We start from the raw sequence: 72089 nt of genomic DNA, 5'->3' as shown, positions 1-72089 counted from the left end.
TCTGCGCTGCCATGACTACCTTGGGCGAGAGTGCCTACTTGCTTTGCCCCACCTAATGGCTGCAGAGTGAATTGCGTTTTGAGAATGGAAGGGAAAAACAGAAAGAGAAGGGAAGAAAAGGGGGAAGTGAGAGGAGAAGAGGAGGAGGACAAGCTATTTTTTTGTTTTCTAATCAATCCTGTTTCCTTCACAAAAACTATATTTTGTCTTGAACCATGATCAATTCTATTCGTGTGGTTCCCTCTCTGCATGCAATCCCTCTGGAATTGCCCCTACTCTTGCCTTCTGAAAATCTATTCGTTCTTTAACACAGAAGACAAACGTCTCTCTGGGGTCTCCTCTGATCACACACACACACGCACACACCTGCACATATGCACAGGCACACAAAGAGAACTGTTCACTAGATCACCTGAGTTCCTAAAGCCCTGTGCACAGCTTCTGTAATAACATTTAAGAGATTATATGATGATTGATTGTTCACAGTCAGCCCCCACTAGACTGGGAATTCTTTCAAGTCTGAAGTCCTCTTTTGCTAGCACCCCCCCCCCCCAGGCTGGCATTGAGTGAGTACTGAATGAACTGCCAGTTGCTTTGGCACACACGGGCAACCTTAGTGTCGGAGAGCTGGTGGAGTTTGAGGCACTCCTTGAGTGGTAGTGTGCCTTTTTTTCAGCTTATTTAAACTTTCTCGGGCAGCTTTAGATAGCAACCATTTTATTCTAAACTCAGATATGTTCTGTAGGACAGTAGGGGGCTGATTCAACCCGATCTTATGGCGACGACTAACAACTACCAGAAATTCACCCACAGCATTCTCATGAGAACCCCGGTGCTCAGCAGCAAATTAATTACTATGGCTCATCAGTAAAAATCTATGCATTTTCAGCCTCTATTCGACTATAAATAAATTAACATGACAAAATTTTCAATTCAGAAAACAATGCCAAAGTATGAAGAATTGCACAAAGCAACCCGAGTGCAATTAGAGACGAAGAATCCAGTACACCCTACAGGAATCTCTCTAACCCTGAATTCCTGCAGAGGAAAGGTACCCAAGTGTGCAGCACTGGCGCTAATTTAAATGTCTTTCCTGTAATTTTAAATTCAGGAACTCAGGTTGCCCTGGTATTCCTTGCTTCGCAGGCTCGGAGAACTTGTCATCCTCTATCATTTGTGTTTAGTTTCACAGTTAAATATACACACCAGAAGCAACCCTCCATCCTCTTTTATTTACTTCTTTCCCTTTCTCTCTCCCTCCTCAGACAGCACTGGGTAGGGTGGGCCTGGCTCTGTTCCAAGGTTCACTGAACATCTGGAACAATTTTTCTATTGTTCTTTATCTGAGTTTGAAAAACCACAAATAACTTTGCTAAGCACCATTTTCCCTTAATTTTTAAGCCTGCCCAGATTTCAGATGTATTTCTGTCCCCTGCTTCTGATTCACGTACACCTTACTCATCAAAGCTCATTTTGCATTTTCCATCTTCTTTATGACCCATTTGCTACCCAAGATGTTTGGGCAATCTTTGCAGTCTTTTTCAGCATAGTTTAACCTTTTTTCTTCCAGGAAAGTAGACCACTGACAGAATAAAGGAATAGGCATCAGGAACCCCCAGCTCTCACACTCCCTGCCTGTAACACCACCCAAGAAAAGCTGATGGTAAGTCCAGATCCTGAAACCATGTAGTGAAATGTACCTGCTTGGCAAAGAGGCCCCGCTGGGCACAAAACAGAGGGTTATTAGTGCTGTGTTGTAATTCATGTAGAGAAACTAGAAGGATTAAATGAAGGGATTTTTGTACACATAATGAAAGTATACATCACAAACATGCTCAAAGCATGGCTTAAATTTTTTTTAAGTTTATTCATTTTGAGAAAGAGAGAGAGAGCATGAGCAGGGGAGGGGCAGAGAGAGAGGGGGAGAGTGAATCCCAAGCAGGCTCCACACTGTCAGTGCAGAGCTCAATGTGGGGCTCAATCTCACTAACCATGAGATCATGACCCGAGCTGAAATCAAGAGTCAGACGCTAACCAACCTAGCCACCGGGGCGCCCCATGAATGGGTTTTGTAAAAAACATTTTTGTTGTGATAAAACACGCATAACCTAAAACTTACTGCTTTAACCATTTTCAAGTGTATAAGTCAGTAGCATTAAGCAAACACCACCACCATCCATCTCCAGAAGTCTGCAACATCCCCAGCCGAAGCTCTGTGCCCATCAAATACTAACTCTCCATGCACCCCTGCTGCCACCCCCGGGGAGCCACCACTCTGCTTTCTGTCTCTATGAATTTGTCTATTCCAGGGACTTCCTACAAATGGAATCATATAATATTTGTTCTTTGGGTCTGGCTTATTTTACTTAGCATAATACATTCAGGTTTCAACCATGTTTGAGAACATCGTTCCTTTTTAAGGCTGAATAGTACTCCACTATGTGTATGTATATACTACATTTTGCTTATCAATTCATTCATCAACGGACACTTGGGCTCTTTCCACCTTTTCACTACTGTGAATAATGCTGCAATGAACTTTGCTGCACAAATACTTGTTCAAGTCTCTTTCAATTCTTTGGGGGTATATAACTAGGAGTAGAATTGCTGGATCATATGGTAATTCTATTTTTAATGCTTTGAGGAACCACCATAATGTTTTCCATAGCAGCTGCACCATTTTACATTCTGACTAGCAATGCTGAATGATGTGGGTTTTTCTTAACTGTCTACATTATCAATGCCGGTGTAACCCCACCAACAAGAACATGAGGGACAATCTGTTTTCTCAGGAGAAGGGCCAAGGGCCAAGGTGTCGATTGCATCGCCCTTGTATTCAGGATGTCTGTTGTTAAAGAAATAACCGTAAAGGTACCCAGAACCCCCTTTCTAGTATACTGTTGTTACACGTTCATAGCCAAATGCAGAGGTGTTCTGGCTAGATTGCATTGCATTTTTATTGTATGTGTATATCCAACAATCACATCCCAGCTACATTTCCCTCTCTGTGCACTCTCCTCCCTGCCAACTAAGCCACCTGGTGAACTTTTGTGTCCAGTTAGGAAGCATTCCCTTCCTCAAATAGCAAGTAGCCCCTGGCCTCACACCCAGGATCTCCTCCCGATTTCTGCTTGCTTCTCACTTGGGGGAAGGACGGTGCTAATGTCCTATCCTCTGGGAGTCCCCAGGCTGGTCCCCGTCCTCAGTGGGACCAGCTGACAGATGGGAGGGGCAAAACGAACTTCTCAGTGAAAGCTTTGAATGGGCTTGAAGAGCAAGCTCATCTCTGTATGTGGTTGTGTAGTTCTCCCCATCATCACCATTGATACCTTATTATACCTCACCCCCAGCCAGGTTCTCTGGCCCAGGAACAGACTTCTATACAGTTAGGAGCTGGGAGGGTGTAGGAAGTGTCCTATGACAGACTGAGCCCCCGGGAGGGACCCCACTTGGCCAGTGAATCAGGAACAGGCCCCCGTCACCATGTAGACATCCGAGTGCCCCTGATCCATACGGTGTTGGCTGTACCGGTGACCCCTTACAGGGCCTGCTGAAACTATGATCGACTCCCTTGGTCAGGAATGGTGGTTCTAGCTCTGATTAGTTTTTCTTGTGAGGGGTGGGGGGGGGGGTCACGTAACTGCAGACAGATGAGCCTCACAGACTGTAAACTGGGCCAGGGTGGCCCGTTTCAAAGGCATTAAGGAGGGAGCCAAGAAAGCAAAGAGGCAATTTCCTCTGGCCACATCACAGAAATGTTGGGCAGGTTGCATCTAAATGATTGCAAAGAGCCTGGAAAACTCCAGGCCACAGGCAAACCACAGCCATGAATAATTACACCCCCACAGTATCAGGGTGAGGAGGGTTTCCCACGGTCTCAGGATGAGAGCTCCCAGCTCAGCGTGTGGTCCCCAGACAAGGCCAGAAAGTCAGGGTGGGAGTGACTGGAAACTAGATAGGACCCTGGGAGAAAGGGACCGTCAGTCAGGAACTGAATAGCATCCTGACTATCAGGAGATGCCGGGACCCAGGCAACAGGCAGAAATGCTGGGGAGATCCGATGAGGACCACACGTGGAGTGTCGGAGATAACATCACTTTGGGGTCAGCCAGACATGGGTTCACATTCCAGCTCTGCCACTGTCTTCTTCTGTGATCTCTCCCCCCACCCACACACAGACTCCGACAGGAGGAGCTGGAAGCAGGTAGTTGATTTGGGAGATAAGGCCAAGAGACCTCATCTTGGGGAAATGGGGGAGAGTAAAAGATATGGCGGGAGTTATCCAGCAGTTAGCGCCGTGGGAAAGGAGGCACAGGGCTGTTCCCTGGGAGAGATGTCCACCAACACCCTTCCATCATCAGTCGAGGCTGCTAACTCTGTGGCCTTGGGAAATGGGGCACTCAGGTGGAAAGTTCATGGGGTTGCCATGGGCAGATTTTAGTATGGAAAGGTGTTGAAGGGATATGGGTGGGCTCCAGCAGATACTTACTTCCCTCAGGGACCTTGGACAACCCACATCACATGCTCTGTGTCAACATGCATAGTACAGACAAAAGCCACCTTCTTCTGAGGAAAGTGGGTCCTGCTTGACTGGAGGTTCTTTGTTCTGCCAACAACCTCATAGGCTTGGTTCAGCTCCTTGGGTGTGGAGGCCACAGTGTCCAGCCTACACGACCTTGCAGAGCAGAGGGAGGAGAGCCGAGAGCTCCTGGGTGAGCAGGAAGGAGGGGTTGTGGGAGGAGAGGTGATAGGATGGAAGAGGGGAGGCCAGAGAGAGGGCAAAGTCATGTGAAGAGTCTGTAGTGAAGTCTACAGAACTCGAGAAGAACCCAGTGCGGGTGGATGTGCCAGGCACCCTTGAGGGGCTGGCTCCATGATCAAACTGGTGTGGGGACAAGTAGGGACAGCAGGTCTGAATGGGTGAGCCAGGAACAGAGGCCTGAGAGCTCCTAGGGACCGGTGGAGATTCTGAAGAAGGCTTTGGATCTCTCTAGGCTGTGCTAGTGTCCATGTTCACCCAAAGCGGCTTCTGAAATAAGGATTTGGGTGCATGTGGTTTGCTCGGGGAGGTGATCCAGAGATGGGAGTGTGTTAATGAGTGAGTCTCCACCGTGGTCAACCGGTGATCCCCCCTGCCAGGAATAGTTCTCTGAGGAACTATGTAGAACAACCTCAGGGTTGTCCCAGGAGGAATAGAAAGCTAAGTTTAACTAGAGGCCCCCTGTTTGGGTGAGAGCTGTCCCTCGGGTGTGAAACCCCCACACTTGTAGGCTGCCATGCCCAGGCTGAGCAAGCTCCTGTGCTGCCTGGGAGGGCCTCAGTTAGGGAGCGGGAGGACGCAGACACTGGGAGTGGCAGCTGTCACATGTGGGGACTCCTCTCAGCATCTTGTGAACCCTGAGGTGAGCAGTGGGAACATGTAGCTTCGGGTACACCTACCTAGAGCTCTGAGGGCAAGATGGTCCCAACAGCATGTGGGGCGCAAAGATAATGATCTTTCTTAACAGCGAAGGTGTCTGGAGGCCAGTGGCTATTGGTAACAGGTGAAGCCAGAGTCCCCAGATGTTCAGGTATTCCAGCAGGCAGACAATTAAGGGCTTCATGGAAGTCTGGCCACACACAGGAAGAGGACGGCAACCTCCAAACAGGGCAGGGGAGACCAGCATGATTCCTGATCCTTTTCCCTAAACTTTTTTTGTCTTTAATCCATTTAGAGTTTACTTTCTTGAGTGGTGTAAGATAGGGGTCCAGTTATGTTCTCTAGCATGTGGATATCCAGTTTTCCCAACACGACTTATTAAAGAGATTATTCTTGGGAGCACCTGGGAGGCTCAGTCGGTTAAGTACCTGACTTCGGCTCAGGTCGTGATCTCACTGTTCTTGAGTTCGAGCCCTGCGTTGGGCTCTGTGCTGATAGCTCAGAGCCTGGAGCCTGCTTTGGATTCTGTGTCTCCCTCTCTCTGTCTCTCCACTGCTCATACTTTGTCTCTCTCTGTCTCTGAAAAATAAATAAATGTTAAAAAAGAGATTATTCTTTGCCTATTGTATATTCTTGGCACCCCTGTTGAAGATAAGCTGATTGTAATGTATAGGTTTATTTCTGGCCTCTCTACTCAGTTCCTAAGTACCTTGTTCTATGTATGTTTTTTTATGCCAGTGCCACATAGTTTTGATCATGATAGTTTTGTAACATCATGAAAGTCAGAAAGTATGAGGCCTCCAGCTTTGTTCTTCTTGCTCGAGAATACTAATCAGGGCTTTTGAGGTTCCATAAGAATTTTAGGATTCAAAAAATTCTGTGAAAAGTGACATCGGAATTTTGATAGAGATTGCATTGAATCTGTAGATCACTTTGAGTAGTAGGGACATTTAGCCGATATTAATTCTTCCAATCCCAAAACGTGAAATATCTTTTAAATTGTCTCCTTCACTTTCTCTCCCCAATGTCTTATCAATGTACAGGTCTTTCACTTCCTTGGTTAAGTCTATTCCTAAGGATTTTGTCATTTGTAATATTGTTATAAATGGGATCGCTTTCAGATAGTTTGTTGTTAGTGCATAGAAACCCAACTGATTTTTGAATGTTAATTTTTTTATCCTGAACATTTACTAAGCTCACTTATTAGTTCTCACAGCTGTTCAGTGGAGTCTTTAGGGTTATATATACATAAGATAAGGTCATCTGCAGACAGAGACAATTTTATGTCTTTGTTTCCGGTTTGGATGCTTTTATTCCTTTTTCCTGCCTAATTGCTGTGGCGGTACTTCGGGTACCATGTCGGATAAAAGCGGAAAGAGTAAGTACTTACCTTGTGGTCCTAATGTTCCTGATTCCCCTTTCATTGTCGAATATGATGTTAATTACAGACTTGTCATATTTGGCCGTTCTGTTGAAGTTTATTCCTTCTACACCTACTTTGTCGACAGTTTTAATCATGAAAAGATGTTAAATTTTGTCAAGTGCTTTTTCTGCACATATTGACATGATCGTATGATTTTTATCCTTCATTCCGTTAATGCAGTGTATCACACTGATTGATTTGTGGGTGTTGAACCGTTCTTACATCCCAGGAATAAATCTTACTGAATAATGATGCATGATCATTTTACTGTGCTCTTAAACTTAATTGCTATTATTTGGTTGAGGATTCTTGCCTCTGTGTTCATCAAGGCTATTGGCTTAGAATTTTCTTTCCTTAGAGTGTCCTTATCTGACTTTGGTATCAGGATAATACTGGCCTCATAAAATATGTTTGGAAATATTCCTCCCTCTTTATTTTTTTTAAGAAAAGCTTGAGGATTGGTATTATCATAGGACCAGTGAAACCATCTAGTTCTGCGTTTTTATTTGTCAGGAGATTTTTGCTTACTCATTCAATCTCCTTGCTTGCTATTGGTCTGTCCATGCTTAGTTATTTTTAAAGAAAATAAACATTGAGTTCAGGGGGGACAATTAGAACCACGAGCAGCTATATCCATTAAGATGAAGTTAGTCTGTAGCAAGAGACACAAAGCATCATGGCTTAGACAAGATAAAAGGTTATCGCTCTATTAGGTAAAAGGTTGGAGCTGTTCAGCTGGGGGCTTGTGTGATGAGCTCTCTGATGAAGTCTGTAGGGACCCAGGCTCCCTCCAGCTCCCTGTAGTTCCACTCCTGTGTGGCCCAAGCAAGTAAGCCTGACCTTCCATTCCATGCACAAGATGGAGGAAATGACCAGAAGAGGGAGAAGGACAAAGGGCACGCACAGGCTGTTTTGAAGGAAGGTTCCCAGAAATAGCTGTACCATCATTTCAGTCACATCACCTTAGTCCATTCCGAATCTCATGACCATGCCCATCTTCAGGACAGGCTGGATACATGGTCTGTTTTCTGTGTGACCACATCCCCAACTAGAAATCCTCTCACTGAGGAAGAAGGAGAAAAGGAATGTTGGATTTCACCAGCCACCTGGGCTGCAGCAAACTTGCTGGTCACCTTCCAACTGGGGATGCTTAGCCAAAGGTGGTTAACTGGACACGGAGAACATCAAATATGTATTTCATAGATGTACTGAGCAATGAGCTCAGACACTCCTGCGCCCTCCCGTCTCACATGATAGTTTCGCCCTTGTGGCGAGTGTGATTGGTGCCCCACCTCCTCCCTTGCACCCTCCTGAGCTCACCTGCAGCTGTGGGAAACAGTTCCTGCATGAGGTGGCCACCTCTGAGAGACACGTGGTCCTTCCTCTTTACCCGAGACTTTCTCCTGCACGTGAGAACTCGCTCCACCACAAGCACAAGTGACATTTGGAGGCATTAATGTACCTGGAGCGACCTCAAGAGGGACCTAGGAATCAACTGGCTCATGCCACAGGCCCCCAGAATTCTGGGAGAATTCTGAGAGTGTTCATCACGGTTTTTCAGGTGTGCCCAGGCAGGACTGATGCCCGCTGATCGACGGTTACCAGACCCGCTCCTGTTAGTCTCTCCACCCTGCTTCTTCCTCCCCACCGTGTTACCCAGATAAACTCCCTGCACCCACGTCTTTATCTCAGGGTCAGCTTTTGGAAGAACCCACATGAAGACAGCTTCACACACCTTCCCTGTGGTCACCTAGATAGTGGCTAAGTCAGAATTCAAACTCCGATCTCTAGGCTTTCGGGCCAAGTGTTTTTTTCCACAGTGCCAGAACAAGAACGTAGGAACATTTTTAAAACCACTCTGTCAACAAATTGCAGCGCTGAAACTGTTGACCTGATTTCTGAACCAAATCCTAGGCCCACAAAGAGTGAACGGAGTAAATGAACATGCAGAGAAGACTCCGTCTATGTATTAAAGATAATGACCAGGACTGGTTTTGCTGACGAATGGAGCCTGGGCCTCCTCCTGCCCAGTAATTCTGGGGACAGCTGTTTGATTTAATCATCGTGTTTGTCTTTGTTAGGATGCTATGCACCGTGGCAGGAGCTGCTGTGCTGACAGGAAGGAGCTCTGCCCTGGTGAACCCCAGAGACTGTGCACCCCAAGGCCAGGACACAGAGAGACCCTGTGGGGGAAGCGCCAAGGGTCATCCAGGACCCAGTCAAACCCTGCGGCACAGGAGGTGGGCACAACCAGCCTCCCACAGACAAATGCTACCATCCATTCCCTGTCAAACACATGTGCGGGTAAACTGAGGCAGATGACTGCGAACCGGCCAGGGGTTGGAGTCCTGCACAGCAAAGGAGGAGAAGGGAGTGACAATCGGATGGAGCCAGCGGAGAGCCTGGGGGACGTGGCCCTGAGATCCTGCCCCCTGCCCTGTCCCAAGTCCCCGTCTCCTCGGCTCCTGCATTCCTGGCTCTGATTGTTGTTCATAGACTGCAGCATGTACACGTGCCTCAACCAGATTTGGTACCCCCAGCATTAATAATGATTCTTCTTCTTCTTCTTCTTCTTCTTCTTCTTTCTATTTTACTATTGTTACCACTATTTTGCTCTAATAATATTGAGAGCATCAACTCCTTCTGTTTTCTTTGGCTGAATGTTTATATGGCAATGGCTTTACTTTTAATATTACCTTTAAGCTTGACAACAGTCAATAATCCCATTGCACAGATGAATAAACTGAGCCACAGCAGGGTTAAGTAATTTGGCCAGGACCACACAGCCAATAGTTCCAGCCTGTCTGCCCCCAAGGCCACGTTTCTGACACCATGCCACATCGCCTCTTGGTGGGCTTTCCCGGGCCAGCGGGGTTACAGTGCTCAGACCCCAACAGGAATGTCGGTTTTGACTCTCACCAGTGACGACCAGATGACCTGATTCCCTGACTGCCCTTCCAAGTTAGGAGGCTGACATGAGGCCGAGGTGGGTGAGGGGGAGCCAGGGTCCCCTTACCCTTCGGCCTTCCAGTGAAGCCTGCTTGCCCTTCCCCAGGTACCTGGAACAAAGCCTCAGAAAGCCCTGTCCAGGACCACAGAGGGCCTCTAAAGGGCTTCAGACCCTCCAGTAGGCAAGGTGGGCTTCATGCCTGGGTAGCTGCCACTGTCCAGCCCTGGAGCAGTCCCAGCAATGGCTATGCCTGCCTCAGGCTTTCTCCAGAATACGTTCCAAAAACGAACCTCCTTGGAGAAATAAGGGTTATGAGAGGGAAGAAAGAAAGAACAAAAGTAGGGGCAGAAGTATCAACAAATGATCTGGGATTCATTCCTTTGAGACAGCAGACTCCTTAAATTTTTCTACATTGCAGCCTGGTGGTTAAGTGCTGCTGGCACTAAAGGCTTCTGGGAATGAGCAGGGTGTTGGGGGTGGAGGGAAGGACCATCCCACTGAGGCTGCAAGCCCACTTCTGCAGGGTCTGAGCTCCAAGGACGTCTCTGCGCTCCTTTGGGCTCCCCCTGCCTTCTAAATCATCAGCTGTAAACCTTCAGGCCCTGCCTACTTTCTATTTAAGGTGTGTATGGTGGGGGCAAGGTGGCTAGCACACGGTGCTCTGGCTGTTTCTAAACGAAATGGACAGGTTCGTAAGTGTTCACGAATCCCAAGGACCAGAGCAGTGACTGGAGCCAGGGTTTTCCCATTGCTATTAAAAGGCCAGTGAGCAGTAGGCTGTCTGCTGGAAGCCTCCAGAAAGTGAACACAGCAGCTAAGGAGCTGTGATGGGTGGGGGCCGGTGTGCTAACAGCTGTGCAGAAGAAGGGACCCTGGGGCAAGAACAACAGGTCTGTGCTTCGCAGACCACAACTGGGAATGTGCAAAAGGAAGTTTTCTTTGTTTCCTTGTGAAAGAACTGAGCAAGGCTCTCAACGGGGATGATATGCTTTTGAGCTTTTATGCACCAATTATAAGAGGCCAAGCCCCAATGCCCGTGGCACATTTGCCAACACCCATTGGTCAAAGTGTCACGCGGCCGAGCCCATATTCCAAGGGTGGAGGAATGACGAGAAGTTGCAAAGTCACCCTGCAAAGGGGCACTGTGCAGGGATGGGTATAATTAATCGTTTTAGCTATCTTTACAAACAATCTACCACAGACTGGCTCTTACCTCCAAGATTACTTGAGATTATTTTTGTCTCACTCCAGTTCATCGTCCAAGATGGCTCTAAGTGAACTGAATGGGGCACTGTTATAAGTGATGGGAGTGGGGAATTGGGAATACTGGTACAAGGCATGTGTTACCTGTGAGGCGGTATACTGTTGTTTGAAAGTGGACTTGAATTAGTTGTAAATGCATATTGTAAACTCTAGGGCCATGACTAAAAATACTTTTTTAAAGAAATGTAATTGATATATTAAGAGAGAAGATAATTTGGAATCATAGAAAATGCTCAGTTAAAACCAAAGAAGGCAGGAAAGGGGAGGAGGATGTTTTTAAAGCACCAAAGATCAAGAACGACAAGTAGAAGACAGATACAAATATGGTAGTCATTAGTTCAACCAAATCAATATTCACTTTAAATGTGAATCATCTAAATATACCAATTAAAAGAAGAGTTTTATCCACTGACAGAGTAGATTAAAAAACAATATCCTACTACATAAGTATTGTTTACACACACACAAAAACATTTTAAGTGGTTTAAAAGATCACTCTAGGGCCATTACAGTGGTGCCACCATAAGCCCAAAGAACAAGGTCCCAGTTCTCTAAAATGGCATTTAGTGGTTTTTACAATCTGGCCCCCACCTGCCTACTCGACACCACTCACCCTGCACTCCAGAAGCCTAACTAATTGCACATTTATGCCTCCGTGCCTTTTCACCTTCTCCTCCCTCCACCTGGAAATCCTTGCTCTTTCTTTGTTCGCTTAATAAATATCAGTGGACTTACATTATGTGAGAATTTAATTGACAAAAAGTATCTTGCTGAGGGGCACCGAGGCGGCTCGGTACGTTGAGCGTCTGACTCCGGCTCAGGTCGTGATCTCATGGATCGTGGGTTCGAGGCCCGTGTCGGTCTCTGTGCTGACAGCTCAGAGCCTGGAGCCTGCTTTGGATTCTCCCTGCCCCTCCCCCGCTCATACTCCATCTCTCTCTCTCTCTCTCTCTCTCTCTCTCTCTCTCAAAAATAAACATTAAGAATTTTTTTAAAAATTAAAAAAATTATCTTGCTGAAAGAGAGAAAATTTTAGACACTGCCAGTGATGCTGAGAAGGATTCTAGTATCAAAAGTGTACTTTCAACTGTATGTCAGTCTTTACCTTTTATGCCAACCCCGGATCCTCCCTCTTCCTGCAAGGCATCATTCCAGCGTACTACTTAAGTGTCCTTCAAGACGGGCAGACAAGGTGCCTGCTCATAAAGCTTCCTTGGGTGTCTCAGGCTGTTGTTTTCCCCTCCAAGTTCTTACAGCAGTTTGTGTCTCTATCTGTTCTGGCACTGCCCCACTGTGTGCTGATTATTTATTTCAGGTAGACTGGGAGATCCCCGGAAGGAGAGAGAACATCTTGCTCAGCTTTGTACTTTCTTGAGTCCCTCTCTCCTGCCCATGCCCAAGTACGGTAGCTGGAACCCAAGGGGGGATCATAGTAGGACGGGTGGGTGGGTAAGGGGATGGGTGAATGAACGGACGGATGTGATCTCATTTGAGTTCCCCCAGCAGACCCAGTATGAGGACTTGGATGCAGGTAGTTTCTCTAGAGGTGACCCCACGGAACCGAAATGGGGGGGAGGTGAAGGGACGGGAGGGGGAGCTTAATCCCACCGACTTGGGATTCCTCCGTAAGGAGGAACCTATTGGCTCAGAGGGGTCTCACAGCTGAATAAGGAGCCAAGATATTGTGAAACTCTTCCCATCCCCCTTAGTTTGATGGTAACTGTCCTACTCTCCTGTACTCCCCAGTCTCTTCCACCGCAACTAAGCAATTTCCTGTGGTGTAGAGAAAGCCCTCAGGCAGCCCATCAACAGCATCTGCTACAAATGTACATGTACCAGAAGATGGAGCCCTCAGTAATATTGAGCGTTAGAGTGAGAATGTTTTCCCAAGCCCATTCGAACCTGCACACACTGTGTTCATTGCAGATGGTCGACAATTACCTACTTACTTGCTATCTGAAGCGCTGCACTCTGCCCACGGTGTGGCTCAAGTGGAAAGGTGTTTAGTCCTATGCCCCCCACACCCTGGGGGATAGTGTGTCTGTCACTCTGACCAATGGTCTAAGCCACTGATGTTATGTAGTACAGCTCCACACTCTGCTCAGCAAATGGTCACTATGTCCTCAAGGTCCTTCCCACCCACATAAAAATTCCAAGAACAGGATGGATCCCCAACAGGGAATCACCTCCCAAGCACCATCATACAAATGACAAAGAGCCTAAACATGGATGTCCAGGAAGGAAGTGCCATCTTGTTACAACAAAGCTGTACGGTTTTGCTGATTTTCCTTCTAGATCTGATGGTCTTTCCGGCTGTGTGGAAACTATATAAGGAGGAGATAAAGAGCAGTTTGGGGTGGCGGAGGGAAAGAGAAAGAGCTGTGTAAGCACGGTTAATAGAATTGCTGGGTTGAGATGTTTTCTATTGTTTTGTTTTTCTTTTGCATTTTAGGATACAACAGAGGAGGGTTGGAAGTATTACTCGAAGAGTGCCTGGGTGGCTCAGACGGTTAAGCCTTTGACTCTTGATTTTGGCTCAGGTCATGATTCTGCCCTGGGATCCCAGCTTGGGATTCTCCTTTCTCCCTCTCTCTCTGCCCCTCCCCCCTCATCCCCTGCCCCTCCTTGTGCAAGTGCTCTCAAATAAATAAACTTAAAAAAAAAGGAAGTATTACTCGAAAAGGAATTCTTTTAAGCTGAGAAAGAAATCCAGTGTTGTTTTGACTTTGTATTTTTCTTGTTAGTTAACTGGAAACATTTACTCACCTGGAGCTTGGACAAGGATGTTGGACAGAAGTTCAGCAGAGCACTCTGGACTGGAGAGAACTTCCTTCAGAAGACAGTAGGCATCTGAGCTAAAAAGTTCTCGGAAGAAAGCAGAACCTGCCCCAGGGTTCTTGTTTGGGAGTGCTCCCGGGGAGCTGAGGCGAGCAGGGGGAGGGGCTGAACGAGAATGTGGTTAGCTCAGCCTGTCCCCCTGGGAGCTCCAGAGCATGAATTGCACCGGAGTTGTCCCCCTTGAGGGAAAGGGGCTGACCTTTAATGTTTATTTATTTATTTTTTATTTATTGAAAGAGTGCGGGGGGGGGGGGGGGTTGGGGGTGGGAAAGGGGTAGAGAGAGAGACACACACACACAGAATACAAAGCAGACTCCAGGCCCCGAGCTGTCAGCAGAGAGCCCACTGGGGGGACATCTTGACCTGAGCCCAAGTCGAAGTCGTTCACTTAACTGACTGAGCCACCCAGGCGTCCCAGGGCTGACCTTTAAAATCTCACATCATTCAGTCATTGGTCGGGTTTGTGGGTGTCAAGGTGGCTTGTAATCTTGAGGAATGTGGAGGTTGGGGTGGCTCCTGTTCCTGTGGGAGGGGGCAGCTGTGTCCCACTGGCAGCCAACACTCACAGCAGGCGAGGACAGGTACACTTGCTCTGTGAAGGGATCTGAGTGGACCACCAGCAGCATCCACCGCTGGAAGAAACACCACACCTGCTCCACATGAATAGCCAACATCAAGAAACACATCCAAGTCACCGTAAAGCAAGGTTCATTATGTGATCTTGGCATTGACACTGCTGTTTCCCAGCTTATCATAAAAGATGGGTTCCCCAACTGCTTTCTCTCGGTTTCCTGTGGGTGAAATAAGATCCCTTACATCCTTCCCATCCGTTAGATTCTGATATTTTAATGATTCTAATCAATAGAAGACTATCTGGCTCTATTGAGCTTTCCAGGTTGAAATGTGTGTTTCTGAGCTACTGCTTATATGTGCCTGGGTCTTTTATTTATTTATTTTTTTTAATTTTTTTTTTTCAACGTTTATTTATTTTGGGGGCAGAGAGAGACAGAGCATGAACGGGGGAGGGGCAGAGAGAGAGGGAGACACAGAATCAGAAACAGGCTCCAGGTTCTGAGCTGTCAGCACAGAGCCCGACGCGGGGCTCGAACTCACGGACCACGAGGTCATGACCTGAGCCGAAGTCGGACGCTTAACTGACTGCGCCACCCAGGCGCCCCTGTGCCTGGGTCTTTTAAACTGAGAACAAAACCTGGGGCGGGAGGAAAGGTAGCTTGCTACATCCAAAAGGAATCAAATCCAAGCTCTCTTAAGTGGAGCATGAATCAGAAACATAAATGAGAAGCAGATTTATATACTTCCCCAAACTACCGAAACAAAGAAAAGCCTGCACGTTGAAAGAATCTTGAAATTTTGGTGCAGTTTCACTTGGTTTGAGTCACTCGTGGACATTTGTCTCCAATAAGCAGCTGATTCAGTTCCGTCATGATGTTCTCACATCTCTGTTCTATTTCTTCACTCTTCACTCAGAATCTCCTTGGTTACCTTTTCAATTTGCCCCTTCAAGGTGGAGGAGGGAGGGCGGGCAGGGGGCTAGTTTTCGAATCTGCTGAGTGCATAGACAGGGAAAGGGTTGGTGGGAAGAAATGATTGTTGTTCAGCCGCAAGCTTCTCTGGTTGTTTTTCTTTCATATTAAAGAATGAAATTCACTCCTTCCCGCCTCTCTTGTCCTCGTCACTGCTCCCGGAAGCAAACCACACTGAAGTCGCTTTGGCATTGCCATATACCCTCCACATTCCAGGCATGGTCCTGGGAAACTGCAGGGGAGTAGATCACAGTCGTCTCTGCGGCTCGGGCCACGTGCAGTCCCGGGCGGGTGCCAAGGGAACGGAGACGGGCTTCATTTTCCCGAGGACTTCCAGGCGGCACTGACACTGCAGCTGGCAGTCAGTGATGTCTCCCTGGGCTACAAAGGGACACGGGGCCTGCTGTTCATTCTGGCAGGATCTCGTCAATTATTTTACAAGGCTGTCTCAGGATGACTTCCCCCTCTTTCCCTTGAAATATTTGCTTACATACATTTTCTCACTTTTCTTTCCGCCTTCCCACCCTTCCCACATACACACTCAGAAATAGCTCACTTCTCTAGAGTGGCAGGCTGGGGCTCCCAGCTCTCTAGGCAGGGCTGTCGAAGCCTGTGGTCTCTCCCTGGAGCTGGCAAGCTGCCGAGGAGGGAGAGAGGGCTCTGGCCTCGAACCAAAAACGTAATTACCGACATGCTTAGCATCCATCGACTCTTCTCCTACGAGGGCGTTGCTAATGAGATAATCCACCACACAGGACTTTTCCTGTATTCACGTTGCAGAGAGAAAGAGAGCGAGAGACAGAATGGGGACCCAAAGATTCAAAGCCCCAGGAATGGGCTCGGGTAGCCCTTGGGAAGATCCATGAAAAGTGCGAGCAAAGCCTAAGCCCTTTGACCTAGCAGAAGTCTAGACTTAAGTACCCATACTCATAGCATGCACGCTCATCACAAAAATCCGAAACAACAGCAAAAAAAGTAGAAGAAGAAGAAGAAAGGAAGGAACGAAGGACCGAAGGCAGAAAGCAAGAAAGCAAGACTGAGTGTTTGACTCTAAAATTAAGCGAACTCACATAGTTCTAAGCCCTGGCCAGAAACCCATGCTCACATGAGAGATACGCCCAATGACATCTGAGGTCCGAAACTCCGTGGGAGATGTGTGGGGATGCCAGGTGCATTCCTGGCACATCGCTAGTGGAAGTGCAAGTGCAAATGATGATGACAAAGTGAGTGCTGCGGGTAGGGTGGGGACCATAGTGCGGGAAGGACTGATGTCAGGTACAGGAGGCACCTGCTGCTGCATTTGCCCCAGGTAAGTTTAGCCACATGTAGGAAAATGGCCAGGGTCGCCAAAAGCTTCTCTCAAGAGGAGCCTAAAATTCAAAATTTTATATGGAATCTCTGATTTTTCTTTTTTTTTTTTATTTTTTATTTTTTTATTTTTTTAAATTTTTTTTCAACGTTTTTTATTTATTTTTGGGACAGAGAGAGACAGAGCATGAACGGGGGAGGGGCAGAGAGAGAGGGAGACACAGAATCGGAAACAGGCCCCAGGCTCCGAGCCATCAGCCCAGAGCCCGACACGGGGCTCGAACTCACGGACGGCGAGATCGTGACCTGGCTGAAGTCAGACGCTTAACTGACTGCGCCACCCAGGCGCCCCTGGAATCTCTGATTTTTCAATACCTACATAGTTTTCAACATCGTACAGGCCAAATCACATACCAGTTATGAGTTGGATCTGGCCTGAAGCCTTTGAGATGATTCTCACGTGTGAATAAAAGCCGCAAAGCGAAAGGCCTGATGCCCATGAACTTTGCAGACCTTCACAGGGATTATACGCACCACTCCAAGGAGATGCCGGAGACACTGCTTACATTACCTGCCGTTAGGATTCTCCAGTGATACTGCTGGAGTCACAGACACCGAAGGGAGCCAGACCTGCAGCGTGAGGCTGTGTTTCTCCGTCAGGCCAGGATGACTCAGGAAGCCGGCCTTGGGCTGAGCCAAAGACACTGCAGCCTTGCTCGCTAAGAAACGGCCCGACGCCTGTGCAAGTGGTGCAGGGGACAGTCCTCCACCCGCAGCCACCCACTGCTCAGTGGTTGGTCAGAGAGCAGCGTGACCCTCTAGTCTGCAGATTCCATGTGGAATCCCAATATCCGACTGATGCATGACAGGACTGAGGAGCAGAGGTGCCCCCAGTGAGCCCCTCCTACTGTCCTGTAGACACAGTCTGGAGCCCCAGAGCCTCACCCAACATGCAGCCAGGAAACTTGCTCCAGCCCCCCAGTCCCTGTGGAAGTCCGCAGCCCTCCCTATGATTTCTATGAATTCTCAAGCCTTGTGTTCTCAATGCCTCTCAGGGTTGCCTCTGCTTTTGCTCAGTCTCTACAGTTGCCGAACGTTTTAATAGATTCTCCTGAGGACACGAATGAACGTGGTCAACACTTTCCTTTACCTCTCAGGCATCCTCCTTCTTCCTCTGCCGCCAGGAGGAGAGCAAAATCCCTCCCCATGTGGCACGCATAGCAACATGGCAAGCATCATGTTTTCGAGTGCTTGCACCTGCCCTTGAGGCCTCACCTGCTCCCCCCAGCTACTGATCCAAGGGCTATACTCAGGACCGGCTTTGTGGGCCTGTGACCCATGCAGTTGCTTGGGACCCCACACTAAAAGAGCCCCGAACTGGTTTAAGCCTCTGTTGTCACCATATAGAAGTTGTTAATAATTTTTGAATGAAAGCGTCCACATTTTCTTTGCATTGGGCCTGGCCAATTATGTAGTGAGTCTTGGCTGTACTTGTCTAAACCACACAGTGCCCTAGGAGGAATGGTAGCACACGATAATGGTCTCCAGTCCCATACCCCTCACTGGGCCCCAGTCTCTTCACCTGTGAAAGGGTCAGGGAGCAAGAATTCCTGTCCCCTTCAAGGTCCTTCTAGCTGGACTAAGATGCAAATTGACAGGAGACTGGAGGTTAACGGGGGAAATCAAATTTCATAGCATATGTATGGGGAATCCACACAGACATCGAAATTCCAAAGACAGGTGCAATGAGGTGGTTATGTCATCCCAAACTAAGAGAAGGGGACAAGGGTCTGGAACTTCAGAGAGAAGGAATACAATTCACAGGAAGATAAAAAAAAAAAAAAAAGAGTAAATGTTTGGTAAACACATGTTTGCTGGGCCACTTGGAAACAATGGGACATAGAGGACAGATCAAATAGGCCTTAAGAAAACCAAAAACCAAAAACCAAAAAGCAGGCCTTGCCAGGTTCCTCCCCTGTCCACCGTACCTAGTTCATACAATGAACTTGTCTATGGTGATGGCACTCTTCCTGGAGCAGGTCTTCTATCTAAACTTTTAGGCAGTTGTAGGGGAGATAAAGAGTTTTTCGAGAATCCGCTTTTTTTAAAAAAATGTTTATTGATTTTAACGGGGGGCGGGGAGAGAGAGAATCAGAAGCACGCTCCATGCTGTCAGCACAGAGCCCGATAAGGGGCTTGATCTCACGACCCTGAGACCATGACTATGGGATCATGACCTGAACCAAAATCTGCAGTCGGATGCTTAACCAACTGAGCCACCCAGGCACCCCTGATTGCTTTTTAACCGAAAGTAATCTTCTTGCAAAAGTGGCCCGTCCTGGGGTGACCTGCCTTCGGTCCCCAACAATGGTAATACCAATCTCAAAGGACACTTGCAGGGATTAGCCGTGACCATGAGTGGGAGGGGTGGCACAGGGCCGGGCACAGTGTAGAAGCTGCCATTACCGGTTCCCCTGGGCCCTGCGGGCAAAGCAGAAAGGAGCTATGATGGGGAAGATGTGGGTGCAGGGGCCACATGCCGGTGGCCCACGCCACAGGGGGCGGGGCTTGAACTGCAGGACCCATGAGGAGGCTCCCTGTTAATAAAAAAACACCCTTAATTGGGAACATATTGCACACCAGGCACTTTCCATTCATTATAACTCCTCCGTACAGCTTTCTGAAAGATACACAATATGTGATGTTCCCATTCTATAGATGGGAAACTGAGTCACGGAGGGCAATTTACTCAGGTCCGGAGTGCTGAGTTGCAGGACTGGAATCTATTCGGACCTCATTGTGTCTGACTGGAACCCCCTTGCTCTTTCTGCCCTGCCATGTATGGGGAACAAAAGTACAGGGTCATGGCCTCCTCTTTGAGCCTGGGAAACCATGCTGCCATTCCTGTCATGAAGAAGCTCACAGCCTTGGCTCAGCAGGTCTACAGCAGATATCTGGCCAACGAATGACAAGAATGACCAGAAGGGAGAGAAGTGCGGTGACCACATCACTGAGCATCCAAACCAGAACCCTTCTGAGTTTGGACACAAGGACCAACAAGGACTGTAGCACGTACAATGGGGCATCTGGTTACCCTGGAGAGAACAGAGCTGACTGACATTCTCATTATTCCCAGGAGATTTACTTTTTCATTGTTTAAAGATTCTCAGAAGATATCCAACATATCTTTTTTTTTGTTTTTTTGTTTTTGGTTCTTTTCTGGGCTGACCTCTCCTCCAGTCGGTTCCTGAATTCTGCACAAGCCACTCACCGTGGAGGGTTTTCTGCCCACTGGCCAGGCTCTGTGTCTAGTTGGCCCTCACTCAGCCCATGTGCACAGCTCCCCACCCCAAACAGGGGGGCCGTGCTGGGCACAGTGGCTTGCCATTGGACTGTTTCAGGGTGGGATGGCGCCCCTGTGCCTCCTAAGCTGAACTTCCAGGCTGATCTGTTGCTCTAGGGTGAAACAGTCATTCAGTCTTCCACAGAAGGCAGAGAATTCACTTGTACTCACTACTGCCCAGGAGACAATGCAGCCTGCTTCCAGGCCCACTGCAGGAGGCCAGAGATAGTGATGTTCAAAGAAGTTTCCAGTTTCTGGATTGTTTTTCTTCCCACAAATTTAACTTTTTAAAATTTCACATGTAGAGAAAAGTTGCGAGACTAGGACAAGGAACACGCATGTACTCTTTACTTAGAGTCACTGATGCTAAACTTTGTCCCTCCACCACCTCCACTTGGGAGCATACATGCAACACTTATTAAGAAGTAACACCTGTGAGCAATAAAAGCGAAGAAGCAGGATTGAGCAGCAAGTTTTGGTTGGCCCTAAACTTGGTTGGCAAGTTTTGGGCAACCTAAAGAGTGGCCATTAGAAGAGTTCTGTGCTGGGCCAGATGGTCAGGCCCTAGAGCACTCTCCATGCTCAGTCATCAGCTGGGCATGAATAGATGGGGGGCCCGGGCTCACTGCATCCTCCTAGCTGAGGGCAAGTCCTTTCTTGAGGGAAGATCCAAGTGCAGCCCCATTGCTGCCAGAGGGCCCCACCTCAGGCTCAGTGGGCCCACAACCACACACAACTGTACCAGAGTCTTGGGGACACCTACAATATTTCCTGTTTGCACACAGCCCCAAATGTCCCTGACACAGGGAGCAGAAGTGATGGGTGCTGGCCTGGAGGGCACAGCGCTCACCTCTGCACCCGAGCTACCCAGTGAGCACTTGCAACTCTGCCTGAGGGCATTTTGGGGCACGGGAGCATGTTGTGTGTATAGACAGTGGAGGCCAGAAATGCTGCAGAGTTGCTGACCCTGGAAGCAGCCCTTGAAGAGCAATAGGACGAGGTATGTCCTGAAGAGTGTCTCAGAGACCCCGGTGGGACCAGGCCTCGGTTGCCTTCCATGGAGACCTGTGGAGAAAAGCACCCTGTAGGAACCCGCTTCTGTACCCTGACTCACTTCCCCAATCCCCTCGAGGGCCTTCCTTGGATCTCCTCCCAAATTAACCACTCGCACTTGAATTTCTTATCTCGGGGTCTGCCTCTCGGGGGACCCGACTGAAAGCAATGCCCACGTATTTGCCATTTTGGGGTCGTGCCGAAGCGAATCGTTGCAAAGGAGGCCAGGCAGAGGCTAATCAGTAAGCCAGCGTGTGGGGCTAGCAGACCATGTGGCTGCTCGCCTCACCCAGGCCTGGTCACTTCCGTGAGGTCTGAAGGAGGCACTTGCGCTTGTCCGTCTTACTCTGTGACATCTGATGGACGTCAGAGCATTGACACCCAGCAAGTGACTCTTAACGGGAGAAGAAGAGGAGTTTGTCGAACACAGCTCAGAATCAGCTTCCTGATGGGCTGATTAGAGTCATAAATGTGGGGCATTTAGCCCTCACCGTCTCGGAGATCCCCAGTGGGATTTGCCCGCTGCCACTCGGGATCTAGTTTGATCTCTTTCCCTCTTTCCCCTCCTTACTCCTTCCCGGGATCGTATCCCAAATGAACAACTTTGGCCCACGTCTTTGTCTCTGGGTCTACTTTCAGGGAAACACAAACTAAGATGTCCCCACTTTTCAGATGAGGAAACTGAGGCAGCGAGGCATCGAGGAATCTATTCAAGGTTGAACAGCTGTGATTGTAGCCCCGGGCAGTCTGGCTCCGGAACCTGAGTTCTTGATCTCTAGTGCAGGGGCTCTGGAGCCGAGCCATGCACTAGAATCATCCAGAGGGTACGCTAAAGCCAGATTGCTGGGCCCCACCCTCGCTGCCCAGAGTTTCTAGGGTCTAGGTGAGGCCCTAGAATTTTCATTCCTAACCAGTTTCCGGTAATATTATTGATGCTCCCACACCACACTACGAGAACCACTGCTGTCACATTTAAGCCTCAGTAATTAGCAGCCTATCATCCTGCTGACGGAAATGCTTGTTCAAATGGATCCATCTTGTCAAGATGGTGGGGCCTGTCCCTATGCAGGTTGCAGCCCCAGTGTGGCTGCTACCCTCCACGGCGTGCTCACACACGTCCTTACCACACTCTGGTGGCACAGACACTCCTGCCACGCCTTGTGGTGGGCTTACACTCTTGCCACATTCCGTGACGTGCTCCCACATACTACATCTGCACTCCAGCCCGTATTGTTGGAGCGCCCTACGGCAGGCATTGTGCAAGCCACTGCGGGATACAGAAACCTGTAAGAACAATGTCTCTTCTCAGAGAATGTGGGTCCAGCCTAGGGCGGAGCATTCGAAACCCAGTCCAGACTGTGATACTAGGCAACTTCCAAGACGGTGGAGAATCTGAAGCCCGCGTTAGTACCTCAGAACAGAGAGGCCAAGGACCGGAAATTCACCAAATCCGTCATCAGAGGGAGTGGGAAGTCGAGCCTTGGCGTGGTGGCCACAGGACTGTGGCGAACTGTGGGCACTGCTCTTGGTTGCTGACTCCTGTGTTATCTGCAGGTAATTAGCAAAGCTCGTGGGGCGGCATCCGAATGAGACTCCATCAGAAAGCCCAAGTCTCTTGCAGTTTTGATACTGACATTGGAACTCGTTACTCTACAGTCTTCATTGTGCTGGCAAAAGGAGATTAATTCATGGGATGAAAAGAAACCATATTAATGGACGGGACAATATAAATTTGTATTCAGTGAGGCAAATCAGCAGTGCTCCACAACTACCAGAGTGGGAGGCAAAGAATAGCATGTTAAATTACTCCTGTCTTGGGCTGTCAATTTAAAACACCTTTTGTGCATTCTTTTCTTTGACCAAATACATGTGCATTTCATGCACAGTGTGAAGGCAATACCCGCTAACCTGCAGCGCTAGCCCCTCCCCCAAATATAAAGGGTTCAATAGCAGAGGCTTGTAAGTTTAAACAGAGTTGCTTTTATTGGAAGCATTTTCGGGTATAAATATAAGGTAGCTACTAATGTGTGTTGTGTGCATGTGTGCGTGACTTAGTTGCAATTAAAAAAAAAGAAAGACTGCAGTGGTTTGAATGATAATGATTTGCAACTAAAAACCCATTAGCCCTGTCTATGCCTGATGCTAAATATACCAAACGTCAGGATGTGGTGGACGGGAAGGACAGCCTTAAAATAGTTCCTTTGAAAATAGCCCCTCCGGACAGTTTTTCTCCACAGATCTATCTCCTTGACATATATTCCTGGGAAATAAAGCCATGATCAGGGTACAGGGTCAATTCTACAGAGGGAGGAACAGATCTGATTCTTTCACAGTGTGAGACCCCGGGGATTCCAGGCCAGGGGCCCCCACACCTGGGGCTGCCCTCCAAGCCCTGGTCCCAGGACACCTGGATCTCTGCCCCCTCTCACGCTGGCGAGACAGCTGACCTCACGGTCAGGTGCAGGTCTGCTGCAGTCCTTCTCTGAAGCTGTTAATATGCAGCATCTAATGTGCAGATAGGGCCAGGAGAGGATAAACAGGCTTCAGGACTTCAGGGTAAACAGGGGGCTGAAGGACTCCCCTCTGAAGGGAGTTACTTGAAGCGGTTGGGGGCTTGGCCAGGCTTCCAGCTTCCGGCCTCCACCTTGCTTTTTCCGGGGGCTCTTTCTGCTGCCTTGTGCCCACGCTGCTGGCTTCATAGCAGGCTCTGAGTGCCAGGGAATTCACTTCCCATAGGGGCAACCCTCACCCGAGGAAGGGTTGCACAAATACTCCAGCAACTTTGCCGTCGGGTGAGACAGATCTGAGGCATATGTTTTACATTTATTCTTGGAGTTGCTCAAAGGAATAAAATTCCAGAGCCATCCAGTGGTAACCTGGCCGCTCCACATCCTTTATTGACTGCCTTCACTCCCGCATCTTGCTTCACCAGTGCCCTCCTGGAATTTCCTGGTCTCACTGCCCAAATAAGCTATTTGTACGTGAGTCTCATCGCAAGGTCTGCTTCTGGGGGAACCCAAAGCAGTGCAAATGTACGACTTCTATTAGAGCTATTCCAAGTCCTTACTTACTTATTTTTCCAGAATACAGATGAAAACCATAAGGGAAAGTGCCAGATATTTGATTTTTATATGCTATAATTATATAATGTCTTATGCCTATTATAATTATGCATATAATTAGGTACCGTGACCTAATGGTAGAAGCTGGGAATTTGATTGATGGAGAGGAAAGACGTTTAGCAGAAACAGAACAGCATCTGCCTCTAGATGGCTTCTCTACGTTTTCCTTACGTTACAAGGGTTGCTTTGGTTCTTATTCGGCACCCAGGGAACTCTAGTAGGTCCAACAAGCCCACTAGGAAGGTTTCTGTATAAAGATTCTTTTGCCAGGGGTTGAGGAGCATAAAGACTTTGGGACTATTGGTCCAGACGAAGAACCAGGCTCGGAAAGGACCGAGGCTGCCCCTTCACCCTCCCTGGCATGCCGGCCATGTCCCAGAGGCGGGACTTGGCTCATGGGCTGGCGGCAGCAGTGGCACCTGGGAACTTGCTGGAAATGTGGGTTCTCAGCCTCATCTGTAGACCTACTCATCAGGAGTTGCATTTCAGTACACTCGATCTTAGCAAAAAGACCAAGAAGCGATTGGAGTTGCATTTCAGTAGACCCCAGGTGCTCTGTGAGCCATCTGCCTCTGGAAAGGGGATGAGGTAGAACTGGAAGGTGGGAAAGACTGGGCTATTGCTTTTAACTGGGTGGACATATGACTTTAACAAAAATGTAAAAACCACTATTTAGAAAGGGAAATAGATGTTTGAGAATGCAATGTAAAGGTATAAAGTATAAAAACAAAAGACCTAAAAGTTTTAAAAGACGCAATATGTGTGAAGGCAGAGTGAGGGCAGAGGACTAGAATACATTGGCCAAATGCTGGATCTCTCCTATAGAGAAGAAATGCTATTTAGAAGAAATGTGGATAACTACTGGGAAAAAAAAATGAGAGCAGAATCATGTTAAAGTACTTGGTTCCAGGAGCAGTATTAGTGGAGAGGTGATGGCCAGGAAAGGCTTTTATTTTTTATTTTGGGCTTTTCTGTACTGTTTGAACTTTTATTGGCATATGCATACATTATTTCCTTTGTTACTTATAACACGAAGTCTTAAAAGAAGAAGAGAGCTAAATAAAACATTGGTACAAGGGCAAGAGGGTTCTTTAGAATATAAAAGACTTGGACATATTTATAGGTAGACGATAAAAAAATTAAAAGACACTAAGGATAGAAGAAAAAAAGTGGCAGATAGAGCTTGGTTTTTTAATCGTGTCTGTGCCTGAACCTCCGAAGAACCTTGGTTGGAACTTTTTTTTTCCCCCTGAATCCCAGAACATCACTACACAACTTTCCTTTCTTAAAATTGATTCTTTCCTTTCTCAATTGCAGAAGCCACCTCCACCTCCCTTCCTCAAAAATCATCGATGTTGTTAGTTGGGCACGTTTTGTTCCTGTGTTGGTTAGCCAACATAGAAAACAACATTCTGGTGGCAGACAGCAACAGACATTTCTCGCTTCATGTCTAGTGTGGTCAGTTTGGCAGCCCTACTCATTTTGACCAGGTTTGCCCACAAGTCAGGGGGTCACCTATCAGCCGATCTAGGATGGCCTCGTCTGGGAGAACTGTGGAGACTGGACTCTCCTCCCCCAGCAGGCTAGCCTGGGTATGTTCTCTGAGTAATGGAAGAGGCCTGGGAGCAAGCCAGCCCCCTGGCACCGGTCTCTCTCAAGCTTCCAGTCGCATCAAAATTATCAACAGCCCATGGATTCAAAGCAAATCACATGACTGAAGTCAGAGACAGAAAGGGATGGGGAAACGAAGACACATAGCAAAGGGTACAGACACAGAAAGTAACGAAGGATCAGGGCCTTCACTGCAATGAATCACACCACTAGATTAGGAGCCGACAAGTTATGGACCACAGGCTGAATCTGGCCTACCACCTGATTTTGTAAATAAAGTTTTATTGAAAGACAGCCATGGTTATTCATTTATATACTGTCCGTGGCTACTTTTATACTATGATGGGAAAGTATTTACAACAGAAGTAATATTTTTAAACAAGATGTTTGTTTATTTTGAGAGACAGAGAGAGCGCGTGCATCATGAATGGGGGAGGGGTAGACAGCAGCGGAGGGATAGAGAGAGAGGGAGACAGAGAATCCCAAGCAGGCTCTGCACTATCAGCACAGAGCCTGACACGGGGCTCTAACCCAGGAACCATGAGATCCTGACCTGAGCAGAAACCAGGAGTCCGATGCTTAACCACCTGAGGCACCCAGGTGCCCCACAGCAGAAGTAATATTAACACAAGTATTTACCACTAGGCCCTTTATAAAAGAAAAATATGCTAACTCATGTTCTAGACCTTTTTCTAATCATTTATACACACACACACACATATATATTTATACATATGTCGTGTTAACTGGATGTTAAATGTTTTCCATAAAGGGGAAGCCATACATATTCTGTAATGTCTTTTTCTGCTTCCTCGGAGATCTTTTCATGTAGCACGTATAAATCTACCTCGTTCTTTTTTAAACTTCTGCATAGTTTTCTGCCGTGTGACTATACCATGGCATATTTAACCATGGACACGCTCACCCCCACCTGCCTTTTATTTTTTTCCACTATCACAAAAATAGTACAGTGGCTACCCTTACACAGACCTCTTGGCACACACGTGGAATGTATCTCTCCGGGATAAAAACTAGACATAAACGGAGTGGATCAAGGGTGTATCTATTATTTTCTGATACTTACGTATGAAACTTGCAAACAACCAGCAAAGATAAAGTAAGTTTAAGTGAGTACCAATATATCACTATCTACCATTCCACCGTTAGCATTTTTTGTATACTTGTTTTATGATACATCCAACCCATTTCTCTATCAATCCACTACTCCTACTAGTTTTCTGATGCGTTTCCAATTTGAGAAAACAGTTCACTTCCCTCTAAATGCTTCCACTTGCATGGAGTTGACTAGTGTCAAATATTTTTCAGAGTCTTAATTTCTTTTTACCTAAAATTCATGTACAATAAAATACTTGGATATTAAGTGAACGTTCACGGAGTTTTGACAGATGTTATGCCCCTGTCATGCTGAGATCCATCAAAATATAGAAAATAAACATCCTTTAAGGTTTCCTCATTCCACTTCCTGGTCCCTTCCCATCCCCCCACAAAGAAGCAACTGAGTTTCCTGAATTGTTTTTCACCCTTTTGCCTGTTGAACATCATTTAAATGGAATCCTACATCCTCACCAACGTTTCGTATTATCATTCTTTTTAATTTGAGCCGATTTGAGAGATCTATAGCGGTATCTTACTGTGATTTTAAATTGTATTTCTCTAATGGCAATTGACAGCAAACGTTTTCAAGTGCTTGTTGGATAGTCCTGTATTTTCTTTTGTAAGGCATCTTCAAGTCTTCTGCTCATTTTCCTCCAGTATTTGTTTTTCAATTGTTTTCAACATTAACTGTGTGTGTGTGTGTGTGTGTGTGTGTGTGTGTGTGTGTGTGTTTACTATATTGTATCTGTGTCTTAGGGGAATTTATTTATTTGTTTGTCTTATTTGAGTATAGTTGACACACAATGTTACATTAGTTCAGGTGTACAACATAGTGATTCAACAAGTTTATACATTATGCTGTGCTCACCACACATGTAGCTGCCATCTGTCTTGATAAATTGCTATTACAGTATCACTGACTATATTCCTTCCGCTGTGACTTTTACTCCCATGACTCACTCATTCCATAACAAAGCCCGTACTTCTCACACCCCTTGACTCATTTTGTCCCTCGCCACCCCTTTCTCCTCTAGTAACTATCAATTTCTTCTCTGTATTCATATGTCTGATTCTGCTTTTTATTTATTCATTTGTTTTGTTTTGTTTCAAACTTCTTTATATAGGCGGAATCTCAGACCTTTGTCAGTTACATGTTTTGCAAATATTTTCTTCAGTTTGTGGCTTGCCTATTTACTTCCTTCACAGTGTCTTTTCATGATATGTTTTAAATTTTGATAAAATATAATTTGTCAATTTTTTAAAAGGTTATTGCTTTCTGTAACCTGTAACCTAGGAAACATATCCCTACCCCAATTCATAAAGATATGCTTTCATTTTTTTTCAGAAACAATTTATGGTTTTAGCTTCAATGTTTAGGTCTAGGAGCTGTCTTGAGATAGTTTTGAAGTATAAAGTGAATTAGAATAGAATTTTATTTTTTTCCCATATGGATAACCTGCTCCATTTGTTGAAAAAAAATCCTCTCTACATTGGATTATTTTAGCATCTTTGTTAAAAATCAAGCGGCTTCATAAGCTTGAATGTATTTCTGGGCTCATTGTTCTGTGTCATTGACCTAATTGCTGACCTCTATACCAGTATGACTCTGTCTTGATTGTAAGTTTTGTGGCTTTGCTATCTCTTCTCAGGTTTGCTTTGGATATTCAAGGTTATTTGCATTTGCATATAAATTTTAAAATCTAGTTGTTAATTTCTTTTTAAAAACATCTGCTTTTAAAATGGAGAGAAATCTGAAGACTAATTTAGGGCTAATTCGCATTTTACCAATATTGGATTTTCCAATTAATTAACATGATATATTTTACCAGTTATTTAGGTCTTTTAAAATTTATCTCAGCAGGGGCGCCTGGGTGGTGCAGTCGGTTAAGCGTCCGACTTCAGCCAGGTCACGATCTCGCGCTCCGTGAGTTCGAGCCCCGCGTCAGGCCCTGGGCTGATGGCTCAGAGCCTGGAGCCTGTTTCCGATTCTGTGTCTCCCTCTCTGTCTGCCCCTCCCCCGTTCATGCTCTGTCTCTCTCTGTCCCAAAAATAAATAAACGTTGAAAAAAAAAATTTTTTTTTTTTTTAAAAAATTTATCTCAGCATATTTTCCAGTTTTCAGTGTAAAGTTCTTGTGTAGCTTTTGTTAACATTTATCCTAAATATTTTACTTTTATATTTTTTAAAACAATGGAATTCATTTTCTAAAATTTCATTTCCAATTATTGGCTGCTGGCACATAAAAATGTATTTCATTTTGGTATATTTAACCTTACTAATTAACTTCTGAGTTCAATAGTTATTTTATAGACTCCTGTTGAATTTATGTCATCTGAAAATGACAGTTGTATGCCCCTCTTTCCAAATATTATGTCCTTTACTTATTTTTTCTTGCCTTACTTCAATGGCTAGCATCTCTAGTACAATGTTGAATAGAAGTGGTCAAGGTGGGCATTCTTGCCCCATTACCAGTTTTAGTGGGAAATGGTCAAAATTTTACCACTAAGCATGATGTTAGCTATAGGTTTTCAATAGATTGTTTTATCAGGTTGAGGAATATCCTTCTATTTCTGGTTTTCTGTGAGTTGTTATTACAGACAGATGATGACTATTGGCAAATTCTTTATCTGCATCTATTCAGATGATCATATGGGTCATGTCTTTATTTTGTTAATATGATGAATTGCAGTGATTGATTTTCTTTAATGTTACACCAAACTGGTAATCCTCAGATAAACATTACTTGGTCATGATACATTATTCTTTTAATGTAATGTTTGACCCCATTTGCTAATACTTAATTAAGGAAATATGTGTCTATATTCATGAGGGATATTGGCCTGTAAATTTTTGGGGGGAATACCTTTGTGATATTTTGGTATTAGGGTTAAATTAGCCTCACAAAATAATCTGGGAAGTATTACCTGTTCCTCTATTTTTTGACAGAGTTTGTATAAGATTGATGTTATTTCTTATATGTTTGGTAAAATTCATGAATGAAACTATCTGGGCCTAAAACTTTGTGTGCCACAGGTTTGTTTTTTTTTTTTAATGATTATTTCAATTTCTTTATACTTTATAGGGCTAATCAAATTTTCTCTTACATCTTACGTCCACCTTGGTCATTAGTATTTGTCAAGAAATTTGAAAGAATTTTTCCATTTTATCTGATTTGTCGGATACATTGGCATAAAAGTGCTAATATTCTTTTATTATCCTTTTTGTGCTTGTAGGACTGGTAGCAATATCCTTCCTTTCATTCCAGATATTGGTAACTTGTGTTCTCTCCTTTTTTTTTTTTTTTTGTCTTCATCTGTCTAGCTGTTGGGTTGATCTTTTCAAGAAACCAACTTTTAGTTTTGTTAATTTATTCTATTCTTTGTCAATTTTTATTTCATTGATTTCTGCTCTTTTAAATTTTAAAGTATACTACCTAATAGATTTCTAAAAAAGCTATTATTATTCACACCCAACAACAATCTACAAGAGGATGCAATTCTCCTTTACCTGCTTTAATTTAGGATATTTATCAACATATAACATTTAAATAATTGGATTGGATAAGACTAATTCTTCATTACTTTAATTTTTATTTTCCCAATTACTCTTGAGATTGAGTGTTGTCACATGTTTATTGGTGATTTTTCTTTCCTTTCCTATGAACTGTTTATTCATAGTTCCCTATTTCTAATTGGGCTGTATTGATTTTTTTTCTTGGGTTGGTAATTTTTATATACCTCTATATCAATTCATTGTTTTGCAATGTAACTGCATTTTTTAGGTCAATAGCATGCAATTTAATTTTCTTTATAACATCTTTTATCACACTATAGTTCTTTAATGTGGACAATTTTTCTTTTTCTGTGAGCTTGGGTTTTCTTTTTTTTTTTTTTAAGACTCCAAATACAAGTGAGACTATGAAGTATTTGTCTTTCTTTAACTCACTTCACTTAGCATAATGCCTTCAAGATCCATCCATGTTGTTACAAAGGGTAGGATTTCCTCACTTTTTATGGCTGAATAATATTCCACACAGTGGAATATGTATAAGTACACAGTGGAATATGTATAGGTACACAAATATACATATACACATACGTATACACAATGGAATATATATCGATATCTATATATCTCTCTATATATATAACAACTTCTTTATCCATTCATCCATTAATGAACATTTAGGATGTTTCCATGTCTTAGCTATTGTAAATAATGCTGCTATAAACATGAAGGTGAAGATATCTTTTTGACAGTGTTTTCATTTCCTTTGGAAATGTTCCCAGAAGTGGAACTGCTGGACCATATAGTAGTTCTATTTTTAATTTTTTGAGAAAATTCCATACTGTTTTTCATAGTGGAAATCCCACTCTGCAACGCACAAGGTTCCCTTTATCCATATCCACTCCAGCATTTGTTGTCTTTTATCTTTTTATGATGGCTATTCTAACAGGTATGAGGTGACATCTTATTGTACCATATTATTGCATTTCCCTAATGACTAGTGGATGTTGAACATTTTTTCATGTACCTATTAGCCTTTAATATATTTAAATATCTATTCAGGTCCTTAAAAACCCATTTTTTAAATTGGGTTACTTGGGGGGTCTTTTGCTATTGGATTATATGTCAATCTTATCCTTCTTAACTACCAACTTTCACATGTCATATTAAGTGTATCCCTTATAAACAGTATCTATCTGGCTTTATTAAGCTATTAATCTTTAAACAGGTGAATTTAAACCATTCACAATTGTTTTGATTACTGATATGTTAGGGTTCATTTTATCTTATTTTATGTTTTCACTTTCTCATACATTTTTTGTTGTTTCTGTTTCCCTATTCCTTTATTGACCTGATTGCATTTTTTGTTTTATCTTTTCTGATAGTCTATTAGATGTACTCTATTTTCTTAGTTATTATTCTGAAATTGTAACACACACACTTAAGCTTGTATTTACCTAATAATTTTTAGGTTCACTATCTATATCCTTGCCCTAAGAAGATAAAGTATTTGGCATAGTTTTTCCTTTCTTAATATCATTCTCATCTTCTGATTTACTTCCTCTATCAAATTTGTTTATCATCAATCATTATTTAGTCTAACGATAAATCTTACTAAGGATTTTTCTCACCAATGCTTTTTTGTATCCGATTTCTTTCTCTTTGATTCATTTTTTTTCCTTATGTAAGAATACATCTTTCAGTACATCTTTCAGATAAAGCGAATGCTTACGTCCCTGAAGTGTCATTCCAATCCCACACTTACTTGAGAGTTTGGCATCCTGTGCCTTTACAATTTCAAAGATGTTACTCCATCACCTTCTTGTGACCCTGGTGGCCTGTAAGAAATCTGATATGAATATAATCATTATTCTCTTGTAGGTAATATCTCTAGAAGATTTAGGGTTTGATTTCTTCTTTTGTGTTCTGAAAATTCACTACAATTTGTCTAAATTTATATGTGAGTGTGTGTGTATTTCAGTAACCCTGCTATATACTTGGTGGGCCCTTTTTATCATATTAAAATCTCATCATTTTATAGTTTATGTAAGGGAATGTTTTCCTTTTACAGCTTAATTTTCTCTTTCTAGAAACCCTATTCATTAGATGAACATTTAAAATTTTGAATACATCTTTCACATTTTATCTCTTTTTTCATACTTTCAATTCTTACTCCTTTTATGTTGGGAGTAGGGAGAATTTCTTGATTCCATCTTTCAACTCAATTCATTGACTCTATTCATTCTGCTATTCAGGCTAGCTACTGACTGCTTTTTTTTTTTTTAATGTCAACAATTGATATATTTTATTTCCAAGATTCTACTTGTTTCTGTTTAATGGGTGTAACACCCTTTAAAAATTTACTCTGCTTTCTCTATTTTTTAAAAATATAGGAAATTTATTGTCAAATTGGTTTCCATATCTGTTTTCTCTATTAACTCCATTTCCTTGGATATACATTTTTTACTTGGTTGAACTTTTAGGGTATCATTCCTTCTTCGATCCTGTCTCATTTGCCTTTTACATGTTGAGGATTTCTCACAGTTTCTGATTCACCAAGAGTGTTCCTTGTTTTTATCCAGCATAGTTATGGATTTATTGGTTTTTCTTTCCATTTTCTTTCCTATTTTATTATTTAGGGGCAGGAGGAAGAGGGCAGAACAGAAGCTCAGTCCACAGCCATGCTGAGTTGCTTGGATTTTATGCTACTAAAAATCCAGTACCAGTGGACCTTCCCATCTCCTTCCCCACCTCACCACTCAGTGTCTGCGCTGGAGCCATGCAAAAGCGTTGGAGTTTCTTCATTTTTCCATGTATCCGCAGGCCCTCATGTCTTTACAACTCTATACCTTTGTTATTAAAATCTCTTCCCTCCCATGTGCTAATTTTCTACTCATCTTTTAAGACCTAGCACAGACATTATCTCCTCAATGACGCATTCATGGACTTCCCATCAGGGTAGTGAGCGCTGGCTCCCCCTAGTTTATACCTTTCTCATGACACTTAGTTCACTGTGCTACAGGGTCCAATTTTAAAATTTATTGATGTGCTTTTTTTTTTCCTTTGCTAATCTTTGTCTTACAGCAGGGATTGGCAATTTTTCTGTAAAAAGCCAGATGGTAAATATTTTAGGCTTTACCAACCATATAGTGTATGCTATTAACTACTCAACTCTGACATTAGAGCATAAAGCAGCCAAAGATAATGCATAAATAAACAAGTGTTTCTATTTATTCCAATAAATGTTTATTTCTAATAAACATGAGTGTTCCAATAAGACTATTTACAAAAACGGGCAGTGGGTTGAATTTGACATAAGCCATAAGCTGCTGACCCCTGTCCTAAGGGCATCACATCATCCACATTGTGGGGGAAGAGATTAGGAACAATCAGCAGATGCTGCCAGTGTCTCGCCCGTATCCCCTTACTCTCACAGTACTTGCTCCTGACTTCAAACGCCAACATGGGCATTTCTATGCCTAGAGCTTGCTCACACCTAGAGCCCGTTTTGCTACCCATGTACCAGACCAGCAGTGCCAGGGAATTAACGCTGCCTAGAAGAGGCTTTCAGCCAGTGTGTATCACTCGCCTCTTGAATGGAGCAACTCTGAGTTGCATGTTTACAAGAGTTAGAACCAGCTGCAATTTTAGAGGGAGCACATTCACACAAGACCACCCTCACTTCTGACACGATTTGCAAGTTTGGGGGTTCCCAAAGCCACGTTACAATAATTCACCAGAAGGACTCAGAGTTTACAGAATGCTGTTATACTCACGGTTACAATTTACTATGGAGAAAAGAAACAAGATTAAAATCAGCCAAGTAAAGAGATGCATAGGGCAGAGTCCAGGAGGGTTCAAGCATATGGCTTCCAGTTGTCCTCTCTCAATGGAGTCATGGAAAGCACTAACTTCTCCCAGCTACTATATGTGATGCTACACGTGGGATATTGTCAACCAGGGAAGCCCCCTGAGTTTTTATTGGGACTCAGTCACATACTGCTTGTGTACCTGACCTTTAGTCTCTAGTTGCCCTAGGGGCAAAACTGATACCATCTGGCCCTAAGACCACCATAAATCATACTGTTACACTGTTTGGTGGCCAAAGCTGCCCGGCAAAAAGGGATACTCTTTCAGGCAGGACATTCCAGTAGCCAAGGGCAAAGGCCAGACTTCTCTCTGGGTAATGTTAATTCTTTACTACACAGTGTTCTACACTGGCTCTTTGAGTTCCTAGAGGGTCTAAGCCCCAGTTGCTCATGGTAGTAACTGATGAAGTTTTGGGGGGTGATAGTGAGGTGGGGTCTGGAGCCAATGACCGAGAAAGAATTCTTGAAGACGTCTTTGGTGCAAAAAGGTGATTTTAGTGAAGCATGGGACAGGACCATGAGGAGAGACTGGTTGTATACTATGGAGTTGGGGGGAGGTAAAGTCCAGGGGAAGTTTCCAATGGGATTTTCATCTGCTAAAGAAGACTCACGGGATAGGGGAGGCCTTGTTATTGTCAAGCTAAGGGTTGTTTTTCCCTCTAGCAAAGCATTAGCATTAAGACAGTAGGGAGCTCCTGGAGAAACTTTTTACTCTGCCAGCCTCAAGTATTTGTCAATGGGCTGCAGGTTATAAGGAAATTTAATTTTACCTGCCGTTTCCTTCTGCCTTTGTTTCCCACATCACTACGGAGGAGCTATGGAGACTTAGGTCCTGCAGGACTATGATCGTTCTCAGTTAACAATTTGGTTTTTTTCCCCCTTCCTTGTTTTTGGGCACCCAGGAGTTCTGAGGAATATCTCACATATCCCATGGTGGGGGCTGGGGGGAGGGGTGTTTGCGGCCTGTCAGCTTGCCTTATGCTCCCTTAACAGTAACTTCTTGATTATATTCTCTTTAGTGCCTCACTTCATTTCCCAACCATGTACATTCTTCACTCCCGTGTTGGTGTTTCCTGGGGTCATTCCCCAAATAAACTAAGTACACTTGAATCATTATCTCATATTCTTCTTCTGGGGAACCACACGGGGACAAAATGTCACAAAACTTGGCTAATTTTTCAGAAAGACTAATTTTTCAAATTCCTCTAGTTCTTATTTACATTATCATTCTCCTGATCCTGGGAGTCAATGTTCACAAGGTTCTCTACTAATATAGGCAAGATACTTCTGTCAGCCATGAAGACTTAGATGAAATCATAAAGAGGGATAAGACATCCAAACAGAAAAAGAAAGGAAAAAGTCTACCTGTCTCAGTTTCCAAGAGATCGGAAGAAGAGGTTAAGAGCAAAGCAGAAGAGCGAGACAAGCAGGGACCGTCACACGCACAGAGCCACATCCAACGCATCGGAGGAGAATCTCTACCAACTCCCTTTTCTAAGGTGAGGCTTGTAAATCAGTGGTTCTGAAATCTAAGTGTGCATTGAAATCAGAATGACTTGGGAAGAAAATCAGACTGATGAATCTGTTGCCTCTTAGAGTGGGGTCTCAGAATTTGTGTATCTCTCAACAGATACCTGGCTGAATCTAGCATAGCCTGTTACAATTTGAAAGCCATGGGGTGGATGACCTGTGAACTCCCACGCCACACTGCCTCACCTCAGTTGACCAAAATTCTGAGTTTAAATATTTGTTGTTATTCTTCACAGTGTGTTTCCTGAAAAGTGCGCCCATTGTCACATCGGTGTTGATCTCATTGAAGGCTCTGAGTCTTATTGTCTTCCTTTGCTTAGGAAAATACTTTTCATTCAAGTAGAAAATGGGTTGTGAACATTTGTAAAGAATGCTGACATCCTCCCACCCTTCCTACCTCTTCCTTCCACCTGCACATCCTCAGGGCTGAAAGGAAGAGGGGAAGCCATTGTGTGTCTAAATGGGCTCCCATTTGTACAGTCACAAAACTGTGTGCTTAAGCCTGAGTTTTCACATCAAGCAAATTAGGGGTAATTTTTTGCTTTATAAAAATTATTCTTTGTTGTACAGAAGGATTCAATGCAGGCTTTCTTTTAATATCCAAGTTCTTTAGAGCATTTCAAATATAAATCAGTTTCCAACAATTCAGTTGACTTTTTTTTTAAGGAACACATCGATTGTGTAAAGCCAGGTATGCAAGAAAGTTCCTCATTATTGGTTTTTATGTCTTTGAAGTTCGAGGATGAAATTCTATAAATTCATAGTAGACATTGGAGGACCTGGTTATGGTTTCTGGACATGGAATCTCCCATTAAGTTGTTCAGATGAAAAAAAAAAAAAAAGCTAAGGAAAAATATCACAAGCTACCCTTAGACCCTAAAGTCTATATTCATTGTCTACTTTTGGTAACATCATCATTTTAAAGCTGATATCATCCTTAAAATTTTGCAAGGCAATAACTATAACTGATATTTCAACTTGAATTTCTTGAGCCCATACTTCCTAAAGGTTTTTAGATAAGAGATTCCTTAGTTTCCATCTAACAACCCAGAGAACCAAGGTATCGAAGATTGACTGAAAGGCCCAGGGCAACAGATTTATCTGTGCACTATGGAATGCTTAGCACATGCCTAAGTTCATTATTTGATGCTCAATAAATATTTGTCAAATGAAGAATCTGAGTCTTTTATCTGGCTATTTTTGCAGACTTCTCACTTCATTGTGCAGCCTCTCATCAGAGACTAATTGCAACAACCCGCTCATGAGGGACTACCTACATGGCAGGTTGGAAGATTTACTTCTTGTCTGTGTACTTTGTGTATAAAAATGCAACCCACACACCTAGCCACTCCATGTGCCTAAGGTGCACAGTCAACTTAAATATTTTCCCAGGGGTGGAGTAGTGTGTGTTGGGGGGTGCCTATTTACACATGGACAGATAGCATGTGACCTGTGCAGTCATGTTCTGAAAGGCCTTGTACATGGCTTGATGCTCTATTCATCTGTCTTGAAATTCTTCATAATTTTTGAGAAAGGGGCCTGCATTTTCATTTTGCCCTGGGCCCTAAATATGTAGCCAATTCCTCTCTACAGAGAACAACCATAGGAAAAAATAGAACTCTAAAACATCAAGGCTTTTGATATGAATGATACTTAAATCGGTAAGATTTTCAAATGCCGTGTAAAGAATATCTTTGTTACAAAATAGGATATATTCTCCGTGGTGAGAGGGGAGAGTGAATCTTTGTCAGGCAACTCGACATTCCAGGACCTTTTATCTTCTCATTTTAATTTTTTTTTTTTAACGTTTATTTATTTTTGAGACAGAGAGAGACAGAGCATGAACGGGGGAGGGGCAGAGAGAGAAGAAGACACAGAATCGGAAACAGGCTCCAGGCTCTGAGCCATCAGCCCAGAGCCCGACGCGGGGCTCGAACTCACGGACCGCGAGATCGTGACCTGAGCTGAAGTCGGACGCTTAACCGACTGCGCCACCCAGGCGCCCCATATCTCCTCATTTTAAATGTGAAAGAATCATTGGTCCTCTAGCCAACCCACTCATATTACAGGCAGAGGGGGCTCAGCAAGCCCATGCCCACACAGCTGGTTAAAGGTAGACCCCAGGACTGGACTGCTAAGGTGACTTATTGCCAAGTTCAGTATTGTCTTCAGTGATCACATAAGTGGGGAGATGAGAAGGTACTTCCTGAGCCGGAAGCATTGATATGCCTTGGCTGTTTTTATTCCTATTTCATACGGTGGAAGAAAATACCCTCTAACTGATGCAGCAGAAAATCTGAGTGAAGCAGGTTAAGGTCACCAAAACTAAATAAAAACAAGATTGGAACGGGGATGGGAGTGTGGAGGGACTCCTGGCAGTAAGCCATTGCAAGCTATATGAAACACCTTTGTAATACAGGGTAAATATTTCTGAAAAATAAACCATAAGCTATTTTTGCATAATTTTATTGTAGTAAAATATACATGACATAAAATTTACTCTTTTATGAGTTGTATAGACCAGCAGCATTAAGTACATTCACAAGGTTGTGCAAACGTCACCACTGTCGATTTGCAGAACTTTTTTTTTAAATGTTTATTTATCTTTGAGAGAGAAAGAGGGAGAATGGGAGCAGGGTAGGGACAAAGAGAGACAGAGACACAGAATCCGAAACAGGCTCCAGGCTCCGAGCTGTCACCACAGAGTCTGACGCCAGGCTCAAACCCATGAACCATGAGATCATGACCTGAGCTGAAGTTGGATGCTTAATCAACTGAGCCACTCAGGCACCCCAGAACTTTTTCATCATCCCAAACAGAAACTCCTTTTTTTCTTCTTTACCACTGAATCTAGATACTTTTTAAAAATTTAGTTTATTGAAGCGTAATTGACATACAATGTTACATTGGTTTTAGTATACAACATAGTCATTTAACAACTCTATATACTATGCTATGCTTGCCAAAGTATAGCTACCAGTCAACATACAACATCATTACAATATCATTGGCTATATTCCCTAGGCTGTACCTTTCATCCCTGTGATTTATTTATTCCACAATTGGAAGCCTGTGTCTCTCTCTCCCCTTCATCCATTTTGCCCATCTTCCCCACCCCCTCCCTTCTGGCAATCATCAGTCTGCTCTTTGTATTTATGGGTCTGTTTCTGCTTTTTCTGTTTGTTTGTTCATTTGCTTTGTTTTCTTAGATTCTATGTATAAGTGAAACATACAGTATTTGTCTTTCTCTGTCTGACTTATTTCACTTAGCATAATGCCCTCTGGGTCCATCCACGTTGCCACAAATGGCAAGATCACATCCTTTTATGGTTAAGAAATATTCCATTGTGTGTGGAATATTGTGATATGCAAGCTATAGGAAACACCTTTGTAATATAGGGTAAATATTTCTGAAAAATCAAACCATAAGCTATTTTTGCATAATTTCCACACTCCCATCCCCATTCCAATTTTGGTTTTATTTAGTTTTGGTGACCTTAACCTGTGATATATATATATATATATATATATATATATATATATATATATATATATAATCATATCTTCTTTATCCATTCATTTATCAACAGACACTTAGGTTGCTTCCATATCATGGCTATTGTAAATAATGGTGCAGTAAACATGGGGATACATATATCTTTTTGAATTAGTGTTTTTGTTTTGTTTGGGCAAATACCCAGTAGTGGAATTACTGGGTAGCATGACATCATCTCTGGTCACAATGACCTCTCCAACTTTTCCTAAGTCATGAGGCTGAACATCTTCAAGATATAGTCAATCTTTCTCCCAACATTAGACCACCAGTAGCAATAGGCACATCTTTAATCTAGTTCTTTCTGTTGTTGCCCAAACCTGGTGTTTTGACTGCTACAACCTGAAGACCAACTTTTAGCCTATTCAAACCAGTGTACTTAGAGCTTCTCCATCAACATCATCAGCAGTTATGACTAAAGGCTTACAGTAAGCATTGGCAATTTCAAGAGCAGGTCACTGGACAGGACAATAGAAATTTTCTTTTCACTCAGTAGAACATGGGCATCTTGGAATTCACATTTCTGACATGTTGATGTATTAATAAAGTATACAGAAATATAACCTCAATCAAACATCATGCCTTTAATAATTTCTAATTCATCCTTCAGTGTTTTTCCATCCTTTACTGTGATGACACCCTGATACCCTTCCTTTCAACCATTTTTATTGCATAAGAAATAATGTCAATTTCTTTGTCTCCAGTTGCAGAAATCGCAGCAATCTGGACAATTTCCTCAGGGGTTATCACAGGTTTATACTGCTTCTTAAGCTTAACAGTTACAGCATCAACAGCTAACATCATATCTCTCCTGATTTCCAAGGGATTAGCATCTTTGCTAATCTTCTCAAAGCCTTCCTTGGCAAAAGAGTGTCCTAGTATGAGTGAGAGTAGTGGTACCAGCCTCAGCCTCTTCATTTGTGTTAGTGGCAACATCTTGAACAAGTTTAGCACCAATATTTTTATATTTATCTTTTAAGTCAATGGACTTTGCAATGGTCACACCATCTTCTGTTATTTTGGACTTTCCCGGTTCTGTTCGATAGTCACTGTTATTCCCTTTGGCCCCATAGTAATGGCTAAATCATCAGCTTAAAGGTCTCCACTTTGACGCATTAAGGCTCAGGCATCTGCACCAAATTTTGGCATAAGCCCAAGTGACATAAGGAGCCAGTGCCCTGGACACTGACCTAATTTGGCAAAGGACTGTGAGTAATGGAAGCATTTCTGTGGGGCAGCAACAGAGTGTGCTGGTGGCGAGACAGGCTATTGGAGGCAAGTCAAGGATAGAATGCATGGCATACGTGGCTAGGATTGTATGGTATCTCTATTTTTAATTATTTGAGGTACTTCCATACTGCTCTCCATAGTGGCTGCACCAATTATATTCCCACCAACAGTGCATGAGGACTCCTTTCTCTCCACATCCTCACCAACACTTGTTTCTTTTGGATACTAGCCATTCTGATGGGTGTAAAGTGATACCTCATTGTAGTATTGATTGGCATTCCCCTGATGATTAGTGATGTTGAGCATCTCTTCAATCTGTATGACTTCTTTGGAAAAGTGTTTATTCAGGTCCTGTCCATTTTTAGTCAGATTATTTGGTTTTTGGGGTGTTGAGTTATGTAAGTTCTTTATATATTGTGGATGTTAACCCCTTTCAGATGTATCATTTGTAAATATCTTTTCCCATTCAGTAGATTGCTTTTTTATTTATTTCATTGATGATTTCCTTCACTGTGCAAAATCCTTTTATTTTGGCCTACTCCCAATAGTTTATTTTTGCCAGACAGAAACTCTTTACCCCTTAAACAACGATTCTCTATTCCTTCCTCTCTCTAGCCCATAGTAACCTCTATTCTACTTTCCGTGTCTATAAGTTTATCTATTCTCATTATGTCATATAAGTGGAATATAATATTTTCCCTTTTGTATCTGACTTTAAGGCTAGGTAGTATTCCATTTATGTATATACCACATTTTGTTTATTCATGCATCTGTTGGTGGACATTTGAGCTTTTCCATCTTTTGGCTATTGTGAATAATGTGGATGTAAACACTGGCATACAAGTATCTATTTGAGTCTCTGCTTTCAATTCTTTGGGGTATATACCTGGAAGTGGAATTGTTGTATCATGTGGTAAATCTACGTTTAACATTTTGAGGAAACACCAAAACATTTTCCACAGAAGCTGTACCATTTTACATTCCCACCAGAAATGCACAAGGTCCAAGTTTTCCAAATCCTCAAAAACACTTGCTATTTTCTATTTGTTTGTTTATAATAGGCATTTTTGTTTCTAATAGGTGAGAAGTAGTATCTCGTTATGATTTTGATTTCCATTTCTGTAATAACTAGGGATGTTGAACCTCTTTTTATTGATTATTAGTATGTCTTCCTTTAAGAAATGTCTATTCAAATCCTTTACCAATTTTGAATTGGTTCATTTGTTTTTATGTTGTTGAGTTGTAGGACCACTATATATAATCCTTTATCACATATATGCTTTGCAAATATATTCCTCCATTCTGTAGGTTGTCTTTCTACTCTGTTGATGTGTCCTATAATGCACAAAAGTTTTTTAATTTGGGTGAATTTATCTTTTTTTTTTTTGTTACCTATACTTTTGGTGTTATAACCAAAAAAATCATTATCAAATCCAGTGTCATGAAACCATATACTTTTTGTTAGACAAAATGACTTTTAGAATTTTATCAATTGTCAATAACAACAACAAACCTTAAAATGTTTGATGTTTGATGCATGAATGATCCAATTCTGTGATATAGGAAGGTTGAAATTTAAGGATGGAAAAAGACATATCATTAAAATATATATATTTTTTAAGTAGCAGGAGTGGCTATATTAATAACAGACAAAATGAACTTCAGAGCAAACAAAATTACTAGAGACAAGGGGGACATTATGTGATGACAAAAAGATCAATCTCAATCTATAGGAAGACATAATCCTTAATATGAATGCACCAAACCACAGTCTCAAAATATATGAAATAAAAGCTGAAAGCTGATAGAGTTTAAAGGAGAAATAGATGCATCTGCAATTATAGTTGGGGACTTCAATATCCCTTTCTCAGTAACAGATAGAATTACTACACAAAGTCATTAAGGACATAGAAGAATTTAACAACATCATCTTATAGGATCTAATCGACATTAATAGAACACTCCACTCAACAATAGCAGAATACACATTTTTTTTTCAGGAGTCCATGGAACATTCACCAAGATATACCATATCTTGGTTCAAAATACAAACTTCAACGAAAAAAAAAAAAATTGAATCATAGAGTTTATTCTCTAACCATAATAGAGTAAAATAGAAATCAATAACAGAAAGATAACAGACAAGTCTCCAAACACTTGGAAATTAAACAATATGTTTCTAAGTAAGTCATAGATCAGAAGAATTCTCAAAAGAAAAATTTTAATATCATAGAACATAATGAGAATGAAAATACAACACATCAAACTTTGTAAGACATAGTTAAAGCAGTGCCAAGAGGGAAATTAATAGCACTAAAATGCTCACATTAGCAAATAAGAAAGGTTTCAAATGAATAATATAATTTTCTGTCTCAGGAAGCTAGAAAATTAAAGCAAAATAAATCCAAAGCAAGTATAAGGAAAGGAAAATTGAAGACAGTAATAAAAGATTAATGAAATTGAAAATAAGAATACAATCAAGAAAGAGCAATAAAACAGAAAGCTCGTTCAACAAAATCAATAAAACTGATAACCCCCAGCAAGGCTGACAAAAATAGAGAAGATACAAGTCACCTATATCATGAATGAAATTGAGTATATCACTACAAATTCTGTGGCCATTAAAAGAAAAATAAGGGAATACTATGAACAACTTTATGCTCAATTTTCTAGAAAAAATTAGAAAGCTTAGAAGAAATGAATCAAGTTACTAAAAACCATAAACTACCAAAACTCAGCCAAGATCATCTGAATTGTCATATAACCATTAAAGAAGTTAAATTCATGAAGAAAAACTTATTTTAAAATTTCCAAGCCCAAGTGATTGCACTAAAGTATTCTACAAAATATTGAAAGAGGAATTAACATCAATTTTATACAATCTCTTCCAGAAAATAGAAGAGCAGAGAACAATTCTCAACTCATTTTATGAGGTTCTGATACCAAAACCAAACAAAGGCAGTACAAAAAAAGAAAAGTTTATGTTAATATCTCTTATGAACTTAGATTCAAAAATATTCAACAAAATATTAGCAAAGTCAATTTAGGTATGTATAAGAAGGATTATGCACCAAGATCAAGTGGGATTTATTCCATGTGTGCAAATATGGTACAACATTCAAAAACCAATCAGTGATATCAATTCACCATATCATATAATCATATCATTTGATGCAGAAAAGGCATTTGACAAAATCCAACACCTATTAAGTATGAAAACCCTATGCCAGTTAAGAGTAGAGGAGAATTACCTCAACTTTATAAAAAGCATTTGCAAAACCTTACAGCTAAAAACATACTTAGAGGTGGAAGACTGAATGCTTTCCCCCTAAGATCAGGAACAAAACAGTTTCTGTTCTCACCACTCATAACCAACGTAGTACTGGAAGTTCTAGCCACTAAAATAAGACAAGAAAAAAATAGAAGTCATACAGATTGGAAAGCAGGAAATAAAACTGGCCTTCTTTGCAAATAACATGATTGCTTACACAGAAAACTCCTGGAACTGATAAGTGATTCAGCAAGGTTGCAGGACACAAGATCAACACACAACTATTAAACTGAATTTCCACATATTAATAATGGTGATGTGGAAACCAAAACTAAAAGTATAATATCACTTAAAATTTTTCCAAAGAAAATGAAAACTTCAGGTATAAATCTAACAACACAAATAGGGTCTTATGCTGAAAATTTAAAAATGCTGATGAAATAAATGAAGATCTAAATATAGGAATAGATATACTATGTCCATGGATTAGAATATTCGACATAGAAAAAATGTCAGCTTTCCCCCTTCTATAGATCACTATAGAGTTAAAGCTACTCCTATCAAAATCACACCAAGATTCTGTTGTAAATATAGCAAGTCCATTCTAAAATTTATCTGGAATAGCACAAGACCTAAAATAGCTAACATAATCTTTAAAAAAGAACAAAGTGAAAGGAATCTCTGTACTCGATTACCTTACTATAGCTTATTATAGCTACAGTAATTAAGACAGGTTGGTATCAGTGAAAAGATAGACATATAAGTCAATAGGACTGAATATAGAACACAGAAACAGACCCACACAAATATGCCAGCTGACTTTTCATAAATGTGCAAAAGCAATTCAATGGAGGAATCAAAGCTCTTTCAACAAAAGATTCCAGAACAAGTTGGGATCCATAGGCATAAAAATTTCACCTCACACCTAAACTTCACACCTTATAGAATAATTAACTCAAAACAAACACAGACTTAAATATAAAATGTAAAACTATAAAATTCATTTTAAAAATTGGAGAAAACTCTTCAGAATTTAAAGCCAGGCAAAAGTTCTTAGACTTGATACCAAAAGCATGATCCATAAAATGAAAGATTGATAAATTGGATCTTACTAAAATTGGAAATTTTTGCTCTGCAAAAGCTAATGTGAAGAGGATGAAAAGGCAAGCTAGAGACTGGGACAAAATATTTGCAAATCACATATGTGGAAAGGACTTTTTCTAGAATACATAAAGAAGTCTCAGAAGAATAATGACAGCAAGTGTAGAATAGGAGATCCCAGACCTCATCCCCACACAAAAATACCAATTTAACAACCATCCTTGGACGAAAAAGTTTATAAGAGCTCCAAATTCCAGGTCAGTGGTTACATCACACTAGTAGAGCACAGAAATGAGAAAAGAGTCATTGAAAAGGGTAAGAAAACACTTTCACTTTATCTGCATTAGCTTTCCCCCAAGCCAGCCCAGTGCAGAGCCAAGAGAGATCCCCTTAGCCAATGAGTTGTCTCATGGGGGAAATAAAGAACAAGCCCACTCACAGTCCCACACTGGGTCCACTCATGGTCCTCACCAACTGGCCTGCCCAGAATCTTTAGTTGGGCTTATTTGTGAAGGGGTTTCCCTGACAAAGGCAATTTATAAAGACTGAAGAGATGATTGCTTCTTCAAATACTCAGAAACCAATGAAAGGCTACAAGAATCATGAAGAATTGGGGAAACATGACACCACCAAAGGAACAAAATAAAGCTCCAGTAACCAGCCCTAAAGAAATGGAGATCTATGAACTAACTAAGAAAGTATTCAAAATAATCATCTTAAAGAAGTTTGGTGAGCTACAAGATAGCACAGGTAGACAACAAAATGAAAAAGGAAAAACAATACATGAACAAAATAAATAGTTCAATAAAGAGGTAGAAACCATAAAAAAAGAAACCAAACAAATTCTGAAGCTGAAGAATACAATGACTAAATTGAATTATTTAGAGTTTCAACAACAGATTTTACCAAGCAAAAGAAAGAATCATTGAACTCAAAGACAAGTCATTTGTTGGGGCACCTGGATGGCTCAGTCAGTTAAGTGTCTGACTTTGACTCAGGTCATGATCTTGTGGTCCATGAGTTTGAGCCCCATATCAGGCTCTGTTCTGACAGCTCAGAGCCTGGAGCCTGCTTCAGATTCTGTGTCTCCCTCTCTCTCTGCCCCTCTCGTGCTCACACTCTGTTTGTCTCTCTCAAAAATAAATGAACATTAAAATTTTTTTAAAAAACAAGACAAGTCATTTGAAATTATCCATTCAGAAGAAAAAATTAGGGAAAAAAGAATAAAAAGAGTGAAGAAAGCCTATGAGACTTATGAGAGCCATAAGGAAAGCAAAATACATATTATGGGAGCACCAGAAGAAGAAGAGTGGAATAAAAGGGAGGACAGAATGCTTATTTTCTTTCTTTCTTTCTTTCTTTCTTTCTTTCTTTCTTTCTTTCTTTCTTCCGATAGTGTGAGCAGGGGAGAGGGGCAGAGGAAGAGAGAAGAATTGCAAGCAGTCTCCATGCTGAGCATGGAACCTGATGTGGGCTCAATCCCACGATCCTGGGATCATGACCTGAGCCAATGTCAAGAGTCAGACATTCAACCAACTGAGCCACTCAGTCACCCCCAGAATTCTTATTTAAAGTAATAATGGCTGTCACCTGGGTGGCTCAATTGGTTGAGTGTCTTACTCTGGCACAGGTCATGATCTCACTGTTCATGAGTTCAAGCCACCCATCAGGCTCACTGCTGTCAGCCTGTCAGTATAGAGCCTGCTTCAGATCCTCTGTCTCCCCTCTCTCTGCCCCTCCCTACTTTTGCTGTCTCCAAAAAATAAATATTAAAAAAAAATAATAATGGCTAAAACCTCCCAAAATCTGTGGAGGGAAATAGATTGTCAGATTCATGAAGTCCAAATTACCCCCAAAAGATCGACTCTAAAGACATCTATACCAAGACACATTATACTTAAATTGTCATGAGTAAAAATCAAAGACAGAATTTTTAGAGCAAGAAAAGAAAAGTGACTTGTCACATATAAGGGAACCCCCATAAGACTATCAGTGAATTTCTCAAAACAAACTTAGAGACTTGGAAAAAGTGGGATGATATATGCAAAGTACTGAAAGAAAAAAAAACGGGCCAACCGAGAATGTTATACCTAGCAAAACTGTCCTTTAAAAAATGAAGAAGGAGGAGCTAAGATGGCAGAGTGATAGGGGGACCCTATACTCGCCTTATCCCTTGAACACAGCTAGATAAATGTCAACTCATTCTGAACACCCAAGAAATCAATCTGAGGACTGAGAACAAACTGCACAACTAGCGGGAGAAAAGAGGCCACATCATGGAAGGTGGGAAGTGTGGAGATGTGATTTTGGCGACAAAAGCATCATATGTGCTGTGGAGGAGAGGGAGCCCTGATCATGGAAAGAGGAGAAAGAGAGAGAATGCACACAGAAAGCACAGGGGATTGAAGAAGAGAAACAATTGCCCAAAATCATTTCCTGGGAAAAGAAGAGGGGCTAATTACCATGAGTTTTTACAACCAGGGGGGTTCAAAGACTGAAGTTTTAGAAGTCTTCATAGTGGCTGGTGTAGCAGTGCTCCTGTGGAGAAGGAGGGCAGAGGCCTGGGAGCAAAGGGCATGGTCTCAGGATCTCCTCAATCTCACTGGGAGAGACAGTTCCCCTTCTTGGAGTACATTTGGGAGAGGTGGCACTGCCTCTTAGGAGGAAAAAGAATTGGAGGGCACAATTGTGCTGCCCCAACTTTAGCATAGGGGTAGAGACACCTGCTGAGGGAAGCTAACCTGGATGCCAGCTTTTTGCTGGCTTTACCATAAACTCCAAGCCCCTGTGAGGTCAAGCTACTGCCCTTCTGGGACAAACTAGCACCAGCCACAGTACGGCAAGACCCTCCCCCAGAGGACCAGTGTGGGTCTGCACCGAACCATGTCCCTAAAATTTGGAGTTTTGAAACCTATCCTGTGTGCCTGAGAAAACACTGAAGCATTGCACTTCCAGGTGGGCAGACAGCTTGGACACAGACCGGGTGTAGGCAGGGATCTGAGAGAAGGCTGAGACACAAGAGGGGTGAATGCTTACTCTTCTGTGAGGGATTCCTGGACAGTGGACAGCACAATTGCCCTTCTCTGGAGATGAGAGAGCAAACAGTACCATTTTTATGCCTTGCCAAGAGCACTGGCAGACTTCAGTGAGCAGCATAGCACCCACAGAAGAGGCTTGAGGTGTTTACACCAGTCCCCTCCCCCCTGCTCTCTGCAGGTGCTTTTTTTACTAGGGTAAATGTGCCTGAGAGCCAGAGTAGCAGTGGGCCCCTGCCCCAGAAGAGCAGCACAAAATCGCTGCACACACTGTCTTCTGACCATAGATTGCTGCAAAGCTTCAGCTCTAGTGGAAATAGGATCAGGCTCATTTTAATAAGCAGACTAAAACACATCTAGTTAAAGCTCACCACACACTGGACAAGGACCAAACAGTCCCGACTGCAGACAAAGAGAATTTACCTGAGGGAAAGAGCAGCCAAAACACAACAGCAGAGTGCACATAGCACACACCAGAAACACTTCCCAAGGTGCCAGACACTGGGCAGTATATGACCTCCTAATAAAGCCATTACTCTCAGGAGCAGGAAACATAACAGGTTTTCCTAACATAGACAGAGACCTAGACAAATGCCAAAATGGAGGAATTCATCCCAAAAGAGAGAACAAGAAAAGGTCAGGGCCAGGGATCTAATCCAAACAGATAAAAGCAATATGTTTGATCCAGAACTTACAACAACAATCAGAAGGATACTAGCTGGACTTGAGAAATGTGTAGAAAACATGAGGGAGTCCCTTACAACAGAGATAAAAGATCTAAAAACTAGTCAAGTCAAAATAAAAAAAATGCTATAACTGAGAAGCAAAACCAACTGGATGCAATGCCCACAAGGATGGAAGAAGCAGAGGAACAAATAAGTGAAATGGATAAAATTATGGAAAATAATGACACTAAAAAGAAGAGGGAAAGAGGGGCGCCTTGGTGGCTCAGTCAGTTAAGTGTTTGGACTTCAGCCCAGGTCATGATCTTGCAGTTCATGATTTTGAGTGCTGCATCAGGCTCTGTGCTTACAGCTAACAGGCTGGACCCTGCCTCTGATTCTGTGTCTCCCTCTCTCTCTGCCCCACCTCTCTGTTCTGTGTCTCGCTCTCAAAAATAAAAATAAACATTAAAATTTAAAAAAAAGAGGGAAAGAAAAATATTGGGTCACAAAAATAGACTTAGGGAACTCAGGGGCTGCATAAAGTGTAATAATATTATTATCACTGGATTCCGAGAAAAAGAGAGGGGGAAAGGGACAAAAGGTTTATTTGAGCAAATTATAGCTGAAAACATTCCTAATTTGGGGAAATAAAGACATCAGAATCCAGGAGGCACAGAGAATTTTGATCAAAACCAATAAAAACAGGCCAACACCAAGACATATCATAGTATAATTTGCAAAATACAGAGAAAGGGGGAAAAAATCCTAAAAGCAGCAAAGAAAAGAAATCCCTAACTTATAAGGGATGAAAAATAAGGTTGGCAGAAGACTTATCCAGAGAAACTTGGCAGGCCACAGGGAACAGAATAGAGAACCCACAAACGGACCCACAAATGTATGACTAACTAATCTTTGACAAAGCAGGAATGAGCATCCAATGGAAAAAGACACTCTCTTTAGCACATGGTGCTGGGAAAACTGGACAACAACATGCAGAAGAATGAACCTGGACCACTTTCTTACACCATTCACAAAAATAACTTCAAAATGGATGAAAGACCTAAAGGTAAGATAGGAAGCTATCAAAGTCCTAGAAGAGAAAACAGGCAACAACCTCTTTGACCTCAGCCACAGCAACTTCTGACTTCACATGTCTCTGGAGGCGAGAGAAACAAAAGCAAAAATGAACTATTGGGACCTCATCAAGATAAAAAGTAACACAGCACAGCACAGGAAGCAATCAGCAAAACTAAAAAGTAACTGACAGAATGGGAAAAGATATTTGCAAATAGCATATCAGATAAAGAGTTAGTATCCAAAATCTATAAAGACCTCATCAAACTCAAGACCCAAAAAATAAATAATCCAGTGAAAAAATGAGCAAAAGACATAAACAGACAATTTTCCAAAGAAGACATCCAGATGACTAATAGAACATGAAAAAATACTCCACATCACTCATAATCAGGGAAATACAAATCAAAACCACAATGAGATACCACCTCACACCTCTCAGAATGGCTAAAATTAACAACTCAGGCAACAACAGATGTTGGTGAGGATGTGGAGAGACAGAACGCTTTTGCACCGCTGGTGAGAATGCTAACTGGTGCAGCCACTCTGGAAAACAGTATAGAGTTTTCTCAAAAAGCTAAAAATAGAACTACCCTATGACCCAGCAACTGCACTACTAGGTATTTATCCAAAGGATACAAAAATAGTAATTAGAAGAGGCACATGCACCCTGATGTTTATAGCAGAATTACCAAAAATAGTCAAATTATGGAAAGAGTCCAAATGTCCATCAACTGATGAATAGATAAAGATGATGTAGTGTGTGTGTGTGTGTGTGTGTGTGTGTGTGTGTGTGTGTGTATAATGAAATGTTACTAAGCCATCAAAAAGAATGAAATCTTGCCATTTGCAAATACACAGATGGAACTAGAGTATATTATGCTAATTGAAATAAGTCAGTCAGAGAAAGATAAGTACCATATGATTTCACTCATATGTAGAATTTAAGAAACAAAACAGATGAACATTGGGGAAGGAAGAAAAAAAAAGAGGGAAGCAAATCATAAGAGACAAGATCTTAAATATAGAAAACAAACTGAAGATTGCTGGAGGGGAGATGGGTAGGAGGGTGGGCTAAATGGGTGACAGGTTATTAAGGACAGCACTTGTGATGAGCACTGGGTGGTACATGTAAGTGAGGAATCACTAAATTCTACTCCTGAAACCAATAACACACTATATGTTAACTAACTAGAATTTAGATAAAAACTTGAAACAAAAAACAAAGAAATAAAAAATTTTATTGCACTCTAGGTATTTATCCAAAGGGTATAATCCACCAAATATACTGATTCAAAGGGGCACATGCACCCCAATGCTAATAGCAGCACTATCAACAATTGCCAAATTATGGGAAGACCCCAAATGTCTATTGACTGATGAATGGATAAAGATACAGAGAGAGAATGGAATATTACTCAATGACCAAAAAGAATAAAATCTTGCCATTTTCAACAGTGTGGATGGAACTATTTTTTTAGTTTATTTATTTATTTTTGAGGGGGAGAGAGAGAGAGAGAGAGCATGAGCAGGGGAGGGGCAGAGAGAGAGGGAGACATGGAATCTGAAACAGGCTCCAGGCTCTGAGATGTCAGCACAGAGCCAAACGCCAGCTAGAACTCACTAACTGTGGGATCATGACCTGAGCTGAAGTTGGATGCTTAACCGACTAAGCCACCCAGGCACCCCTGGAATTAGAGTGTGTTATGTTAAGTGAAATAAGTCAGTCAGAGAAGGACAGATATATGATTTCACTCATAAGTGGAACTGAAGAAACAAAACAAATGAACCTAGGGGACGGGAAGGAAAAATAAGATAAAAACAGAGAGGGAGACAAACCATAAGAGGCTCTTAAATACAGAGAACAAACTGAGAGTTGCTGGAGGAGAGGTGGGGGCGTGGGCTAAATGGGTGATGGGCATTAAGAAAGGCACTTATTGGGATGAGCATTTTGTGTTACATATGAGTGATGAATCACTGGGTTCTATTCCTGAAGCTAATACTACATGGTATGTTGACTAACTTGAATTTAGACAAATAAATTTTAAAAAATAAAAAATATAAAAATGGAGGAGGGACAAAGACTTTTCCAGATTAATAAAACTGAAAGAATTCATCACTAGGCAACTGAAATAAAAGAATGCTAAACAGCAACATGAAAGCATATGAAAGTATAAATTTCACTGGTAAAGTTTATGATATATAAAAATACAGAGTAATGTGATAATGATGGTGTATAAGTCACTTAAAAAATTTTTAATGTTATTATTTTAAGATAGAGAGTGCAAGCTAGAGAGGGGCAGAGGGAGAGGAAAATCTCCAGCAGGTTCTGCACTGTTTTTGCAGAGCCTGACATGGGGCTTGATCACACAACCGTGAGATCATGATCTGAGCTGCAATCAAAAGTTGGATGCTTAACCAACTGAGCCACCCAGGTGCCCCATAAATCACTTTTAATCCTAGTATGAAAATTAAAAGACAAAGAATAGAATAAGAGCCTAAGAGGAAGTGTAACCACAAAAATTTGCCCATGGATATACAGTGTAAAAGCCAGAAATCCTGGTATAAATAAAATGAAAAGGGGAGAATAAGAGTGTAGTTCTTTTTAATGCAGTTGAATTTAAGTTGTTATTCGATTAAATAGACTGGTATAATAAGAAATTTTATTCAACCTTTATAGTGATTACAAAGGAAAAAACCTAGGGTAGATTCAAAAAAGAGAAAAGAATCAAAGTGTGTTCCTACAATAAAACCCCAAATATATGTCAAATCACAAAGACAGCAAAAGAGGAAGAAAGGAACAATGGACTACAAAACAGAAAAAAAAAATTAACAAAATGACAATAGTAAGTCTTTACCTATAAATAATTACTTTAAATGTAAATTGATTAAACTCGCCAATCAAAAAATATAGAGTGGCTGAATGGATATAAAACAAAATCCAACTATATGCTATTTATAAGAGATTCATTTTAGATTTAAGGACATATGTAGGCTGAAAGTGAAGTGATGGAAAAAAAATATTCCATGCAAGTGACAACCAAAAGAGAGCAAAGGGGCAGTATTTTCATCAGATGGAAAAAGACTTTAAGACAAAAATTGTCATAAGAGACAAAAAGGTCATTAATAATAAAAGGATAAATTCTACAGGAATATACAACAATTATAAGTATATATGCACCCAACATCATAGCACTTAAACACATAAAGCAAATACTGGCAGATCTGAAGGAATAGTTAGACAACAATATTAGGAAATTTCAACTTCCCACTTTCAGTAATGGATAGGTCATCCACAAATATAATCAATAAGGAAACAGCAGACTTGAACAGAATATAGACCAAATGGCCCTAACATCCATATATAGAACATTCTTCCTAATAGCAGCAGAATATACATTCTTCTCAAGTACACACAGAGCATTCTCCAGAATAGGTCACATAATAGGTCATAAAACAAGTCTTAACAAATTTAAGAAAATTGAAATCATTCCAAGTACTGTTTCTGACCACAATGGAATAAAGCTAGAAATCAATAATAAAAGGAAAACAGGAAAAGTAAAAGACAAATAAAAATGAGAACACATGGGAATGCAAGCTGGTGCAGCCACTCTGGAAAACAGTATGGAGGTTCCTCAAAAAACTAAAAATAGAAGTACCCTATGACCCAGCAATTACACTACTAGGTATTTATCCATGGGATACAGGTCTGCTGTTTAGAAGGGACACATACACCCCCATGTTTATAGCAGCACTATCAACAATAGCCAAAGTATGGAAAGAGCCCAAATGTCCATCGGTGGATGAATGGATAAAGAAGATGTGGTATATACATACAATGGAGTATTACTCAGCAGTCAAAAAGAATGAAATCTTGCCATTTGCAACCATGTGGATGGAACTGGAGGTTATTATGCTAAGTGAAATTAGTCAGCCAGAGAAAGACAAAAATCATATGACTTCACTCATATAAGGACTTTAGGAGACAAAAGAGGTGAACATAAGGGAAGGGAAACAAAAATAATATAAAAACAGGGAGGGGGACAAAACAGAAGAGACTCATAAATAGGGAGAACAAACTGAGGGTTACTGGAGGGGTTGTGGGAGGGGGGATGGGCTAAATGGGTAAGGGGCACTAAGGAATCTACTCCTGAAATCATTGTTGCACTATATGCTAACTAATTTGGATGTAAATTAAAAAAAAAAAAATTTAATTTAATTTAATTTAAATAAAGAAAATTAAAAAAATAAGATAGGAAAAAAAAATGAGAACACAACATACTCAAACTTATAGTATACAGCCAAAACAGCACTAAGATGGAAATTTATAGCAATAAATGCTTACATTAAAAAAGAAGATCTCAAACATCCCCGCTTTATACCTCAGTGAACTAGAAAAAGAACAAATTAAGCCCAAAGTTAGCATAAGGAAGAAAATAACAAATGTTAAAACAAAAATAAATGTAATAGAGATTAGAAAAAAATCAATGAAGCTAAGAATTGTTTTTTTGAAAAGATAAACAAAATTGACAACCCTTGAACTAGACTAAGAAAAAACTCAAGAAAACTAAAATCAGAAATGAAAGAGATGTTGCAACTGAGCCACAGAAAGAAATAAGATCATAAAGGACTTATGAACAAGTACATGGCAATGAATTGGACAACCTAGAAGAAATGTATAAATTCCTAGAAACATACTACCTATCAAGATAGAATCAAGAAGAAGAAGAAATGGAAAGCCTGAACAGACCAATAACAAACAGATTGAATCAGTAGTAGAAAACTTCCCAAGAAAGAAAAAGCCAAGACCAGATCATGTCACAGGTCAATTCTACCAAACATTTAAGGCATAATTACCAGTCCTTTTAAAATCCTTCCAAAAATAGAAAAGAGAACACTTCCAAACTCATCTTATGAGGACAGCATCACCCTGATATCCAGATCAGGCAAAAACACCACAAGAAAAGAAAACTACAGGCCAATATCCCTGATAAAAATAGATGCAAAAATCCTCAAGGAAATATTAGCAGAGTAAATTAAACAGCACATTAAAAAGATCATACATGATGAAATGGATTCATCCCTGGGATGCAAGGATGACATAACATATACAAATAAATGTGATATACCACATTAACAGTATGAAGAATAAAAATCACATGATTATCTCAATAAATGCAGAAAGGCATTGGACAAAATTCAACACCCTCTCAACAAAATAGGTACAGAATAACATACCTCAACACAAGAATGGCCATATATGAAAAGCCCACAGTTAACACTATACCTAGTGGCGAAAAACGGAAAGGTTTTCCTGTAAGATCTGGAATAAGGCAAAGATGTTTACTCTCACCATTTCTACTTACCATAGTACTGGAAGTCCTAGCCAGAGATATTATGCAAGAAAAAGAAATAAAAGTATCCAAATCAGAAATGAGGAAGTAAAATTGTGTCTGTTGGCCAATGACATGATCTTATATGTAGAAAACCCTAAAGATTCTCCTTCCTCCCCCAAAACTGTTAGAACTAATAAACACATTTAGTAAAGTTTCAGAATACAAAATCAGCACACAAAAACGAGTTGCAATTCTATACACTAGTAACAAACTATTCAAAAAGAAAATTATCCTATTTACAGTAGCATAAAATACTTAGTAATAAACTTCACCAGGGAGGTAAAAGACTTATACATATAAAAGTATAAAATAGTGATGTTGGGGTACCTGAGTCGCTCAGTAGGTTGAGTGTCCTACTCTTGATTTCGGCTCATGCCATGATCTCTTGGCTCATGCTGACCACGTGGGGCCTGCTTGGCATTCTCTCTCCCTCTCTCTAGGCCCTCCCCTGCTCACGCTCTCTGTCTCTCCCTCAAAATAAATAAATAAACATTTAAAAATAAAATGAATAAAACACTGATGTAAGAAATTGAAGCAGACACAAATAAGTGGAAAGACATCGATGTCATATGTTCAAGAATTAGAAGAATTTATACCGTTCAAATGTCCATACTACCTAAAGCAATCTACAAATTCAATGCAACCCCTATCAAAATTTCAATGTCATTCTTCACATAAAAAAAGAAAGTCCTAAAACCCATAAGGAACCAGAAAAAATCCTGAGTAGCCAAAGAAATTTGAGCAAGAAGAACAAAGCCAGAGACATCACTCTTCCTGACTTCAAAGTATATTGCAAAGCTAAGTAATCAAAATAGTATGGTACTGGTATAAAAATAGACTCACAGGCCAATAGGACAGAATAGAGAGACAAGAAATAAGCCACAAATATATGATCAACTGCTCTTTGACAAAGGTTCCAAGACTACATAATGGGGAAAGAATCGTCTCTTCAATAAATGGTTTGGAAAAGCTGGATATTCAAACGCAAAGAATGAAATTGGACCCTTATATTACACCATACACAAAATTTAACTCGAAAAGGATTAAACATAAATTTAACATAGCTTTAACATAAGGCCAGAAACCATCAAACTCCTAAAGGAAAACATAAGGGATAAGCTTCTTGACACTGGTCTTGGCAATGATTTCTTGGATGTGGTAACAAAAGCAAAAACAGACAGTGGGACTACATCAGACTAAAGATCTGCACGATAAAGGAAACAGTCAACAAAATGAAAGGACAACCTACAGAATGGGAGATATATTTGCAAAATATATATCTGTTTAGGGTTAATATCTAAAATATATAAGGAACTCCTACAAGTCAATCACAAAACAGCAGCAACAACAAAATAACCCTATTGAACATGGGCAAAGGAACTGAAAAGACATTCTCAAAAGAAGGCATACAAACGGGGAACAGGTACTTGAGAAAGTGCTCAACATCATTAATCATCAGGGAAATGCAAATAAAGGTCATAACAAGATATTATCTCACACCAGTTAGGATAGCTATTATTTGAAAGAAAAAAAGAAAACAAGCATCGGCCAAGATGTTGAGAAAAAGGAACTCTTGTGCGCTGTTGGTAGGAATGTAAACTGGTGCAACCACTATGGAAAACAGTATGGTGGGTCTTCAAAAAAAAAAAGAAAAATAGAACCACATTAAACCAACAATCCCACTTCTGGGTGTATATGCAAAAGAATTGAAATTAGGGTCTTGAAGAAAGAGTTATCTGCACTCCCATGTTCATTGCAGCATTTTTCACAGTAACCAACACACTGAAGCAACCTAAGTGTCCACAGATAGATGAATGGGTATATACACAGGTATATATAAATACATATACAATCTACACACATAACATACATACATAATCTACGTACGTATGTACATATTCATGTGCATGCATGTATATGTAATGTGTATATATGCATATATGTATGCATGTAGATTATACATGTATTTATAGAGAGGTCAATATATATGTGTGTGTATGTGTGTATGTACACATAATGGAATATGATTAAGCCTTAAAGAAGGAAACCCCGGCATTTGTGATAACATGGATGTACCTGGAAAACATTATGCTGAATTAAATAAGCCAGACACAGAATGGCAAATACCACCCGACACGACTCACATGAGGAATCTAAACCAGTCAAACGCATAGGGAATGTAATGGTGGTTGTTAGCTCTGGAGGGAGAGGGAAACAGGGAGTTATTAGTCAAAGGGTACAAAGTTTCAAAGATTAATAAAGTCCTAGAGGCGCCTGGGTGGCTCAGTCAGTTAAGCTTCTGACTTCGGCTCAGGTCACAACGTCACACCTTGTGAGTTCCAGTCCTGCGTCGGGCTCTGTGCTGACAGCTCAGAGCCCGGAGCCTGCTTTGGATTCTGTGTCTCCCTCTCTCTCCCCCTCCCCCGCTTGCGCTCTCTCTCTCAAAAATAAACAAAAGATTAATACGTCCTAGAGACCTACTGTGCAGCATATCACCTATAGTTAACAATATTGTATTCTAAACTTAAAATTTTTCTGAGAGGGTAGATCTTATGTTAAATGTTTTCACTGCACACAATAAAAATAATAAAGAAGGTGGGAGAAAATTTTTAGAGGTGATGGATATATTTATGGCACAGGTTGTGATGATAGTTTCATAGGTGTATACTTATCTCCAAACTTATCAAATTGTATACATTAAATACGTACTGTTTTTTTGTATGTCAATCATACCTTAACAAAGTGCTTTAAAAAAGAACTCTGGGGACACCTAGGTGGCTCAGTTGGTTAAGCGCTGACCTTGGCTCAGGTCATTATCTCACGGTTCATGGGTTTGAGCCCCATTGGGGTTCTGTGCTGACAGCTCAGAGCCTGCTTCAGATTCTGTGTCTCCCCCACTCGTGCTCTCTCTCTCGCTCGCTCAAAAGTAAATAAACATTAAAAAAAAATTTTTAAGGAACTCATTAGTAAAAAGAAAAAAAACAACCTCTATTTAGAAAATGGAAAAACATGTGAACAAACACTTCACAATAAGGGTATAAAGATGGCAAGTCAGCATCTAGAAAGATATTCAATATCATTATCCATCAAGGAAATAGAAATTAAAACCACAATGAGATATTGCTGTACCTGTCAAAAGCACTAAAATAAAAAATAGTGGCAAAACCAAATGCTGTGGAGGATGAGGAGAAACTGGATGTAAAATGGTACACTCTGGGAAAGAGTATGGCAGTTTCTTACAAAATTAAAAATGTGCTTACCCTATGACCCAGCAATTGCCCTCTTAGACATTTATTCCAGAGAAATGAAAAGTTATGTTTACACAAAAACCTGTACACAAATGTTCATAGCAGCTTTATTTGTAACATCCCAAATCTGGAAACAACCCAGATGCCTTTCAACCAGTGAACAGTGAAACAAACTGTTTACATTTGTAGCACCTTCATAGCATGGCATACTACCCAGCCAAAAAAGGAATGAACTGTTGATATACACAAGGACGTGGATGAATTTCAAGGGAATTTTGCTGAGTGAATAAAGACAGTCCGAAGAGACTACATGACTTTGTAATTCCATTCACATAACATTCTTGAAATGACAAAATAATAGAAAAACAGATTAGTGGTTGTCAGCCGGCCCCCCCCCCCGCCCCCCGGTATGTGGGTTATAGAAGGTAACAAGAGGAATTCTGTGGTGATGAAGAGTTCTGTCTGTATCTTGAAGGTGGTGGTGAATAGGTACCTAACACATTTGATAAATTCTATGGAACTAAATACACAAACGTGCGCGCGCGCGCGCGCACACACACACACACACACACACACACACACACACGAGTACAAGTAAAACCGGGGAAATCTAAATAATATCGGTGGGCCAATGCCAACATCCTGGTTGGGATATTGCCCTACAGTGTTGGGAACCGTTGCCAGCATGGAAAACTAGGTGAAGGGTGGACAAGATCTTCTGCATTGTTTCTGAACAACTGCATGTGAACCTACGATTATCTTAACATACTTTTATAGTATTACTGACGTGCGTCTCTGCCGCAGCATCCACGATCAGGGTTATTTATTTTTAAAAATAGAGTGCAACCCTTTAGAAATGCGACGTCAAAGCCAGAAAGCTGTTTCACAAATTTTAAGAAACCACCTAGCTCCGAGTGCCACTCCCTCACCTTGCTCTCAGCGAGGTGATGTGTGCTGCATAGTGTTGGAATTAGCAGTTCCAGAGGGAGACACTGGCCGCGGCCTCGCGGCGTGGAGGGAGAGAGAGAGTGTGTGTGTGTGTGTGTGTGTGTGTGTGTGTGTGTGTGTGTGTGCGCGCGCGTAGGTGGGCACTGGCATGAACGTGAGGAGGAAAGCAGGGAGAGCCATGCCTCTGTTACTGTCAAAGAAGGTGGTGGGTGGGCTGCGGAAGGTAGCGCTGAACGCCAGGCAGGGGTGTAAGGAGGGTGACAGCGCCTCAGGAACGCCCCCCTGCTGCCTCCTCCGGGGAGGCCGTGGGCGGCGGCCGCACACCCGGGCGCAGGGACTGAACCCCAGCAGCCGCAGCAAAAGGTGAGCGCGGGACGGGGGCGGGAGGCGCGGCCTCCGCGCGGCGGCCCGCAGGCCCCCCGAGCAGCCCCGCTCGCGGCGGCGGCGCCGGGTCTCGGAGGCTGCGGCCGAGACGCCAAGGAGCCTCCGACTATGCCAGGAGCGCGGCGCGCAGGCCGAGGAGGGTGGGGCCGCCCGGAAATCCCGGCGGCGCCAGCCGGGCAGCTTCTGCAGGCCGGGGGCGCGCACGCGAGGGGCACGTGGGTGTGTGGGTGCAGCGGTGCCGCGGGGCCTCCTTCCCGCTGCGCCCCCGGCCGGGTGCCGGCGCTTAGAGGGACGTTGGGCGGGGTGCCTGCGGGGCACAGGCGGCGCCCTGCGGGCAGGCCGGGGGCGGGGACAGCCCCGAGGCCCAGCGCCTGGAGGCGCTCTCCGCTGGGGTCTCCTGCTGGGTGCCCGGGCCCCCCTCCCGGCTCCAGTGCGAAAAGCCCGGCGGCTTTGTCCGCGGATGGCCAAGGGTGCGGGCGGAGGACCCCGGGGCTCCAGATCCCGGCCCGGGGGGGGGGGGGGGGGGGGGGGAGAGAGAGGCTGGGATGGACAGAGACCGGCGCGGGCGCCGTAGGGCTTCGAGGCAGCTGCACCCGCCACCGAGCTCCGGGGCACCGGCGCCGGGACCCGCGAGGCTCGCGGGTTCCACGTGGGTGGACTGCGAGCCGGGGTCGGCGGTGCGGTCGCGGGTCGCCGTCGTGTGCGCTTCCTTGCGCCGGCACACGGGCCCGAGCTTCCACTTGTCCCGGGCGGGGGTGGCGCTGGGAGCGCGCGGCGCCGGCAAGGCTGCCCCGCCGGGGGCCTGGGCGGGGTGGGGAGCCGGGGGGCGGGGGGGGTGGAGCCCTGAGGTGTGGCTGCGGGGGCGGAAGCGGGAGGCTCGGCGAGGCCGTGGCCCCGCTGCCGCAGCAGCCCCGCAGTGAGCGCCCGGCGCGGCGGAGGCGGCAGGGGGCGGCGAGGTGCCCGCCCGCCGGTCGCACTGCGGTCTTTGCCGGCGTCAACGCGTCCTCGGGATGAAAGCTAAAAGAAAAAGGCCCATTTAAAGGGGCCAGGGCGGGCAGAGACTTCTGCGGGGTCCAACCTGCTGGGAGGCTTCGGCCGCGGGGACGTGGAAATCGCAGGGCAGCTCCAGGTGTCATAATGCGGGAAGGTGACCGCGAGCGCGGCTGCGCCTCGGCTGGGGCTGGGCTCCCACGAGCGCAAGCCTAGAGGAGGCGACCCTTTCAATTGGGCACTGCCCACAGGGGTCCCAAAGCTAGCATTAACCCCTTCCACGCCTACTCCAACACCTCCAAATTCCTAGTGGTGTTAACACAGTAGTTCTACAGCTCCATGTTATGAAGAAGAATTGTTTTCCACTCTGTTCACCTCTGTCCCCAAGTCCCCACGAGGCAGCTTTTCACAGTCCTAAGGCATGGTCACGCCAAACCCACGGCAGGTTGCTCGTGTGCGAGGCTTCTGCTCCGCAAACCCCGGACGGTGCCACCGGAGGACGCTGAAGGCAAAGTCTCGGCGGCCGCCAGGGTTTGCGGAGTGGAGGCTGCCGGCGCCCCCGAGACTACCGCGCGAGCAGTGTGCCCCTCGCCGGGCAGGCGGGTCGGCCCTGCACCGACACTCGGCCGGGGTCTCTCCCTCCCGCTCGCGCAGCGCGCGTTGTCTCCACAGAGCCTGGCCGGGCAGACTGCGAGCTCGGAATCCCGAGCGCCCTCCCGCCCGCGTGCGGCGTCCTCCTCCCGACGCTTCTGCACGTCGCTGCGGCCGGCGCCGTGTGCGCACCCGGGCCTCCCCGGTGCCTCAGTCTTCAGGCCCCACTCCCCAGCTGCCGAAGGACGGCTTTTCTGAGCTAACCTGTCTCCTGGCAGCAGCTACATCGAAGCCATCCCAACCCCCCACCCCCGTTTCTCAAGGACGGAGCCCGTGAAGTGCGAAGCACCTGTGCCACTCTCCTCCCGCCATGCGGAGCGACGCGCGTGCGTGTGTCAGTGTGTGTGTGTGTGTGTGTGTGTGTGTGTGTGGAATCTACCACACAATAATTCCCGGAAAACAAAACATTGGTGTGTCCTAAGAGGGTTCAGAGTTCAAAAAAAAAAAAAATCTCGAGGCACTGAGTCAGTGCTCGCAGCCTGTCTCCACTTCTGAAGCATCCGCATCGCGGGGAAGGGATTTTAACTCTGAATCTCCTCCAGATCCGCTTGGCAGTTACCTCCTCTGGCGGTGCGGCAACAAGTGGCCGGGCCGCGCACCCCGGACCGCGGCCTCCCGGTCCCTGTCCTTGCTGGAGTAGCCGACCGGGCCGCACGCGCTGGGGAGGATGGCTATTGTTAATTGGGAAAATGCGGAGTCCTGTGCGCTGGGATTCTCTCGTCACGATCGACCCCCATTTTTAACGCGGCGGCATCATCAAGATTAACACCTGGAAATGGAAATTTTACCCACTTTCTTATTAAAGAGGTGCTGTTTTTTTAACCGAGCGTTTTTCCTCCCGATGGATTTAACACTTTATAAGGCTTCCCCAACCTTTGCGGTTCCGAGATATTGGAGGCGGGGACTTAGGGTAACAGGGCGTTTCTTTTTCTACCCGACGCTTCTCCCCACCCCCCACCCCACCCCCCAGTTTGCATTGGTCAGATTCTCAGCTTCCTCGAGGTTCCCTGTACAACGTTGGTGCCGGAAGCCTTACGGTTAACCCCCCTATTCCGGCAAACCCGCGCCCAGCGAAACCCCGGTACCAGTGGGTCAAATCCCCTGACTTCCGTACTGAGAGTCACAGTCTGCTTGGAAAGGCCCCGAGGGGTGGGCGACGTGTTGCCGGCTGATGCATGAGGGGAGAGGGGGCTGGAGCGCCCAGGGACCTGGGGCCTCCGTCTTCCTCCCCTTGGTGTCCTTGACTCAGCCGAGCGCCCTGGCGACCTCGCCCGCGTCCCCACCCCAAACGACTACAAAACTACCTAGGACAAAAGTTTGCAAGAATCCAGTGAGCAGACTTTCCCTTTAAATCTGGTTATAATAAATACTCATATAAGTATACCCACATAGCCACCCGAATGAAGAGCGGGTGCCCAGATTCGCGGGCCCCACGTGTTGCTGGAGCTGCGGCGCAGACGCGTCCGCGGGCACGGTGGCGAACGTGACGCCGCATTTTCTCCGAACTCCTGCCTTCCAGGGTGGTGCAGGGCCACGGGGAGGTGGGGGAAGAGGCTGCGGGATCCGTCCGTTCTGCTGGGCCGCGACTCGCGGGGCTGGGGGCGGGGGGGGGGGGGGGGGCGGGCCTCGCACGGCCCCACTCCCCAACGTGGGAAAAGCAGTGCTCGTTGTGGGTGATGAATAGCCGGGCTTCCCACGACCGAGCGGCGCGTCCCTGCGGCACCACTAGCTCAGTAGTTTTAATTTGACCTTTATCATCAGCTACGTGCTCCCAGGGGCTGCGAACGGGCTTCGCACCCCGATGGCTGCCCTTTCCCTCCTCCCCCCCCCCCCCCGGTAGCCTGCTTGCAGGGGAGGGTCGGAAACTTGCAGCTCCCGCGCCACCCCCTTCGTCTCCCGGGAGAGCGGGCCCCCGGCGACCTAACCCGGGAGCCGTCAGACCTCCCCGGGCGTGGTCGGCCGCTCCAGGCCTCGGAGTTGGGCGGGGTCTGCGCTGCAGCGTCGTGGGTTCTCTCCGGCACAATGTGCCGGTGCGCGGAGGAAAAACAAAACAAAACAAAACCCAGAAACACACTCCTAAAGTGTCACCGGCATTTGTGGAGTGGCGGGGGTCTACACTGAGCGTGTGTGCCTGGAGACGCTGGGGGGAGGGCACTGCGGCCAAGGGCAGGGCAGGGCAGGGCAGGGCAGGAGGACTGTGAAGGCCCGCTGGCCGCAGGGGAGCCCTTCCTCCCCGGGTTCCGCGGCCGGGAGCACCCCGAGCCGTGGCTAAAGGGGCCGCTCGGCTCTCCTGCACCCCGCGAGCCCCCCTCCCCCGCCTTCCCTGTGTCCCCCGGCTTTTCCAGGAGGAAGGTGGGGTGCCCAGCGGGGGCGGGGCGCGCCGGGCCGCCGGGCCGGGCTGTCACGTGCCCCCCTCCCCCGCCACTGCGGCGGGAGTTCCAATCAGAGCGCGCCAGGGGGCTCCTCCTGGGCAGGAACCACCCGGCTTGGCGGCGGAGGGTGGGCCGCCGTCACCTGACCGCCCGCCCCCGCCCCCCGCGAGTAAGGGGCGGTGGTAGCGTCTGCTCGGTTACAAATGGCCCCTCCCGCCCCGCTCGCCCGCTCGCTCGGGCTCGGCGCGGACCCGCCCGGGCGCGCTCCTCGCGCCGGTTCCCGGCGTCCCGCCGCCCTGCCGGGAACCGGCCAGCGGCCCCCGCCACCCCTAAGGGCGCTGCCGACACCCGTTGCAGAGGCTCGCCGGCGGAGGTCGCTACGGGAGGCTGGACCGCGGAGGCGCGCGGCTCTCCCACCCGCAGGTGAGTGTGCCGGGAGGGCGTGGGATGCTGCGGGGACAGTGCGGGGCACTTGCGGGTCCTCGGGTGCAGACGCGGAGCCGTGCGACGCGCAGGTTAAGTTTGCGGAGCGAGTCCGAGGTCGCTCCGTCTCGGCCTTCTCTTGCCGCCCCGGTGGGTTGGGGTCTCCTGCGAAAGCCTGGATTTGGGGGAAGGGCTTCGGGAAATTCTGGTCTTGAGATACTTGACGAAGGTTGAAAAGACACAGCAGGGGGAGCGTATAGCTGCAGCCGACAGGGGTTGGACAGGTGCTTTGGAGTGTGCGTGTGTGTGCTGGGCGTGTGTGTGCGTGTGTGGCTCCTGGCGAGGAGGAGAGCCCGAGACAGGGCGAAGTCCCTGCGGCGGGTCATCCATCCCCAAAAGCCACTTAGATGCCGGAGAGGGAAATTGCGCTGCTCTGAGGTGGTCACCGGGTGGGTAATAGGCAGCGAACCACAGACTCCCCCCGCCCCAAACACACACCCCGGATTTCTGATATGCCCCTGGAATAATAGCAGGAGTGGGGGTGCTCATAAAGAGTGTGTGAGATTTTCAGGCCCCAGAAAATATATACTCCTTTAACCTTTTAACTTCTTGGCAGAAATTAGTATTAAAAGTGCTGAATCATGCAAAAAGACGTGAAAAATAATGGACTTCATTTTTTGGTAAAGTTTTTCAAAGCTACTAACATCTGTGTTTCTGGATGAATGCTTTAAATTTAAGGTGTAGGAATTGGGTATTTAAAACCACATTTGAGACTGTGCCCTTGTCTTTGAGTATCCGCTGCTTTTCATTCTTTAGTGTGAGTTGTATCCATTCATTATCTCTTACCGCCCTCCCCCCTCAAAAAAAAAAAAAAAAAAAAGACCTGTGTGTGTGTGTGTGTGTGTGTGTGTGTGTGTGTGTGTGTCCAGGATTGTGAAAGGAGTGGAGGAAACAGTCCTCGGAAATAGAAAACATCCTCCTTTGATGAGTGCAGTGATGGCCAATTTGATTTGTCATATGCCACTGAAGGGAATGTCAAGCTGATAACATGCAGACTAGAGAGAAAGAAACAGGAGTTGCCCATGGAGGAAGAAACAAGCCCTAATCCAATTGTGCTCATCAGTAACAGAGCTGAAGGAGAGTGCTTCCACATTGGAGCCTGAGTCCTCCTTGGTGGAGACAGGGGGGCACAGTTTTTGATCCAAGTTCTGAGGTCAGGCACCAAGTAACATAAAGATGGTTTTTTAAAAAATCAGAGTCAGGATTAGTAAAATGGGTGTGTCCAAAGACAGCTCTTGTCCAGTGACTCTGGGCCGTACTGTCTGAACTGCCCAGTGGCCTGCTGACTCATAAGGGAACCAGCATGGCTTAGCAGGGTTGGGTTTTACTTGCAACTCTAAAAGAACTCCGTCTGCAACCCTCCCCTCCCCGCAAATAATAAAAATAAAAGAGAGAGAGAAAGCTCTAGCAGAGACCTCCATAAACAGAGAAGCTCACCTCCTCTTCTCTTCTTCAGGGAGGTTTTTCCCTATTCCTGGACTTGTCACCTTCATTTCTGTACCTGTCATCCATGCTTGTGCACAGAACATTTGGTTTGACACAAAGATTTTAATCTAAATCTTAGCGTGAGAAAGAGTGGCACTCCTAAACACGATCATGTCAAAGGTATTTGCGAAGGATACAGAAAAATGGGAATATGAACGATTAACTGAGTTTTCTTTGCAGTGCAGACTCCCTTAACATTGCAAGACTAGGGAGCCCCACCCTGTTTCTGAGTATCTGCATGAAAGGCCGGGAAAGGAATTCGACAATTGCAGTGGTGCAGGGAGAGGCAGTTTCTAGGCTTGGGTATTACATTTACTTAAATGTTAACTGAAATTTTGGAGGGCAGCCTTTAATCCATAGGTAGGTCTTGAAAGGCACAGTGTCATTCTGTTTCACTTTGACAGCCTGTTAAATATCCATTTAACTTTCAGAGGTTGATTTTGATAGAAAAGGGATGTGAAGTGGGAGCTGCTTCCAACTGTTAAGATCCCAGGGCTTAAAGACATGATGGAAGCACAAATATTGAAGCACATGATAAAGCCAAAAAGAATTATTTTTGCTCTGGTATTTTTAATACAATTTATTTATAAAAGTAAGTTTTTTAGAAAGAGGGGGCTCATTTTCAGGCAATAAACCTACTTGCAGAATAGACAACCATCTGGCCTCTCAGAACAGACGTGCATAATGGGAACGAGGAACAGGTGAATGAGCTCACCTTCTACTGCTTGGCCCTTCAGTCCAAATCCAGTCATGTCACCTCAGATCGGAGGAAGGCCATTTCTGCAACTCGGCAAGGAGATTTCAAATCTTATTTCAGATCTGTGGGAAAGAAAATGTTTTGAGCTGCTCTGAAGAAGGAGGCAATCTTTATAAATTCACAAATCATTATTATCATAGCCGTGCTTACCCGCAGTGTCTACTGCAGATCTGACCATGACGAAGAGAGACACCATGCCTTTTTTCTTTCCTTTTTTAAAAAACACACCGACAATTCAAAAGGACGCCTACTTCATGGTACCATTCATTTTTTTAAGATAAAATATATTAAGAAGAGAAAATGATACCTTTCCCCCGATGACTAGAGTGAATTAATGCACTACCAGGTCTGGAAGTGGTGGCCAGTTAGCAGTATCTTAACAGTTATTCCAGACTGAAGTGAGACTCGGGAAAAATTCTATGTTCTGTTGAGAACCAATGTAGGTTGAAAGCTGCTAAAACCACCTTCTGCTTTTTTCATTCTTTCTCATACTATCTGTCTTCTCTTGAAAGTCCACAAACCACACCTACAAATCCTAGCACCTAGAAGGCTCTGAGATTTTACTAGGAACACACAATCGGATAAACTACCTATGATTATGGGTCATTTTGAAATCCAAATAGATTTCAGCTTCAGCCTCAAGAATCAAATTGGTAGGATGCCTCCGGAACTTTGCTCAGACACCAGTACCCTGGCAGCCTGGTTTCAAAGAGGGTCTTTTCCTAAGATTTGCAGTCATTATTTTGTGGAAGTTAGCTCTGCCCACTTGCACAGTTAATTGCATTGAGAAGGTTCCAGAACAGTACTTCCTTGAGTTCTGACAGTAAATATGTACACAGCATTGTGTGAGGAGCATTCCAGAACACCCACCTCCCGGTGAAGTGAATGTGCTGGCTGAATAAACACCTGGGCTGCTTTAGCCTGCCAACAAATTTCATTTTTTACCGTAGGAAATGGTGTTTCATCTGAGCTTTTTCAGGACCCTAGAGAGCCTTGCAGGATGGAGAGGAGCATCCAATATCTGACTTATTTTAGAGTTGGCCTCCAGGAATCTACCTTTTTCCATTTGAGGATGTCAGGTTATGTGCATTTTGCAAGGAAATTGAAGAAAACTCACTTTGCTAATCTACTTATTGTAATGAGCTGTAAGATTAGTAATATTAGTCATATCAGTGGGTTTATGTATTTAAAGTTAATATATTTATGTATTTTTGGGTGCATGAATACAGGGTTGGATTAAGTGTTACTCGGAAGCCGCCTTTAAAAAACCATTTGGAAATTGCTGCTTTAAAATCATGTGACATTACATACTTGTACATACGTCTCCTCAAAATTAAAGAATACACTCTGGTGTGCACATTTTGCCACACATGCGTGCATCCGACACAGATGAGAATTGCTATTTAGGATTATTCAGTTTGTTTATTTTGAGTAGACTTGGGGTGGTGGGGAAGGTTTTCTTGATTTATTTTCTGGTGGATGTTGGGTTCTGATTCTTCTCTGCTTGGGTATCTTCGTACTTAGGACCCTCAAGAAGAGGCAGTGAACAAATACAATAGTTCATATTGTAAGTAAAGTATATTTTTTACAATGTGTCTTCTTTTAGGTTACTCATACTCTAGGTTTTAGAATTAAAAATAGCACGAGAAATAGCCTTTGTCCTGATGTAGTCCAGGATGCATCTCCTTTGGTCAAATTCCTGTACATCTTCTTTGCTGCTTATGGAATTTGGAAACTATCCAGACTGCTATTGATCTAAATATTTTCGTCTTCCCAGGTCTTCCCTTGATACGGTGAATGGAGACTGCTCTTCTGCCTGAGAGTGGTTCAAAACGTAAGTTCAACAAGCCAAATAATGAAATGTCGATAATTCTGGACCTCCATGCAGAACAGTTTGTCTCTTTGTTCCTTCGACCCAAGACTCCAGCCTCATAAGTAAGATATCACCCCCTTGGGTTGGGGGAGGGATGCCTAGCTTAGACCACACAGCGCAGCAAGGTAACATACAGCCACCATCACAGCCGTGGAGTGGCATTCTTCTCTACTCTGCTTACCTCACCATTTTTCTGGTAATAGAATATGAACCTTTGGTGTCTGGGTGATGCTGAATTGACACTCCCCCAGATGCCACATCTTTTTGGATGGCCCTGCCTATTCTAATATTCTCCTGGCTCAAGCAGACAGATTCCAGTATGGAGGCACATCCAGCCTCAGGACCAGAGTTCTTTTGTGCCCGATGAAATCCTGTGGCTGCTATGAAGCTCCCTTTCCCACCATGTACATTAACCGAGATGTGTCTTTAGCTCAGCTGGTATGGTCATACTTTAGTGATCTGGTATACTTCATTTATAAAGCAGGAAGTGTCGAAATCTGTAGGAAGCCATTGTTGTTTCACACAAAGACACTGGGTTGTGCAGGATTTTGCAGATTTCCCTGATCAGTCCACCTTCTCCACTTTGTGGGTATCAGGTTCTTCCAAGTACCTTCCAGCTCTTTACAGAGTGAGCTATGTGTTCTTGGAAAGGGACTCAGTGCTAGTTTAGACCCCTCCCTGCCTCTTTAGAGACCTCAACATGTAATTTAAGGTATTTTTTGAAAAATTCTTAGGCATTTGATGCATTTCATCGGTGGTCAGACTCTAGAAAGCTGATGTTTATTAAGAGAAAGGTCTGCCCTACCTTCGCTTCCCCTTGCTTTTCTGCCTTCCTATCTCTGCCCGCTTGCCCCAAACATGGATTTCCATGTAATTCAGTTCACTAAATCTCTCTCCATTTTTGTTTCACTGCAGACTTTATTGCTAGAGCTGCTAATAGACTTTCAGCACAAACAGTATATTGATCACTTGAAATCTTGTTTGAGCTTGACTGAATATGCATAATGGGGTGTCAATCGGGGAAAAAATCTCATAATAAATGGCAGCCAACTTATATTCATGAGAAAAAATGTCTTGGGCAGCACACAAAATATCGTGTTTACTGTAGCATGACAGACTGATTGCGCGCTGCTCTCCCTCACATTCATCGGATAGATATTTAATAGCAAATGCAAGGTTAGAATACCAAGATCTCGAAACCTTTCTTTCTTTGTTTGTATGGGGAAGCATTTTTGCACATTCTATAGAGTATAAACATCTAGAACCACAGCCAGCAAGAAAGATCTTTTCTACCTGAGGAATTCAGAAATTGCAAACAAATCTGTTTAAGTTGATGTATATTTAAAATCAGCTACTGATTTATGCAGTCCATATTTTTTTAGTTTTTACCATGTGTGTATCAGTGCATATACTCACTGTATGCAAATATCATTTTCAATGTGTATATGGGAGAGCACAGTATATTTAGAGAAAAGCCTGCTTTACATAAATTATTTTTAAGAACAACTGAGCAGTGAAGTACCCATGCGTTAAGAAAGCTACATCTTTTTTTTTTCTTTTAAAATTTCCCAGTAAATGATAAGTAAAGATATCTCAGTTTTATTAAGTTTTATGTGCAATTCCTTATACTCTGTTTTCCCGACAGAGCAGTGATTATGATGGTAGGTATGTCTGGGGAAGTGATATTTTGGGTTACTTTCTGTAGTTGACGCAGAGCTGACTCCTTGACTGCTGGTTGTCTGTGTAGAATCTGGCCAGAGGGAGCATGGAGTATTAGTGTAATCCTGCTTTATCCCAGGACAGTGTGGGATACATAATACTCTCTCAGCCCTCTGGGTGGGGTGCAACCCAGCTTCCATTAGGAATTCTTTGTCTCCTATAAGTGAATGAAATCAATGGGCTCTTTGCTAATCAGGTTTCAATTGGCTTTTTTATGGCAAAAATCAAATCACACTCTAGACAAATGTCTCTTCCAGTTCCTGGGCAGTATTCAAGAATTTTGGAAGTGTACTGTGGCAGAATTTTCACTCTTTAAATCTCAGGTCGTATCTGATAACCAGAAAAATCGACTTATCACCAAGAGCGGGTGTATCACAGTATAACAGACGTGACATCAGGCCTCGATCGTGTCTACTCTTGTTCTGCAGGGTTCCAAGAACTTTTGCCTAGTCTCATCTACTTCATTAAATTGCTTTTGATTTATTGTTTAAGATTTCTGATTTGCAAGAAGAGAGAATGTAGATTTTGCTGAGAATATTGGATTATCTGAGACGTAGCAAGTTGCAGAGGCTTAACAGTAAATGATTACGTGAGAACTATGTATTTTGGTAATATCTTTTATAAGTAGAATCCTTTATCTATATATTCCCTTATGTATGTATATAGTTTTGTAACAATCAGAAACTATTTGTCATATGTGCTTTTTTGCACGAAGAGAGGCAATCAAATTTGATAGTTTAAGCTTGGGGAATTATGCTGTTGAGATTTTAGCAAAAGTGAGGTTATATGAGAACTTTAAACTTGGGAATTAGCTATTTGCATAAACTTCATTACTTTTAACCTACAGAGAAATGTATGTCTGCAAATGTCAAAACTGGGACTTACTGGATGTCACCAAATTACATCCGGGGAAAAGAAAATTGGAAAGAAAACGTTTCCCGGAGAAATTTGAGTCTGAAAACTGCATTTACAGGCCTTGCTGTTGTCTTAAGTTTTGGATTGTTTTACTAATTTATTTTAATTAAATGAGGGGAGAAAAATTATTAGGAATTAGGTAGAAGTTATATGAACTATTTTCTGATTTAAAGATATGAAAGATTATGTGTTTGTAATATAACACCCAGCTTGGTAATATAAATACCCAGTTTTGTTTTTTTTTTTTAACGTTTATTTATTTTTGAGACAGAGAGAGACAGAGCATGAACAGGGGAGGGTCAGCGAGAGGGAGACACAGAATCTGAAACAGGCTCCAGGCTCTGAGCTGTCAGCACAGAGCCCGACACGGGGCTCGAACTCACAGACTGAGAGATCATGACCTGAGCCGAAGTCGGATGCTTAACCGACTGAGCCACCCAGGTGCCCCTAAATACCCAGTTTTAATAGACTGCTTTCTTCCCAGTCCTTAACATCCTACTGTGAGAATATTTAAGGACCGAACAAATTTAAGCGCATATAGATCTCTTCAGTAGAACTGAAGATGACTTCAGGATACTCACCTGGTTCTTTGCTAAAGCTTTTGACTTGTTTTAAAAGAATCTTTATTCACTATAAATTTCAAAAGCAGAGTTGCATTTGCAGCTGGTTCTCAGAAATGTACTATGATTTCTGAGGTTTGATTTTCATATATGCTAAATGGAGATTTGGAAGTGACTGAAACTCCTGTATTTTTTTCTTGTAACTGCTGCATTTTCAGAGACCAGAGTCCAAGCTCTTTTCTATTAGATGCAGCATAATGTTAACATTCCTTTAAAGAATAGCAGTGGGACTACTTTTTCTTCCAACAATGATGTAAGTAATAACGAGGTTGATGTGATGGATTAAGGGTAATCTCCTTTTTGAAAATTGGCGTTTTTTTTTTTTTTTTACTTTAATAAAAAACACATTCAGATAAAATAAAGAAAAATTACGGTATACTAATTCAATTATCAATGAAGTCGTTTGCTATATACTACTTTTAA

At 43.4% G+C, this 72089-nt stretch overlaps 1 pseudogene; it reads right to left on the bottom strand.

The window, feature by feature from the left end:
* Positions 1-15684: 15684 nt before the first annotated feature.
* Positions 15685-40674, bottom strand: LOC112850099 (60 kDa heat shock protein, mitochondrial pseudogene; annotated as a pseudogene).
* Positions 40675-72089: the final 31415 nt, after the last annotated feature.

Source organism: Puma concolor, chromosome C2, assembly GCF_028749965.1.
Source record: "Puma concolor isolate L17-30 chromosome C2, mPumCon1.1.hap2, whole genome shotgun sequence".
In the NCBI taxonomy this organism is placed as follows: Eukaryota; Metazoa; Chordata; class Mammalia; order Carnivora; family Felidae; genus Puma; species Puma concolor.
The sequence above is the reverse complement of the archived record's forward strand: the minus strand, read 5'-3'. Positions and strand labels throughout refer to the sequence as shown.